Genomic DNA, 72,089 nt, shown 5'->3' on the forward strand with positions numbered 1-72,089 from the left:
GAATCCTTTTGTTGAAAGAAGAATTAAGCTGATGGGCAGAAAGACAGAAACAAAAGATGGAGAGCATCCTAGTTTTAGTCTGTTCCAAAGGCCCAGTCAGCTGCACATTGCCTTGAGTCCTGGGATACAGCTGGCACACTTCTAATAATTCATCCCTCCCGTTAAACAAACTACAGTCAGTTTATATTATTTGTAAACAAAAGAATACTATAGTGTGAAAATATGTCAAACTCATTGTGTGAGGCAAACTTGTAGGTTCTGTTTTCAAAAGAAGTAGCTGCTTGGTTGTTTCAGTTAGAAGAATTTTTCAGGGGAGACCTGACTTCTGGGTTATAAGTATAGGGACTAGTCTAGGGCATGTACCCTGGTAAATCCATGAAATTGAATTTATCTAAAATTCAATTCTTAGCATGACTCTAGCCTGATCATCACTTGCAAAATACTCAGCATTGAATATAAGAAAGCTATAGCCAATAAATCACATGTGACTTGTGTAACATCTCATTGGGCTGGGAGAGTTTTATCAGAAGATACACAAATTGTGTAATATGGTCTATGGTAGAAACTGCCAGTTCACTGTCGTCTCCCAGCTAAACCTACTTTTCCAAGTCCTTCTTGGGAGGAAAGGCAAAGCTATAGGATTAAGTTCCAACTTGTGGAAAATAAGAGGGGATGATGAGTAAAACTTCTGGAAGAGTTCTTAAAAAGAATGCCACAAGACTTTCCTTCTCCTTTTCCTTCCTGGGAAGGAAAGGATGTTTCTGGCATGTGAACATGGTGCTAAAGGAAGGAATGGCCATGCTAGATGGCAAGATGGAAGCCATGTGTTATAAATGGATACAAATGGATGGCAACAAGCTAGAAAGAGCCTGGATCCCCAGCCCTACTTACATTTAGACCTTTCCATGTGATAAACTATCTTACTTAGGTCACTGTTGTTTTGACTTTTATTTCAGTAGCTGAACTGGTACCCTAACCGTAACATAGCCTTTCCATGGAAAAACAAAAATGATGGCTGTTTCTTACAAGAGGTATTGTAGCCATCATTCAACAAATGTTTATCAAGTCACCAAGGTCTGAATGTGAACAGTTGAGCACTCTTGGAAAAACTGTCCAAGCTGGTGAAGCAATCAAGCCCATGTGAGATGACGAGTGCCCAAAGGAACACGGGGCATTTAGCCCAGGGAAAGAAAGTGTTGGGATAGGCCAGAGAGCTGTCTTTGGACATAGGAAGAGTTTATGTGGAAGAGGGGACAGACTTGTTCCCTATGGATCCAGGGGCCTGAAGTAAGGCCAACAGATTTATGCAGGGAAGTGAAGCATCCCACCGCATTTGTAGATCAAAAGAATTCTACATCAGTCCAGGTTGTTGGCTTCAAGCAACATGAACAGACTCTAAAATCTTAGGCAAAAATAAAATTTATTGGAATAATATTTGGGGGAATCTCAGAATTGACCAGAGACCAGAGTACTGGCCAGAAACGAAGATTAGCAGGTTCGGAGGGCTGGTTAGCAAGAAGCATAACCACAGCCATTGAGAAGGAAGGGTCTGGTGAGCATGATGAATGACTTCTAACTCTTCCTCATGTCACTGAGTCATTCACTCAGGACTCAAAATCATGAGAGAGAGTCTGATGGTTGCACATGGGATCATTTTCCATTCACTGGCTGAAGGTGGAAGAATAGTGGAAAATCGGTCCCTGATGACTCTGGCATGGAAATCAGGCACCACCTCCAAGAGGAACCCAGATACAATCAGACAGAATTCCAGTGCTACCTCTCATGATGCTTTCAAAGCCCATGAACCTGTGACCAGTGTCTGGGGATTGGGAGGGACTTGTCCTTTCAGAGAGATTGTCTCCTTTCCATATCCCTCATATGTGCTCAGACACTCTCTGCTGAATGATTCCAACAGTGAAAGGCTCCTTAACTTCTTGTTATTAAAATGCAATAAAGGCCAGGAGTTTAGACTCTCTACCTGGTACTCAAGACTCTCCAACTCTGGTCTCACTTTTGTAGGGTTAAGTCCTGTGAGTCTTCTACAGACACCTTTCCTCCTGTCAAATTTATTCACTCAATGTCACCATCCTCTGACCCCACCAAAACATCTTGTGTTTATCCTCTTTTCTCCTCCCGTCTATCTAAATGTTATCCATTCTTCACATTCCAGCTCAAATCCCACATCCTACATGAAACATTCCCAAGCCATCCCAGCCCAAAGTCATGTGTCTTTGGAAATTTTTGCCTGTACTCATTAGGCAGTTAATCACTCTCCTTTTATATACTTTCTATTTTTTAGGATTGATACTTAAACTCTGTTAGACTATTTAGTTTTAAACATACTTATATTAAAAAAATTAAAAGAATAAACATACTTACATCATCCCTGCCTATGTAGATTATAACTTCCTAAAGACATGGACTATTTCTTATCCATCTTTGCATCTCTTGCAAAACTTAAAATTCTTTCCACATGGACATTTTTTCCTTAATTGATATGAATACCAGAGGTGAGCGTGGTCTTGACCTCTTATTCAGGAATTTGGGGAAGGGGAAACAGAGGAAGATGTGAATAGAAATATATCAGAACAATGACAGAAAATGACTTTCCTAAGTATAAAAATGATGTGAATGATTTATATTTTTTACAGCTTTTTTGAGCTATAATTGATACCTAATAAATTGCACATAAAGTATATAATTTGATAAGTTTTGACATATGTATGCATCCATGAAATTATTGCTTTAATCAAGTTATTAAAAATATCCATCATCCCTAAATGTTTCCTCACATCCCTTTATAATCCTCCTTCTTCATTTCTACCTCAAGCAGCCACTGATTTGTTTTGTGTTACTGTAGTTTGAATTTTCTAAAATTTTATATAAATGGAATCATTAAGTATGTGGGTTTTTTTTTGAGGCGGATAATTGAGCACAATCGAGGTTCATCCACGTTGCCAAACATGTCGATAGTTTACGTCTTTTTATTGCTGAATACTATTCCATTGTATGAAATGAGGATGATAAGTCATCACACATAGAACTGCTGTGAGCATAAAGCACACTGATACTAAAGATACATAAAGCAACACTCAGTAAAAGTTGGCTTTTATTCCCTATATAAAACAATCATGGTCATTAGTTAGAAATTATCTAACCCATTTAATGAATAAAGAACCCAAGACATAAAGAGATGAAAATGATTTGCTCAGTGCCCTCAAGACAAAGATTACACTTAGGTCTTCTGACTCTCAACCCAGTGTCTTCTCCACTCTACAATTGAGACTATTAAAAAGAAGTCCCAATCTTTTTATAATGTCAACTCAAAAGTTACATCCTATCACTTCTGCTGTATTCAGTTACTCAGAGGTCTTTAAGCCTGGCTCACACTGGAGGACAGGGAATTATACAAAGTGTAATGCCAGTAGTTGGGGATCATTAGAGCCCATCTTAGAGGCCACTTATAGGCCCCTTCTCCTTGCCACTGGCAGTGACCAGAATTTTCACAAGTCTGGTAGGTTGTGGTTGTGGTCAGAAGCTTCTGAACTACAGAATGAGGAGCCAGTGAGTGTGTTCCTAAGCCAATGACCTAATGGGAGACTTGGCTGTTCCCTCATGGAAAAAAAGTGAAATCTTAATTCCTTTGTCCATCATTGTACATCAGCCACACCTTTTCAGTAGGAAGCACAGCCTGTGGCTAGGCCCATGGAAAGAAGAGAGTTGGGCCAAACAGTTTTCTTCTGCCTTCAAGATGACACCAAAAACACATTCATATGGAGTGAGCATCTTATGTATGTATGTATGTATGTATGTATGTATGTATGTTTGCTCAGCATCTATCAGGTATCTGTCCCCCTGTTTGGCACTGAGGGCACAAGAGTTTCTTTTTTGAGAATTTAGGTATTGTTAGGGCCACAAGATAAAATGGAGATGACACTTTTCAGTTCCAGCTCTCTAAGAAGCAGATAGAAAGATAGGATCAGACATGTAAGAGATTTCTTAGAGGAAATGCCTGCGAAGGATAAAAGCTGTGGGCTTGCAGCTGGAGTCAAGTTTAGTAGTGCTGAATCCCAGGCCTGAAGATGGCCTTCCTCACCGGTATACCAACTGCCCTCCTTTCTCCATCTATGAACTTGACCATGTCTTAATCACTGAACCATTAACAACAGGAGGTTCTCCAAAATAGGATTATTTATAATTTTCTTAGTAATTATGTATTTAGTATTAAGCTCAGTTGTGGACTTCTTTATTCAAGTTGGGAGCTAAATTCCCAAGATATTCCCTAAATGTTCTCCTAAGGTTGTGGTAAGTGGAGGCTGAAAGTTCAAGATGATTTATTGTAGGAGGTATCACCTGAAAGCCCCCAATTATCTTGTAATTTTAATTGCATGTAAGGATTTTTTTTCTTTTTGGCAGCATAAATAGCTTGGTTTTTTTTGCCAGTAAGTTTATTTTTAAAAATATGGGCAATTTGGAAAAATAGATATTATCTAATATTAAAACATTGTATCCTGATTTGAGATACATTCTAAAGTTATAAACTCTTCCTCAGAGCTGCTTTTGAGGGGTTAGACTTCCTACCAGATCCTTCCTTCATTGCAAAAGATCATTTACTTCCTGAATATGTTCTCCATTGGAATTTTCTCTTTCTCCCACATGTTCTTACCTGCCTGTCATCTGCCTTTATAGCAAAAGGAAAGTCCAATGAAGTTCAGATCAAGGGCACAACTCTGTTTTGACCTGGAGTCAATGGGGGGCTGCATAACTATTGGATATAATCTAGTGCCTATTGTCTTTGCTCCTTGTACCAAATCTATGTAATCCCTTCTCATTATAATGAGGGCATTCTCCCCAACATGAGTCAACAGAACCCTAGCAACACCTGTGAGATGATCCTCACGGAGGGTGGACCTTGAGATAATAGTGGTCTATTGACCTTCTTACCAGAAATTGTTGACTGGTGATGTCATGACCCCCCCAACTTCCAACAGTTCTTAGGTGGCCAGATCATTTAGGTGGTGGATCTGCGTAGGCTTTAGGACTACCACTTTCTTTCTTTTGGCTGAAAGCCTGAATATGAAGACTGCTTAGAGAAATAAAAGATAGCATCTCAGTTCTTCAGAAGATTTGAATCTTGCTATGAAGATTTATGGATGCAAGACATCCAGAGAGAAAAAAATACTAATAAATTGAATTGTAATATAAGCTTTATGAATTAGAAGCCGAGGAAATGCCACATGGAGGCATGACCAAAACAAAGGCAAGTCAGTCCAGAAACCCAGGGTCTGTTGGTGACACCAGCCTCATGAGCTGCCCCTCACGTATCCAATCAGTCACCAGATCCTACAGATTCTATCCCCTAACACTCCTTCCTATGATTCCCGCCAGCACCTGTGTCATTCCCTCCGAGCTTGACCCAGCTCGTGAACTTGACCCTTTCAAATCCATTCAGGTCTGAACACATACTGCCCTTTCATGTCCAGCCTGAAAACTGCTGCGTGCTGAGCAGGCTGGGCTTGTGTACCTCTCAGGCCTCACCCTGAGTGATGGTGCCCCTGGTTTATTTTACCAGGTGCTCCTCTGGCAGGAAGCCTTACCCCCTGAAGACCCGTTCAGACACTGCTTCATTCTCTTGCACCCTCTCCAGCTCATGGCTTTTGTTCCTTTTACTAAATCTAAAATTCTTCCATGTGTGCTCTGGATTTTGTGCTTGTGGAGAAAGAACATAAAGCTGTTTAACACCTCCAGCGTTATTGACATGTGACATGAATGTCCCACTAATAATATATGAATGTTGCACACTACTGTTTCATTCTGCAAGGCACACAGCCATCAGCACATGGGAGATGACCCAGTGAGGCACTAAGAGGGTGGGTGACAGTGTGTGCAAGGGGTTTAGAAATACCAGTGAGTTAAAACATTTAAAAACAAAAGTTTGAAATGTGTGACTTGGGTCTGGGTCATAAGTTGAGCCGTCGGGCTGAGAAATGGTGGTGTACTTTCCTCAGGGGGAAGATGATAGGCTGAGGGGCCTGATGATTGACAGCTGAAAATATGACTTGGTTGGACTGTGGGATTACTTTCTCCATTCATTGAAAACATTTCCATTTCTTCACTTTTCTGAGAGCTGTCTTTAGATGCACAAGGCCTGCCTTTGACATATCTTTGAGAAATAACGACCTTCTGTGAGCTCAAGGTAAAGCCTTATCATACAGTAATATAAAAAAGAAGGTAAAGATGATTAAGCTGCCCCAGGGCATACACTGACATTACTTTCTTGAAATAGGACTGGATTTCAACTTATTTTTTCTTTTCTATTGGCTCTCATAAAATCATACTCGAAAATGAATCAAGATTTCTGGTTAATCAAATCTTTGATATATACCACATTAAATGTTTTGGGGACACTATGTTACAGAATAATTTTTTTCTTGTATAATTGAAATTTTGGACTCTTTCACTGATACCACCCCATTGCCTCCTTCTCCTGGGTCCTGTCAACCACCATTTTACTCTCCGCTTCTATGGGTTTGAATATTTAGATGTGTCATGTAAGTGATTATACAGTATCTATCATTTTGTGTCTGTATTTGTCCTCCAGTTTATCTCAAATGGCAAGATTTCCTTCTTTTTAAAGTCTAACTAGCATTTCATTGCACCACATTTTCTTTATATGCCCATAGACATTTAGATTTTGTCATATTCTTGCTATTGTGATTAATGCTGCAATGAACATGGGAGTGCAGATAGCTCTTCAAGATCTGATTTCCATAGATAGATAGATAGATAGATAGATAGATAGATATCTCCATAATAGGGATTCCTGGATCAAACGGTAGTTCTAATTTCTTCAGGAGTCTCCATACTGTTTTCCACTATACTTTTTAACTCTTGACACCATTCTGACAGGTTTGAGGTGATATCTTGTAGTTTTTTATTGTTTTAAAGATTTTATTTATTTATTTGGGAGAGAGAGAGAGAGAGAATGAATAGGGGGAGGGACAGATGGAGAGTGAGAATCAGACTCTCCGCTGAGAATGGAGACTGACACAGGGCTTGATCCCAGGACCCTGAGGTCATGACCTGAGCCGAAGGCAGATGCTTACCTGATTGAGCCCCCCAGGTGCCCCCTCAAGGTAGTTCTGATTTGCATTTTCCAAATGATTAGTGATATTGAGCACATTTTGTGTACCTGGTGGTCCTCTATATACTCTCTTTGCCCATTTTTAAATCAGATAATTATTTGTGGTTGTTGCTTTTTAAATAAAATTTTATGAGCTCCTATGTGTTTTGGATATTAACCCCTTATCAGACATATAGTTTGTAAATATTTTCTCCCACTCTATAGATTGCCTTTTCATTTTGTTATTTCCTTTGCTGTACAGAAGCTTTTCTGTTTGGTGCAATCCCATTTGCCTATTTTTGCAATTGTCACCTGTGCTTTTAGTATCATAGCCAAGAAATCATTACCAAGGCCAACACTAAGAAGTTTTTTCCCTGTGTTTTCTTCAAGGAGCTTAATGGTTTCAAGTATTATGTTTAAGTCTGAGTTCATTTTCTTAAAGATTTATTGATTTTAGGCTACTCTATGAGCCAGCAATTGCACTACTGGGTATTTACCCCAAAGATACAGATGTAGTAAAACGACGGGACACCTGCACCCCAATGTTTGCAGCAGCAATGACCACAATAGCTAAATTGTGGAAGGAACCACGATGTCCTTTGACAGATGAATGGATAAAGAAGATGTGGTATATTACTCAGCCATCAGAAAGGATGAATACCTACCATTTACTTTGACATGGATGCAGCTGGAGGGTATTATGCTGAGTGAAATAAGTCAGTCAGAGAAAGACAATTATCATATGGTCTCACTCATATGTGGAATATGAGAAATAGTGAAAGGGACCATAAGGGAAAGCAGGGAAACTGAGTGGGAAATAAGTAGAGAGGAAGACAAACCATGAGAGACTCTTAACTCTGGAAAACAAAAAAGGATTGCAGAAGGGGAGGTTGGGGGTGATGGGGTAACTGGGTGACGGGCATTAAGGAGGGCACAGGATGTGATGAGAACTGGGTGTTATATTTTATGTTGACAAATTGAATTTAAATATTAAATTAAATCAATCAAAAAATAAAGGTAGAAAAAATATTTATTTTAGAAAGAGAGAGAGAGCCTACACAAGAGCAAGAGGAGAGGGAGAGGGAGAGGAAGAGAGAAAATCTTGGGCAGATTCCCTGCTGAGCATGGAGCCTGACAGAGCTCGATATTACCAATCTGAGACCATGACCTGAGCCGAAATGAAGTCAGACCCTTAACCAACTGAGCCACCCAGGCATCCCAATTTTGAGTTGATTTTTGTGTGTGGTATAAAATAAGGATATGATTTCACTCTTTTGCATGTGGATATCCAGTTTTCCCAATGCTGTAGTGAAATGACTGCCTTTTTCCCATTGTGTATTCTTGGGCCTTTGTTGAAGATCAGTTGACCATTGGTTGACCGTATATGCATATATATTTCTGGCTTCTCTGTTCCATTCCATTGGTCTATATATCTGTTTTTTTATGCCATTATACTACTGTTTTGATTGGTATAGCTTTGTAATATAGTTTGAAATTAGAATATATATTGTCTCATTCTTCATTCTTCTTGTGGAGAATTGCTTTCAATATTCTTTTGTGATGCTGTATTCATTTTTAAGGTTTTTTTTCCCCTATTTCTCTAAAAATTTACTTTGGGATTTTGATAGGGATTGCACTGAATCTGTAAATCACTTTGGGTGGTCTGGGCATTTTAACATTACTTCATCTAATCCATGAACATGGATATCTTTTCATTTGTGACTGCTTTAATTTATTTCACCAGTGTTTTATAGTCTTTAGTGTACAGATCTTTTGTGTCCTTGGCTAAGCTTATTCCTAAATACTGGAGTAATATTAATACATTAAATACTACAGTAATATTTTATAATTCTAAATGCTGACTTATATACATAGTATAAAATTCAAAAAATCTTTCTGGTGAATTTAAATTTATAGTTATGTAGGAGGACACTAAATTTGCATCAGCATTCCTTGTGATTTTATTATTTTTTAATGAGCCCATGAGCATTCTAGTGCTGTGCTTTAAAAAAAAAAAGTTGGGCAGCCCAGGGGTCTCAGCAGTTTAGCGATGCCTTCAGCCAGGGGTGTGATTCTGGAGGCCCTGAATCGAGTCCCGCGTCCGGCTCCCTGCATGGAGCCTGCTTCTCCCTCTGCCTGTGTCTCTGCCTCTCTCTCTCTCTCTCATGAATAAATAAATAAAATCCTTAAAACAGACAAACAAATAAATAAAAAAGTTGAAGAGGGAAAATCAGGGTAGTTGCTCTTTCTCTCTCTTTCAGAAGGAATGGAGTGAGCCCCCTGGGCAGCCACCAGATTGGGATGGTTGGGGGTGCTATGTTGGTGCATTATGCAATCAGACTAATTTCCTTATACTAACTATCAACATGCTAGACTGTCAATGAGCTAGACCCTTCACTCATCCCTGGGTAGTAGGGAAAAAGTATGGGACTTCCGAGGGGGAATGCTAAAAGTTGAAGTCAACTGGTGGTATTGACCTGGTCTTTGGCCTGGTATATTACTTCGGAGTCCATATTTTATCATTCCCAAACTGGAACACGTGGCTGATAACAGGAGGGACAGTTGAAGTAGGGACCATCCTAGAAAACCTGTAACCCACCTATGGTTCAGAAAGTCTTTGCTTTCTTCTGTTATTTATTTATAGTATTCTACTTTTTTTTTTTTTTTTTTTACCCAAAAGTTAAATGAATCAACACTAACCAAGTAATTTGTATTAATACCTGTGTAGTTTTTCTTTGGAAGAGTATAAGTTGTGAAGTCCAAGAATAGAAAATGTTAAAACCCAGATATCACAGAATAGATGTGTTCAAAAATCATCTTAATTTTGATGGGGGAGAGAGGTAAGATCTGAGAGATACTAAGGTGTCTGGATAAGGTGACAGAGAGACTCCATTCTTGGTTTACATGGAACACGTGGTAAATCCACTGAATAGTATCATTGGCATCTTCATCTGCGTGCCGCAAGGGAACCAGAGGCTAGACTAGGTATGGGCTCAGCCTTCCTATAGTCTTGTTCCAAATTTTCTATTACTGTTTGACCTGGGCCTAGTTACATAACCTTTGTGTTCCTGTATTTTTGAATCCTTAAAGTGGGGGGTTAATAATAGTATGTGGCTCACAAAGTAAGAATTTTAAGAGGGGCATGTAAAAACCTTAGTGCAGTGCCTGATACACAAGTCTAGGCGCTCAGTAACTTTTACCTATTAGCATCAAAGCACTTTAAATACAGACATTTCACCTACAGCCCTTTCTAATGGGGGCAAGCACAGTATTCGGGGGCGACAGCTGCAAGGGGCTCAGTCTCTAAGCAGTGGAACTGGGGAAAAAAAAATGCATTTTGTTCAACGCCTGCCAGGAAAAGTAGAGCCACTGGCTGGAGGGAAAGGTGAGCCCTGTGTGCCTCTTTGGGGGGTAAAGGGAATGTACCACGAGACTCTCCTCCCTCCAGGGCACGCTCATGCTCCCAGACGGTTACTAAAACGGCTTTCCAAGTTCGCAGCTGGTCCTCTAAATGAACGCTGAGCAAACATTCAAAGAATATCGGTTTGAGCCAAAGTATTAGCCTGCCCTTGGCAACTACACGTGGGGCAGGCCGGGCTCACACAACAGCAGATGCCTGTGTCGCGCCTGGGTCTGTGCAGGCATCGTTCTCAGCGGCTTATACGTGCATCAGCTCACTCAAAGGCATCGCGGCCCTGGGAAGTAGGTGCCCTTCACCTCCCCTTTCTGCAGGAGCGCGCCAAGGTCAGGCAGCCGGCGAGCGACGGGGGCTGACCCGACCTCGCGCCCCGCGCCCGCCTCGCCGGGGAAGGGGCCCCGGGAATCCGCGTCTGCGGCCGCCCGTGCACGGCGGTGGGCAGGGGGCGCGGAGGGGCAAGGTTGCCCGGGGCATCCCTCCGCGCGCGGAAGCGCAGTCCTCGGCCGGAACGTTCTGGAGCTCCCCTGCGCAACCGTGGGCGGGGAGAGCCCAGGTCCGGCCGCGACCCCGCCCGGAGCAGCCGCGGCCGCCTTCCAGGGTCCCCCCGCGCGGGGAGGTCGCGGGCGAGGGGCGCGCGCACGGACCAGACCGCACTGTTTGGCGCACGCGCACACGAGGGCGCACGCTAGCCCGCCGCCCGGGAGGAGACGGAAGGCATGGAAAGTTCCAGCTGGTTCGAGAACCGTAGGTAGCTGGAACGGCGGCGGCAGGGTCGGAGGCGGAGTGCGGCCCGCGCTGGCCCCCTCCCGGCCGAGCCCGCGGCGCCGCCGCCCCCGCGCCCGCGCCCGCGCCCGCAAGGCGGCTCCGGGGCCAGGGGTCCCCGCCGCGGAGGGGGAAACGGACTGTCGAGGGGGCGCGGCGCGGCCGCCTTAAGGAGGGGGCGGGGCGCGGCGCGAGGGGGCGGGGCGCGCAGGGGGGCGTGGCCGGGCGTCTGCGCAGCTGCCAGAGCCTTAAAGCCCGGGCTCGCTCGACCGGAGCGTGCTTTCGCCGCCCGGGAGCCTTCCGGCCCAGCAGCGCGTCAGGCCCCCCGCGGTCCCCGCCCCTCCGGCGTCCCGGGAGCCGGCTCGGTCCGGAGCCGCGCGCCGTGCCTCCGGGCATGCCCCGCTACGAGCTGGCTTTGATCCTGAAAGCCATGCAGCGGGTGAGTGACCTTCCCCCCACACACACAGCCCGCCTTCCCGCGCGGCCGCCCCCCACCCCCAGCCGCTAGGCCGTCGCCCCCCGCTCTCCCCGCGCGGCCGGGCGGGGGGAGGCCGGGCCCGCGGGCGGGCGGCGGGCGGCGGGCGGGCGGCGGGCGGCGGGCGGCGGGCGTCCGCGCTGAGGGGGCGCGCGTGGGCCGGCCGGCGCGGCGAGGCGAGGCCGCGTGCGCGCGGGAGGCGGGGGTGTGCCCGCGCGGGAGCGCGGCCGCGGGAGGGTGTGCCTCGCACGCGGCCGGCCGGCGGGGCGGGCGGGGGGCGGGGGGCGGGGCGGGGCGGCCGCGGGAGCCCCTGAAGGTCCGCGGGAGGACACGCGCGAGCGCCCGGCCCCGCTCCCGCCGTCGCGAAGCTGCCTCGTCGCCGGCCCCGCCGCCACAGCCGCCGCCGCCGCCGCCGCCGCCGCCGCTCCGCCCGCTCCGCCTCCACTGTAGCGCCCGCCGGCAGCCCCGGAGCCGTCCGCGCTCAATAAAACGTGTTCTCCACAGCGTGTTTGTGCAGTTTTCTGGACCACGGGCGCTTAAAACCGATCTCACGTTTTTGTTTTTGTTTTTTGTTTTTTTTAAAAAAGAAAAAGAAGAGGGGAAAAAAAAAAAAAAGAAAATCTTTGACTTCTCTTTTTCTGACTAGAGCGAAAATCCTGCTCCGGGTGCCCTTAGCCCAGTTTCATTCATCCGAGTTGTGGCCTTTTTTTGCGCCTTCCGGAAGAAACTTTGGCTCCCCCTGCTTTTTGATTGATCTTGAGGTAGGGGATTTCAGGTTTTGGAGGGATGCTAAGCGAACCTGCGAGCCCGTTCGTTGCAAGTGATGGTGAGGCCGAGGACAGGGCCCCGCGGCCCGGAGGCGGCTCTTCGTCCTCTGTTCTGGGTCAGGTACTCCACAAGCCTTCGCCGAAATCCCCATCCTTCCCGTGAATTCGGTAACGTAGAGTGTGGTCTGTGCTCCACCCCCACCCCCTCTATTCCCCCGCCCCCCCTCCCCACTCCCGTATAATAGAAAATAATGATAATAAAAACTCTCCCACGTCTCAACTTGGGAAGCAGAGCGTTCTCCAGCGCCAGGATCACGCACGCTTTGGGTCAATACCTATTCACTGAAGTTTGGTCGAACTTCAATGTAGTAAGCCTTGGGATCACGGTCCGACCTTACAGAAAAACCGGTGATCACGGAGCTTTAGGCAACTGTTCTGTAGTCTCCGCACATTACAGAGTGGGAAAGGACACCAGTGCCTCTTGATCAGGGCTAGAGAGGCTGTGCCATTGTGTCCCGAGCTTGTGCTCCCAGAATCTGGGAGAAGATAAGATTGTATTGTTTAGCCTCCGGAGGATTCCCCCTTTCTGGCTCTTCGCCCTCCACGCTAAGATATTATTGCGTAGGGAGAGTAGGGAACAAGGAAAAACCAGAAGCACATTATTAAAAAGGAAGCGTTTTTAATTATGTAGGAACTGGTTAAGCCCTCCCTTTAACCTGTGGCTTTTAGGCGATACCATAGAGCCTGGGAAACGTGGTTATTGAAATTTATTTTACCTTGTTTTGGGGACCAGACAGACTAGTAGTAGTATAGGCATGATAGTTGTTCCTTGCATAAACCAGACTAGTAGTAGTATAGGCATGATAGTTGTTCCTTGCATAAACCTTTGAAATGAAAACTCCGCACTCTTTGTTTTTAGCATAACTGCCAAATACATAGGTTAGTTAACTGGCTTCGAGCAGATTAGTTTAACTGTACTTGCATTACCGTGTTACTTGTACTCCTTCGTATCCTGTTTTTCTTTGTTTTTTTTTTTTTTTAATGCTCCTGTATGTGGTGCAAACATTTTTTATTCTAGTTCAGGTAAGACACGTAGCGTAGTTTGGTGAGGATAATTTGATACTTGCCTTGAAATCCCGGGGGGGGGGGGGGAGGGTGTGTGGTGCAAGTCCATTAACAGATAATGAAGGTGAACTCTTCCCTGGAGGAGGTGGCCTCCGTGGGTACAGATAGGACATTGTAACAATGGTGAAGTTGTGTTACAGAGTTCTTGACCTGAATAAAGTCAGATTAAACAACTGCAGAAATTTCTCTCTCTTTTTTTTTTCCTGTTAATAAAACTAGTTTTGGAGTAGGTTGTAAATGTATAACAGACTTCAAGTTTTGAACAATTTTGCTTTCAACTTAGGAAAATTAGATTCTAAAATAAGATCCATACTTGGGGGGGAATGAATGAAAAAGTTCACATTAGGTGTATGTGATGCAAAATGCCACTTGTGAGCTCCTAGACCTTTCGCAGGCCTGGGGAACCCTAGTTCTAGTCTTTGGCAGTTTGTTTCGGCTGCAGGAGGCCTGTAGTGACCCCTCAATTCCTAGTGGCATGTTTTTCATATTTTTAGATCCTGAGATGTATCCCCCTTCAGTGTGATGGTTTAACTCCTGCTTAGCCCGCAACCAATCATTAAGGGGTCTTGGAATTGAGGAAGTAGGCTTACGTTGACAACTAAACAACAGACTTGAAGTTGAGACTCATGTAGCTTAGTTTTTCCAGCATTTTTTGTTTGGAGCATTCCTGGTCTCTTTGGAGTGTGTTATTATTATTCCCCCTCCCCCAATTTTATTTCCTTTGACCCCTAGCTGGGGTCCTTAAAAATGAGCATACAAGAATTTTTAAGCTGAAAATGCAGAAACTATTGAAGCTTTCAGCAGGTCTTGTATGGGATACCCCCTGTGTTGTAGCACAGTCACCTGTGGGGATTCCCGTTGAAAGATTTAAGGGTGTAGTATACAGAATGAGTCCTTGAACTGTACAATTTTGTGTTGATCCATCACTTAGAATCTCCAGTGCTGTGTTTTTCTCAGTTGCAACTGGGAGTTAAAGGAGTCTGCTTTTGTCACACTTGCAAGTTTATGCATTTATGAATGTAGTTACCAGTCCTCCCAAGAAGAAATTTATTTACAGGTGCCATTTAGCCGGAATTTTGCCTTAATGTATTGTGTTTTAAAAAATGCCTTATTTTTGTTTTTCCCCCAACATTTAATTTAATATGAAAAGTACGTAAAAGTGTGGCTAAATTCTGAAATTGGACATGGTAAATAAAGGATGTTGTGAAACCAGGCCTTCGAAGGTGATAACTACAGCCATTTGAAAGGGTTGTTGCTTAGTCCAGTCTTTGATCATATTTGTAGAAGGGTCTCTAGGATAAAAAGATTTTGTGTTACACCTGTATCAGAAAGCATGGGAGGAGTTTTCTAACAACTGAAAAAGACACAAACTTTCTGTGAGATGGAGAGTTCTTTGTTCACCTCCACCTTGACCTCTTGCAGTGGAAACATTCCAAGTAGAGAGAGGAAGGGTCCTGCATTGGTGGGTAAGGTCTGACGCTGATTTTTGAGGACCCTTCTCTGGAGAGTCTGAGAAAGTGGCTGATGTGCTTTCATTTCACCTTGAAATTAGATTTTAAACATTGGTATTTAATTTCAGTTAGGCAGGAGACAGAATTGCCAATTCATGAATGATAAAGCCACATACTGTGTAGCGAAGCCCAGGAAAAGCTGTGTAAACTGTAAAATTTTTACTTTTAGGATGGGTTCAGGAAGAGGAATTTTGAGGTGAAAAAAAAAGTTATACAGAACATTTATATTCTGTAGTTACTTAGTTTAGGAACTTTTTAAGATTAGGAACATTTTAATTATCATGTCTTAGTATGTTTGCCCAGAGTAGGCATATTTAGAGTTGTGAAAGCCCTGGGCAAAAATGTTTTCCTGAGTTTTCTCATTGGTACTCAGGAATTTTTACATGAGGAGTTAAAGATTAATGGTTAAAGTAATAAGTAGCTTAATTGCTAAATAAACTCAAGTGTATATGATAAAATACCATTTATATATCTTACGGATATATCCATAATAGGAATAAAAGAACAGATGGCTACTTTAGAAATCTTGAGTTTTTCATTAAAACAGTTTACCAGTTATTTTATGTTTACTACTCCTCATTTTAAATTTTGTTGAAAAGCATATTTAAATTTTAAAATCACTCATTGAAATAGTTCTTTATAGTTTTACGTTGTAATCTGAGTTTAATTTATAACCTGGGTTTTATAAGTTTAGAAATAAAAGTGTAGTGAGATTCCAGTTCTTGAAATGTAGAAAGCAGTAGGTTTTCAGACTGTATGGTGAGGAGTCTTTTCTTTACTCAAGCCTTTTTGATTGGAAAAAGCTGGCAGTTTTGTATTCTAGAATTGTATCCAGGGTAGGATCTTCTGAAAGTAATACCTACAAAATGTTTACAGTTTAGATACCTTTTGGAGACCTAGATGAATTCAAGTATCGGACTAGCCAAACCTAGGTCATTGCAGCTTGGCTTGTTGGCAACATTTGATAATGAGGAAACAGTGACATTTCTGCGCTCAGGTGGTAGCCAACAAAAGTCCAAAAGGAAACCTCTTTGTTCTAGCTGTCAGATGGCTAAGTTAGTCCTTTTCTTCTCATGGGCCCTCCTTGAATGACTTAGCTTGTATCTTTAATAATCACCCTTTGTGTTTTGTCTGCTTGAAGCAAGACAACTTAAAATAGTTATCCAGTAATGAAAGACTTGAGCCTTGTGGGCAATGTTATACTCTCATTTGGTATTACAGTTTTTTTGGGTTACAGCTCATTGCCGCAGCAAGTGATTGAAGAAGGAGTCCTGTTCCTGCCCCTGAGCTACAGCTAAGGTACAAGGAGTGGCTTGGGGGTAAGGAGTCCTTCCTCACCAAACATGGTTTGTATTTATTAAGACTGCTTGTCAGAAGTTGACATTCTGCACTGATTTTTTTTTCCCCTTTAATTGTTATTCATGACCCCTACGTTGATTACTGATGTTTATAGGTTTTATAAAATTTAGGAATTTATATGCAGACTGTTACTGAATCTTCTCATCTTAGATTACAGTCACTTTAAAGAAAACTATGAGTTTGAAAGCAGTGAGGGACAAATGCTAAGGTAATAATTTTCATCCAGTACCTTTGCTGTATTTATAGTACAAGTGTATTTTTTTTCCTTTCAAGGTAATACCTCTTTTTAGTGGAAGGCAATATTCTTAACCAATGGGGATTATTGTCAACACATGTAGTTATCTCTTAGCAGAATCAAATTTAAGCAATTAGTCAAATTTAAGGAAATCATTCAAACTAATGAACATCTGGTAAGTTATTAATATATTTAAAGGAAAAACTGCCTTCAGAAGTTTGGAAAAGGACAGTTAATCCAGTTCTCTTACCGTTGTTCGATGTTACAGCAGGAGTTGGCGAATGGTGGCTCACAGGGCAATTTAAACCTGCCACCTGTATTTTATGGCTTGTGAGCTAAGAAGGGATTTTACATTTTTAAGTAGTTGGAGAGAAAAATCAAAAGGATAATTTATGATGTGAAACTTCTAGGAACTTCAAATTTCAGAGTCCATAAATGTAGGTGTATTTGAACATAACCCTGTTCATTTGTTTATATTTGTTCTCTTGTCCTTTGCAGAAGAAATTTGCTGACCCTTGATTTAGAATATGCAGACACATAATTTCATAGCTTGAGTATTTCTCTTAGTGTCTTACAGTGCTGTTTTCTGACATTTCTGCTTTGATTCTTTCCTTCCTTGTATTACTATACCTTTCACCATCATATGGATGATTTGCCTTTTTTTTTTTTTTTAAGCTACGAACTCTTAGCTTTTGTACTCTTCTGTGTGCTGGTTATAGCCTCCTGGATATCCCCTTGGCACTGCAAACTCAGTATGGTTCAAACTTGAGTTGCCTGCCCTAGAACCTGATTCTGTTTATGGCTTTTCTGTCTTCTATCATTTGTGGCTGAACAAAATTCAACTCTTTATATTCCTGTACTCCCAATCCCATGTCGTCTTTTCTGCTCTGGTTGAACCACTAATATTTCTAGTTTGATTCTTGCAGTTTCTTCGCTGGTCACTCTAACGCACTGCTGAGGGGAGGATAGTTAATGCCTATGCTTCCTAGAGTGCAAAACTAGTTGTTCTTGAGATACTTAAAGACAAGTTAAGACAATTGAGATTCATTTTTAGCAAGGAAGTAATACAAAATTGTATAGTGACGGCTTTCTGATTGCTTTATTACCTTTCTGTACTAGTTGATCGTGTCAACACTGTTGCTAAATTCCAGCACACCTACTGTTTTCACAAAGACATTCCGAGTGAAGTCTGGCATCTTAGGCCACCTTTGGTAGGACCCCAACTTTTTTTTAACTTCATCTCTCAATTTCTTTCATTCTCCTTTCTATGTACCCAGTAAACAAACTTGTTGCAGATCCCCATAAATAAATACCATTGCCTTTCATTTTCTTGGTGCCTGTGTCATACTGCTTTTCTTGGAATGCCCTCCTCTCATGTTACCCATGGTCTACATGAAAATTTGCCTCAAGTCTATCTCAGTATGCAAAAAAAAGTGTTGAGGACCTACACTGTTAGTAGACTATAATTTTTCCTTTGGATTTGCACGGTGTTTTCCTGTGTCTTATCACATGGATCACTTTTGTATTGTAGTTAATTGGTGAATGTTCATCTCCTTTGCTAGATTACAAATTCTTGAGGGCTAAGCCTGTTTCATTTCTGAACTCTGCATTGCACTTGTCCATGTTCACTTAGCTAATTTATGAGGGTTCCTAGTCTCTAAAACAGTTATGGGTGATAAATATGCTGACCTCTTGTGTTAGTAAGTTGTTTCCAAGCCGGTGCACTTGGCTTGTACTGGGTGAGGTGTATGCTTACTAGAAGTTGTATTGGTTTCCAAGACTATTTCATGGCAAGTAATCTTGATTTTATAATAATGTATCATGTACACTGATGAAATGAGTGCAAATCTTTTTTTCCCTGAAAACCAAGTTGGATTCTTTGGAAAGACTTGATAAAGGTGAGTTACTACAATAATGGTTGTAGCGTTAGACATGGCTGCAATATCTACCAAGTTTGGGAGGAAGAGGAACATTAGTCTTGAAGGATTCTGTATGTAGATGCTTTACAAGGATTTCATAAAGCTTTCCTCTTGTAATGAAACAAAATGGAAATTGTAGATGATGCATTTATAGGTGTGGTTTAGATCAAGCAGAAGGAACTTCAATCAGCAAGGAGCTCCTCCTCATCGATTCATTCTCCAAAGTGCTTTCACCCCCTATTAAAATTGGCAAATGAATGTACATTTATGTGTTAAACTTAAATAAAATGTTTAAGGTACGTATGTATGATATTTTGATTTCCTACTTTAGCTTTAATCCATTTTTTACCTATTATTTTTGGATTTGATTGTTTAGGTTATGAAAGCTTCTGCTTTAGTAAGTGCTCTGATTTTTTTTTTCTAAATGAATAGAAGAACATAAGATCCTCAATGAAGATACTGGTTGTGTTATGTCGGAATAAACAAAAGAACTGGCACTGGGAAACTAGAAAGAGCTAGAGACAGATCGACCTGCTTTTGGTTCCTGGCTCCTGCCTCCTAGGGATCTTAACCTTTTTGGATCTTCATTTCCTCGCTGTAAAATGGGAATGATCCCTAAGTTGGAGAGTCTGAAGATAAAGTGGTAACATGACCTTGGATGTAATAGGTGTTCAGTGTGACACGAAAGTAGTTTTGTGTTATCAGGCAAGTTATTGAACTTTTATTGCCTAGTTTTCCATTATTACCACTTTAATGATGAAGAGACTCCAAAAGGTAATTTTTTTTATATGTAAGTTTTATCAAAATCTGAGAGTTAGTCAAACCTGGAATGTAGTAGTAGCTCAATAAGTTTTTGAATTTGTGAACATGAGTCATAGTACATAATAGCTTGCATGCTAATTAAGCAAGGACAAACTTTTGCATCTATGAGATGTAGTATGTATATGAGGGTTCCCACGGACTCCACCAGCTTAGAATGATCTCTTTGTGATGTCTGTCATTTAGTGACAGCTGCTGGCCTTTGCCAGGCCCTGCACTGGGACTCCTCATCAAGAACTAAATTTGCATCTTTGTATTTCTCTCATCCAACCTTAATATAACTAATACTTCAGTAGTTAGACTCAACGTGTGTTTTAGGTGAAAAGTTGGGAAGAGTGAAGAATGGGAAACTCTCAAGAGAATAATTACTTTAGGCTGTTAATAAGGTGATTTGAGGCAAGTGTAGGGGGAAACTTAGTATTTTAATTTTATTTAGTAAATGTTTGATTGCTAATAGGCAAATTGCTAAAGCTGTAAGGATGACCTCTTTTCAGAAGGAAAAACAGAGCAGAGAGATGGTAGCCTAATTGATTTCTGCCACTACATGGTATTTTCAGTTAGTATTCTACTTTCTATTTTTGATACAGCAGCGTATTATAAAACCACATATTTTAATTGATGATTTGAATAATTTGTTCATTCTTTTTTTTTTAATTTGTTCATTCTTATTGGTACAGATTTTATTTTTATAAAGGAATTAAAATAGTATTTTACACCACATGTTGCTGGAATGTATATATTTCATTAATAAGCTTAATTTTTTTTTAGTAATTGTTATAAGAAATACTTGTAGTCAAAAAAAAATAAAATTAAAAAAAAAAAGAAATACTTGTAGTCTAACAAGTCCAAGATATGACCTTCTATGAGAGAATGTGCTTTTTAAAAATATTTACTTAACTATCAGTCTTCTAAATCCATCTTTATTTCAGACTTAATTTGTGACTTTGTACCTGATTATTTTATTTTACTCTGAAGTTGCATAATGGGGATGCTATAAGGTATTGGGCACCTCTGGAAGCAGACTTGAGAAAAGTGTGTGTGTGTGTGTGTGTGTGTGTGTGTGTGTGTGTGTGTGAGAGAGAGAGAGAGAGAGAGAGAGAGAGAAAGAATATAACGGAAGAAACAATCTGACCAAGAGGAATAGTAATGCTGGTAACTGAAGTCCTTTTCATTCTGTTTGGGAGATGGTGATATAAATTGTAAATGTATTCATGAGTTAATAAAAGCTATCTAACAAAGTTGCCTGAAGAATAGCCAGGATGTGTGCTGAATTCTTTTTTAACTACTATATTTTAAAACTAGGTAAGTATAAATGGTTGTCCTCAGTGGAGGTTATATTTTGTCATAGTTTTGAGTGTTTTAATTCATGACTGCAAAGGGGTGGGTGGGCTGATGGCGAGATGAAAGAGCCATTGGGTGGGGAGCATGTGTGTGCTGGTGGTGCTGGTGCTGACTAACCCAGTCTGTTGCCTGGGAGTGTGGGCCTGGTTTTACCAGCTCGTCCTTTTCTTTCCTACTGTTGGTAGCCAGAGATCCAGATTTTTCAGGAAATCCAATTTTTAAGATGTTGGCAACTCACTCAAAAGTATTTAAGCATATAGACCAAATGAAATCTGTTGGTCAGATATGCTGCCACCTGATTTCTGACTTAGATAATTGGCTTTAGACATTTTTTAAAGATGTCCATGATAGCTTTTAGACCTTTTTTAGCACTTCGGTTTCAGAAATTGCTGCTCACATGTTGATAAAACCCATTTTGTTAATTGGTCATTGGTTTTCAATAGGACTGATCGTTAATGGCAAACACATTCCATTCTTAAAAGTAATAGTGGTTTTTAGTTTTGGACTGCTGGGTTATTTATGCATGTCCATGTAGGCTAAAGTGTATGTACAGACTTCAGAGAATAGCATGAGGACTGAAGTATGACTTACTATAAACTGTCAGAAATTAGTATTCATAGTCCACTTTTTTTTTTAATGTCTGGGTGATGCTTATTTTAAGCATGCGTTAGTGCAATTTGCTTTATACCCATTGTACTAGCCTCTTAAGGGTTTGAAATACTGTTCTGAGCAATAGTACTTGTCTAGAAAATGAAAGTTTTTGAAGTTCACATTAGCTTATATGACCCATGATCCTTGGAACAGAGAATTACCATGAAAAAAAATGTAGGTGCTCTTTAGTCAGAGTATAGAACAAGGGGGATGATATAATGTTTTTGTTTTTGATCAGGCTTTATGTTTCCATAGAGTGGAAACCCAGCTATTACCATGACTGACTTTTCTTTTTTGTCTTTCTCATTTCCCCATTCTCACTTCATATACATAACAGCAAATCACCAATTTAAAAAAAAATGCATATATATATCTCAGGTTCAATTTGTTCTTTCCTACCTTTCAAGTCCAGGGTATAATTGATTTGTGTTGCTCCCCCCACCCTCTGCTCCCAGTCATTTTAACTGTGATTGCAGCATCCTGATAAAGGGAATCCGAATCCACATTTGGAACACTTAAGGAGTGGTGTTTGTGAGTGAGAACTTAAAAATAGAATTGCAAGTGAAAGTTTGGACTTAACAAAATCTTAAACCTCAACCTGGAGCCCTCAGTACTTGTAAACTGGCATTTGCTTGCTTCTTCTGCCCTACAGCCAAGAAATAAATGTTGGTATTGTCTTTGTTTAGACTTTAGTTTTATAACATTCTTGTTGACAACTACCCTTACTGTTAAAATGCTTGAATTTTGTCAAATGAAGAAACCTAAGTGCAGCTATCATAGCCAGATTGCTGTGGATGTAGTCCAGTATGGGAAGTTTCTCACTTCTCACACAGTAAGGTCTCACTCAAGACCTTAGCAGCACTTGGATTTCAGGTACTGGGAAGGTCCTTGTGGGAACCCATGTGCAGTTTTTGCTTCAGTTAGATAGGTAAATTATGAATATAAAACTTCATGCAGTTCTGGGTTTGATTCAGAGACCAGGTGAGTTTCTGTTGCTGAATGAAAAACTAATTTGAGGGTAGGATCTGCCAGGTATCTGTTACATATAGAAAAGGTGTACTTAAGTGTTGTTTTAAAATTTGGTTGAAGCTGTTAAGTAAATATATGACCCACTGGTATGTTGTTTTGATTTTCATTCTTTCACTGGCATAGTGTTTGCCTTCTGTTTTGTTAGCAATTATATGAGAAAGCAATTGTGTTTTGAAACCAGATTTCCATCAGGGATGGTCTTGAGTCTGTAGTAGCACTACCACTCTCAAAAACCATTCCCATTGTGTGGACTGAGGGCAAGGAGGTTTTGCAGATTCAGTTTAAGAAGGTTGAGGTGAAGAAAAACGTCCTCCTGACAAAAATATTTTTTTATTATTTTATCTGATTAGAATGAAATAATTGAAAGCTGCAACATCAGGATCTTCCAATTTTCTAACATTCACGGAAAACAGTTGTGATCCTGTTTTCTCTGGAGTTTTAGACTATTTGTCCTATCTTTGAAATACTAGAGAAAAGTCTAGTTGCATTGGTAACCTGTAACCCCATACCTCAGTTTTATGTTTTCTTTTTATGTTCAATTCAGGCCATAATTTCTGCCAGTTCTTCCAAATACAGATCAAGTTTTCCTGTTTGTGGTCTTATTTTTTGCTTCTTGGAAATCTTATATTCCCTAAACCTTGAGGAAAATTAGAAAGTTTAAAAGTTTTCCAACCACGTACATCTGCTTGAGGAAACATCTCACTTTCAGGATCTTCTATTTATGACTTGGCCTCCTGGGAGAATTAGATTCTGGTCTGCAAGAAGGCTGGTGTTTACATTTTCTGGCCCCAGTCACATGGAAAAACAAAAAACTTTTTGGCTTCTCTTCTTCTAGGAATGATTTTTCCAGGAACATAAGACTGGAACCAAGTAGGATGAACACAGGAAACATGAAGGTGAACCACAAAGTTGACATGTTTGGATGTTCTACCTTTAAACCTTGTTTTATACTACTTAATTCCTAGTAGTATAAGCAGTGTGTGTGTGTGTGTGTGTGTGTGTGTGTGTGTGTGTGTGTATGTATGTATGTATGTATTTTCCCCTTGAATACTTAGTCATCTTAAGGGTTAGGTGGTGTGATCTCCATTTTACAAGTGGAAAAGCTGAAGCAGAAAGGTGTCCAGGGTCCCACAGCTCAGTAAATGGCTGGGCCAGCATTCTAAGGGCAGTCTCAACCTGGAAACTCTGCTTTTCATCACTTTATCTGTAAAAAGAGTGTACAACATACTGGTAGTGTGGTTAAACTCCCTTTAGTTTAAAGGAAATATTTCACATCTATTTTGAGTGCCTACAGGGTACTAACATTATCACGTTCTATGGGAATATAGTGCTAAACTGTAAGACAAAGCTCCAGTTTTCCTGGAGCTTGCTTACATTCTAGTAAGGGAGACAAAACGAGCAAACGCTGGAGAAAGTGTGATGAGAGACAAATGTGGCAAATTTCATTTTTGTTAGAGTGCTCAGGTGAGGCAGAGACTTAAGTGAAGGACTTAAGTGAGGCCATTGCCATTAACCTGGGACAGAACAGCAGGAAAAAGTGCAGGGATCTTGGAGTCAGTGTTAGCTTGAGTTCAGTTCAGCAGGCTTTGGTTTGTTTTATAGGTCATCTTCAATTGAGCCTTTCCTGAAAGAATTGACAGTGGATAACAATTGTTTAATGCTTAATTTTTTCCCATGGAGCTTTTTTATTTAGTAATATAGATGTTGCCTTGAGGTAACCTGTTTTCCCCCATTTTCTAGAAGTGAGAATTAAGATGCAGACTTGGGCACACATAAAAGGAAATAGTTTAATGAATCTCCATACTGTGCCCATCACCCAGCTTCAACAACCAATCAACATTTACCAGTCTTGCCTCATCTACACTCCACCTGCCTTCCCACCCCTGCCCTTCGTTTTTTCTTTTATAAAGTATTTTATATTTTCTTTAGAAAAGTTACAAGACCAGTTCAGTTAACCCCTGCATGCTTTTTCACCTAGATCATTGATTGTTAGAACTTACCATATTTGCTCTTTTTTTTTTTTTTTCAATCTGCATCATTTGAGAGATGCAAACATGTTGACATGCCATTTTTAGGAATAAGGGCAGTTTTCTTCACAACCACAACATAACCATTACTCAGTTCTGACATTGATACAGTGCTATTATAAAATATTCAATACATACATGTTCAAATTTATTCTGTTACTCCGTTAATATCCTTTAGCTTTTTAATACAGTATTCAGTCAAGGATCATGCATTTGTTTGTTTAGTCTCCTTGATCTAGAACAATTCTCAGGTCTTTGTCATTAACAACAGTAGCACTTTGTTTTTTTTTTTTAATTTTTTTTTAAAATTTTTATTTACTTATGATAGTCACAGAGAGAGAGAGAGAGAGGCAGAGACACAGGCAGAGGGAGAAGCAGGCTCCATGCACTGGGAGCCCGATGTGGGATTCGATTCCGGGTCTCCGGGATCGCGCCCTAGGCCAAATGCAGGCGCCAAACCGCTGCGCCACCCAGGGATCCCAACAGTAGCACTTTGAAGAGTCCAGGCCCAGTGGTCTGTAGAATCCCTCAACTGGATTTGTCTAGTTGATTTTCTCATGATTTGAGATAGGCTAAACATTGTTGACATTGTTATTAACTAGGGATGGCCGTGTATTGAATGATGAGGAAGCGTAACTGTTTGTCTCACTATTGATGTTAAGTAGTCATTTGGTTTAGGTGTTATCTACCAGATTGTTCCATTGTAAACATACCTTTTCTCTTTTTGTAATTGGTGATTTATAGAGTGACAAAGTTGAGACTGAGTGTTCTTTTCTTGTCTTCCACTGGCTTTAGCATCTGTTGATGATTCTGAATTTGTTATTGCTGGAGTGCTTTAAAACAAAGTGCAGATAATAAAATTTTACCTGTGAATATTTGGTACATATCCAAAAGGTAAGGGCTTTAAAGAAAAACAAAACTCAACCACAGTGCCTGTATGATACCAGATGAATTCCTTAACATCCCCATGTTCAAATTCTGAATTGTCTCAAACGTTTCTCCCTAGTTGAGTTATTTGATCTGAATCCAGACAAGATCCACAGGCTGCATTTACTTGATGGCCCCTTGAGTCTTAAATGTAACTGATTCCCCACCCTTCCTTACTTTCTGAATTTGGTTTATCTTTTCCTGGTGTCTTATGTGTTTATCTAATCCGGATATTTTCTGTAAACTGGCGGGTAGAAATTTGATTAGTTTTCAGGTTTTGTTTTACAAGAGCACATAAGTATTCAGGGTGTAGCATCACATCAGGATGCACGTATGTCTGTCTTTTAGAGACGATTCATTCTTGGTGGGTGCAGATACTGTCAGTCTCATCCATCCATTTTAAAGTTCTCCATCAGCCTGTCACCTGAGGATTCTAGCATCCATTGTAGTCATTGCCTGGATTTGTGTACTTTCTCATGACTAGAGATAAGGTTCAACTTTGATTCATTAGGGATCACATAGGGTAGTTTTCTAATTGCGTTATTTCTTTATCAATGAGATTTTTTTTCTGACTTGTATTTTTTTCCTACATTTTTATGTGTATCTTGGGGAGTGTTATAAAAGAATATATTTTTCATCTTCACAGAGGATATTTCTGGACTTTCTTAGTGATCAAGTCCTCAATTTAGAAAGGACAAAAATGTCCTCAATTTTCTCATTTATAAATTAGGGATTATTATTATGCTTACCTCTTGGGGTTTTGTGAAGATTGGATGAGCTGGTACATGCAAGTGTAGAAATGGTGCCTGGTGTTGGTAAATGGTAGTTCTTAAAGTATCTTGCTCAGTATTGTGGAACATTTAATGCTTCAAGTGTAATGGGAGGTAGAGGCGGGAGATAGTCTTCATAAGCTGAGATGAGCAAGAGGGTTGGGCTTGTAGAGAAGAGTAGGCTGAAGGAAAATTCTCCTTCCCCACACTGACCTGCCTTTTGTATGGAAACAACCATAGTAGAAGAAGCACTTGGGAATCATTGCACACTATGAGGTGGATATTGATATTGCAGGGGTAGTATCTAGAGGACTTCTGCAGTGGAGTTAGTACAATGAAATAAGTAGACTACTTTTATGATGAGTGGGTAGGATGAGATAGTGGCTCCAGATAGCAATTTTTTACTACATCATGGCCCATTGAGATTTCTATCTGAACAAAGGGCTTCTTGCCTTGTTTGATTTGCCTTGTCATTCCATACACTCTCCAAACTGTGGTAGCTGATCTGATCTCTTTGGTAGGGGAGGAAGTGCTGTACTCCCTTTTGGCCTTTTACTCTGTCATCACTTACTGCTTAAAAACAAAAACAAAACCTACTCTTGAGGATTATGTAGGATATTGAAAATTTAACACTTTTGGTTAGGTACTTTATCATTAACATTTTCTTTAACAAACATTTGCCTACCTGTGGTGTGCCAGGCTGCTCTGGACACAGTTTACATCACTGAACAGCACAGACAAGAATCTTTGCCCTTATGGAGGTTACATTCTGGTGGTGAGGAAATAATAAACATAAATAAGTTCTTTGGTATCTTAGAAGGTATTGAGTGCTATGGGAAAAAAAAATAAAGCAGAATGGAATGCCTGGCTGGATCATTTGGTGGACCATCTGACTCTTGATCTCGAGGGTCATGAGTTCAAGCCCCCTGCTGGGTGTAGAGATTACTTTTAAAATAAAGTAAATAAAAGTAAAGCAGGTTGAAGGACTGAGGTGGTTAGTGGAGTTACTTTTGAGTAAAGCTGTAAATGAGAGGAGAGCAAGTTGTGAAAATCTGGGAGTTGCTAAGTGTACCATGCATAGGGAACAGCAAATGTCAAGGCCCAGAGGTATGTTTGGTGTGTCGCAAACTGTAAATAAAAGGATGACTGCTTGCTGTGTTAATTAATGCCCTGCAGTAGACCAAGGGCCAAAGCTTGGAGACAGGTTAAGGTAACGGCAGTTGGTAAACTAGATCAGATGGGATGGTGATTTCGACCAGAGTTCTAGCAGTTGAAATGACAAATGGTCCGAGTATAGATACATTTTTTGAGATAGATCCAGCAGACTGATTGATTGTGTGTGGCTTGAGAGAGACAATGAGCAAGTTGTCAGGAATGCCTTATAGTACTGATATGCTGAGACCTGAGCAGTAGTGAGAGTGGAGTTGGCCTTTCCTTGAGATGGGCAAGACAGAGAGACAGGTTTAAGGAATATGAGCCAAGTTATTCACACTCCCAAGCAACGATAGGTGGTCACAAGCACTTCATTCAAGCAGAACCGTGGTCCACAGATTTTACTATGAAAACTCTTTTATCTGTAGATTGCTGATTCTTTTAGCCTAATGTCTTGAGGATGGAGGAGTTAGCAAGTGAAGGAAGACTGGATTGGGTAGATTCACGTGGCCCATGGTAACAAAGTCAGGTGTAGAAGGGATAGATTTTTTATTCTCTGGTGAAAGAACAATTAACACTGCAGAGAATGAAGGCATAAGCCTTGGGTTTAGACTGTGAGAACCACGATAAGCCCTGTCTTACAAAACTGATTCATCAAGGCTTCTCTGCTGTTTGTTTACTCACTTAAGAAGCCTATGCCAGGGACTTCTTTTTGTTTTGAATCTTTAGTTTCTCCTTAATATATCCATTCACATATGATCATACATAAATACTTCAGTTGCATTTTATCCTGTGTGCTCTTGTAGTCTGTTTTGTAAAAGTTTGTTATATAAAAATCTCAAGTATTTTCTCTATAAGCACAGATTTTTAAACATGGATGATACAGGATTTTTTTTTATTGTTATTATTTATATTTCTTTCTATTAGTAAAGACATGTTCTTGTCATTGAAGATAGTATTGCCTAGTGTTTATAAGGGCAGAAACCATTTAGACCGATAGATGCAAGTGCAGATGCTGAAGTAAATATGAGTAACTGTCCTGGGGCAAGTTACATTACTTCCTTGGTTTCCTTTTCTCATCTGTAAAATGATCGTAGTAATTGTACTTATTCCATAATTACTGTAAGGAGTATCTTAATGCACACAGTGCTCCTATTATAGTATCTATAAGGTGTTAGGACTTAGGTCAGTAAGTGTCAGGCCTTTTTTTTATATATTTTTTTATTTTTATTTTTTATTTTATTTTATTTTAACATTTTTTTTAAATTTTTATTTATTTATGATAGAGAGAGAGAGAGAGGCAGAGACACAGGCAGAGGGAGAAGCAGGCTCCATGCACCGGGAGCCCGACGTGGGACTTGATCCCAGGTCTCCAGGATCGCGCCCTGGGCCAAAGGCAGGCGCCAAACTGCTGCACCACCCAGGGATCCCTTTATTTTTTATTTATGATAGAGAGAGAGAGAGAGGCAGAGACACAGGGAGAGGGAGAAGCAGGCTCCATGCCCCGGGAGCCCGACGTGGGATTCGATCCCGGGTCTCCAGGATCGCGCCCTGGGCCAAAGGCAGGCGCCAAACCGCTGCGCCACCCAGGGACCCCCCCCCTTTTTTAATCTTTATATATAATTTATAACTCACTTATCTTTGACACCCACTCTCCTATAAACAAACATTGACACTGCTGCTCTCTCTTCATATTTTCATTTCTCTCAAAAAGGTTATTGGAGTTTTTCCATGTACATGATCTAGTATAATCCACATAAAACTTGAAAACAGTGGTAGTTTGAAAGTTATCCTCATACTTAAAAGGTTTTCATTCTCTGAGACTTCTTTAAAAAAAACAACACGAAACATTGTGAGCCAGACTTTGATATTGATAGAAACAGATTAAAATGAATGGGATGTGTGTATATGTGTGAAATGATAAATTTGGTAGTTCATCATTTTTCTTAGGTGAATAACATTTTATTTGAAGAAATGGTTTACTTACATGGGAAACCATTCTCCTAAACCCCATCTCTCCCCAATACTTTGCTAAAAATAGAGCTGGTCTGGTTGGTAGAGAGTTGCTGGAGGGGGGCTCAGATCCCTGCCTACCCTGCCTTGCCTCCCACCCTGGTGGTTTAAATGCCATTTAGTTCAATCAGGGTTTCATGCATTTCTTACATACTTTCAGAAATTTGAATAGCTGAGGTTGTAGGTACAATAGAAACATTTTGCAAGAAAGTTTTAAGAGCAAACTCCTTACATGTTTTAGGGACTGTTGTATCATGATTATATATAGTGTTATCTTTAGCTCCACTTGTAATTTACAACTGACTGGAATTCATTCATATGAGTTGTATTAGAAACCCTTGTTTCACTTTTATGTGCCACTGATAAACTACCAATGTCCATTTCTACATTTTTTTAATAAATTTTATTTTTTATTGGTGTTCAATTTGCCAACATATAGAATAACACCCAGTGCTCATCCCATCAAATGCCCCCCTCAGTGCCCATCACCCAGTCACCCCCACCCCCTACCCACCTCCCCTTCCACCACCCCTAGTTCATTTCCCAGAGTTAGGAGTTTCTCATGTCTCCCTTTCTGATATTTCCCACTCTATTTCTACATTTTTAAAGTAAGCCTGGATTGAGGATGGTCATATATATATGCACCATTAATCTACTCTGTTAGTGGCATTTGCTTTACTGAACCTTGAGTCAAGATGACAAAAGTGAAAATGCGTATGAAAAGTCTGTAAGTAGAATTTTGTCTATGTTTAGGGTTTTCTTTTTGGTATTTTACTTGAAGTGATGTAAATTAGGAGCTAATTGTTCATGAGATGGTTGAGAGTCTCCTTAAGATATTTGTGAGACAACTGAATATTTAATATTTTATTTAGTTCTTTTATCTATATATAGTTTTTGTGAGAAACCTAACAAGTTTGGGATATAGTTCACAGTTTAATTTGAAAGGAGGTGATAATCATAACTTTTAATTCATACAAGTTGTAGAAGGTAAAGCAACATGTGCTAAGTACCTGGTCTATGCACTGGACAATTTTATGTGGCTCCGGCCCTTCAAAACTTGTCTGCTTTCTCGATGGTGCCACCCATACATATAAGTTTTCAAAGGTGCCAGTGTGTTCCATAATTCTTAGGTTACTAGCTGGTACAGTGAACATTTTTCATTGGATCAAAATATAAGCACAGCATTTTTCCTTGGAAGCCTACTATTGATAGTGCTGGGCTGGCCTGTTCAGATTGTCCTTTGAGTGTGTGGTTTTAAAAGTGACTCCAAGCTAAAAAGGTTGTTGTTGGGCCACTTTTGTATTGCTGTTTTCTGTCCTTTGTCAGTCCCCTTGCCTCATTGAAGTTGTTATGACTTGGGGCCCTGTTGGCTTTAGGAATTGTTTCTCTTGTTCCCTGGTGGGTTTTTATTGGTGACTCCCTTTCTAGAGTGATTATATGTCCTTGATTTTACAGATTGTCCCAGAGTAATTTCCTAGTTTGGAAGATAAATTATATGCTCATCCTAGATAATAGAAAAGAGATGTTGGATTTGGTTACTATAACTAATTATATTTTGATTTTAATACCTAAACGGGTGTTCATAGGGAATATAATTTGGTGTTACCTATTTTCCTCTTTCTAGTTCAAACACAGCAAATACTTAGGTATACTTCTCTATTTGGATTACTTCTTCAGTTGTCATTTAATTCATTCTGGTACATGAGACAGTACCAAAATTTTATTCTAATTTTGTGCAAAATTGTCAACAAAACACTTTCTGAAAAGGAAGCCCTCTCGGGGTTGGGGGAGCTTCTGCTCTGTTTCACAGAGCAAAATGCCTTTGTTGTGCGATTTGGAAAAATTTATTATACTGCCCATCACCACTAGGGGACCACTTTATACATTCCACAAATAATACTCTTATTATAGAAATATTTGTTTTCTTAAAAAAAATATACTACCAAGAAACCAACCCATATATTTATCATTCCTGTACCTGTTTTACTTGTCTCACATTTCTCACTTACAGGATTTACCTGACCTGTGTAACAGCTTATCCTAGTAATATAGAAACATAAATTAAAAAGTTTCATTTTAGGGGATGAAAAAATTTTTTCAGGTATATTTGTTCTGAAATAAAGGCATTCTGGTTAGTGTTCATGTATTTTTGTAGAAATATTTACTTCTTTAAAGGAAAGAAAAATGTGCGGAACTTATATTGTGTATTTTATTTGGAACCATTTTTAAGGAATGCATAATTTATCTACTAAAGGCTGTGACAGTCTCTGTTCATGGCTAGAATGTGAAATTTAGCTGCGTTGTATTATAGTATTTTATATCTTTCTATAAACTAAATTGACCTATTTTTGGTTTTGTTTTTCCTTTTCCAGTCTTTACCAGGTGCTGGTCTCTGGATGGTTTTTGTTTAAATTGGAAAAATCTTAAACCTGCCCACAAATTGGTATGGTATCCAGTGAGATGGGGACTGTTGGCAGTGGCTTCTGAATGGTCTGAGGAAGCACAGGCAGACAGAATGGAGAAAAGTCAGCCTTGAGCTAGTGTTTGACCACTCCCTGCTACCTCTCCTGTGGGCATGTCTTTTCTCTGTAGCTGACCTGCTGTTCTAGAGAAGTGAGGGTTTAGACCAATCTGAAGGTTCATTCATCAGGAAACAAAATATGGCTCAGAGATCCAGCTTGTATAGATCCAGTTTGACAAGAACAATGTTACTGATATTACCAGTGCTTGCTAGTGATTTAAGAAGGTGCTTGTTTTCTTTTTGAGCACTTGGTTCTCTGAACAAAGAAGCTGCTGGTAGGGGCTGTTGCTGTGCATATTCCTCATCCTCCCCCACCCCCCCCCCAACAAAAGCACCGAGTGTTTTGTTTGTCTCTTCTTGGGAGAAACATATTTTTGGTCAGCAGCTGCCATAAAGAAGAGTAACACCTGAAAGGGCTGTCTTGCCGGGTGAATTAGGCTTTTCTGTGGAAGTTGAAACGAGTGGCTTGGATGATGAATGGCAGGGAGAGAGCTACTTCGATGGCTGGATTTCATAACTGCCAACAGCTATTTTCTTTTTAATTAAGGACTTGCCCCCTTATACTGAAACATTAAAGATACCTTTTAGGTAATTGATGTATATTAGTCATCTGATTATATTTTATTAAAAATTTAGGTGATCCTTCTAGATAATGTCCAAGTGTTTCTTTAGAAAGTTTTAGGGGTAGGGATAGTGGTCACAGAAATACGACCAGCTTTGAAAATTTGGCAAGTAGGAAGTGATACAAATCCCAACTGTTCGTATATTTTATACTTTTGTGTGTGGGAGTTTTATTCATGTCACTCATTATAGACTCTTAGGAGGAAAGATAGTAATCAGTTTTCTTAGTATAATTATTATAGTGCAGCATGCTTTAAAAAAAGGCATAAAGATGGGTTTAAGACATTTCTATCTAGGCAGCATTATGAGTTAGACCTAATAACCTAATTCAATAGAACGTTTATCTTTAGCCATTGTTTCCAGATCCTTTCCTGGCCAGTGAGAGGTGTATTTTTAAGTTTCTAATACAGGGCACTTGGGTGGCTCAGTGGTTGAGTGTCTGCCTTTGGCTCAGGTTGTGATCCCAGGGTTCTGGGATTGAGTCCTGCATTGGGCTCCCTGTGAAGAGCCTGCCTCTAACTTGGCCTGTATTTCTGACTCTCTCTCTGTGTTTCTCATGAATAAATAAAAATTTTTTAAAAAAGTTTTTAATACCGTGTTCTATTTTGAACAGTTTTGGAAAGCGGTGCCATTAGTATCATTTATAGGACTTAAGTTTGGTACTGATTTTTAAAGGAAAATGCAGAGATTCATCAAAAAGTTATCTACTTTGTCAAATGTAGAAAAAATTTCACTTTGAGGTTGCTTTATCACAAAAGGACTCACATTAGAAGTTGATGTGTGGAAGGCATTAGGATGAATAACAAATGTTCTTCATTTTGATCTCAACTATAATTATAATTAACTTTGTAGAGTTAGAATTTGTTTTTTCAGGAGAAAACCCATCTGATCCATAAATTTGATTTTAGGTGGATTTAAATGTCTGTTTTGCAGAGTGATTTTTTTTTCCTTAATCCAGGACTGAAAAATATGTGATTGACTTAATTGAAGAGAACTTATTATCTAATGGTTGATAAATGTTTGTTTCATGAAGTTTGGAAGATATAATATTTTTTGGTCTTTGAGAAATTCTTTTCTCCTCCTCCCTATTCTTGCTTTCTGTACCCTTCAACAAGAAAGCAGTATTAAAAGGGAAAAATATTCAACAAAATCAAACCTTGTGCCTGTGTGCCTTTATTCGCTCAGAGATTCTCTTGGAATTATTGCCTGATGAAAGGAATGGAAAGAAATTTTTGAACATTTTTCAAAAATATTGTGATATCTTCTAGCTAGGAGAAACAATAAAATTTTAGGGTTTTATAAGTAGTGTGTTCCTAGTTTTGTGTGTGTGTGTGTGGAATGTTTTGTTTTCCTTTAGGGCAGGAGTCATCTCACAATTCTACATTACTGGGTGATAACTACCACATACACATTTGTAGTAGGAATTTAGGAGAATTTTATAATAATTTTGCATAGAGTAAGTAATACTTGATTTTGTGTTTGGGTGTAGATGGTAACATTTTCAGTCTACCTGCCTGTTCCATCCAGGACCCTAACTGGCTATAAAGTTCATTATTCAGGATTCATAGCAGTTGAAGATTCATTGTGGTGTCCTTTTAAAAAATTAGTGTCCCTTCCACCTCTTCCCTTAGGGTGCTTTAGGATCTTGATGTCTGTTCCAATCTGAGACGACAACAGTAAGATGAAAAAAGGGCAACGTCATGGTAGGCAGCTCCTAGTTGCTAGAGACGTTAGGTCATTTAGTTATGAGATCAATGAATTTTTGTTCTTAGTTCAAAATGATAAATATTCTCATGACTTTACGTATCAGATGTGCTAGTATAGATTGCTCTTTCCTGTGGAACTGAAGTATATTTTAAAAGTTTTTTTTTTCTTTTTATAAAGAATGTCTTATTGCGCCGTTTTGCTAGACTGAAAGTTTCCTCATCACTTGGTGAGACCCTCCTCTAATTCAATCTTTGTCTTTTGTCTTTGCTGCCTTGCAGGGTTGGTACAGTAGGCTTCACTAACTTAGCTGCAACTCAGAATTTCTCCTCCAGCACCTGAGTAAATGCTGATGGTCTTGTGGAGAGTGGATTAAGAGTACGAGCTAAGTTCTCAATCCCAATTAAGAAGCGGAGGAAAATTTAAACTGTCTCCTTCAAAGTTTATCACAACCACCACCATCAAGACAGCAAACCAAAGGACAAAGACTTTGACCTGCTGTGTTGCTCTGTGTAGTCCAGTTCACGTATGGTTTACAGACTTGGCTGGGGTTACTAATGAGTAAATAAAAAGTCGGACACTTCTGTCATTGGACACTTTTATTCACAAAGTTACCAAAATGAGGGCTGTACTGGAGACAGCAGACATTGCCATAGTGGCCCTGTATTTTATCCTGGTCATGTGCATTGGTTTTTTTGCCATGTGGAAATCTAATAGAAGCACCGTGAGTGGATACTTCCTGGCGGGGCGCTCTATGACCTGGGTAGCAATTGGTGCCTCTCTGTTTGTGAGCAATATTGGGAGTGAGCACTTCATTGGGCTGGCAGGATCTGGAGCTGCAAGTGGATTTGCAGTGGGCGCATGGGAATTCAATGCCTTACTGCTTTTGCAACTTCTGGGATGGGTTTTCATCCCGATTTACATCCGGTCAGGGGTATACACCATGCCTGAATACTTGTCCAAGCGATTTGGTGGCCATAGGATTCAGGTCTATTTTGCAGCCTTGTCTCTGATTCTCTATATCTTCACCAAGCTCTCAGTGGATCTGTATTCGGGTGCCCTCTTTATCCAGGAGTCTTTGGGTTGGAACCTCTATGTGTCTGTCATCCTGCTCATTGGCATGACTGCTTTGCTGACTGTCACCGGAGGCCTTGTTGCAGTGATCTACACAGACACTCTACAGGCTCTGCTTATGATCGTTGGGGCACTCACACTTATGATAATTAGCATGATGGAGATTGGCGGGTTTGAGGAAGTTAAGAGAAGGTACATGTTGGCCTCACCCAATGTTACTTCCATCTTGTTGACATACAACCTTTCCAACACAAATTCTTGTAATGTCCACCCTAAGAAAGATGCACTGAAAATGTTGCGGAATCCAACAGATGAAGATGTTCCTTGGCCTGGATTTGTTCTTGGGCAGACCCCAGCTTCAGTATGGTACTGGTGTGCTGACCAAGTCATCGTGCAGAGAGTCTTAGCAGCTAAAAACATTGCTCATGCCAAAGGCTCTACTCTTATGGCTGGCTTCTTGAAGCTGCTGCCAATGTTTATCATAGTTGTCCCAGGAATGATTTCCAGAATACTGTTTGCTGATGATATAGCTTGCATCAACCCAGAGCACTGCATGCAAGTATGTGGAAGCAGAGCTGGGTGCTCTAATATTGCTTACCCACGCCTGGTGATGAAGCTGGTTCCTGTGGGCCTCCGTGGCTTAATGATGGCGGTGATGATTGCAGCTCTGATGAGCGACTTGGACTCTATCTTTAACAGTGCCAGTACCATATTTACCCTTGACGTGTACAAACTCATCCGCCGGAGCGCAAGCTCCCGGGAACTAATGATTGTGGGGAGGATATTTGTGGCTTTTATGGTGGTGATCAGCATTGCATGGGTGCCAATCATCGTGGAGATGCAAGGAGGCCAGATGTACCTTTACATTCAGGAGGTAGCTGATTACCTGACACCCCCAGTTGCGGCCCTTTTCCTTCTGGCAATTTTCTGGAAGCGCTGTAATGAGCAAGGGGCTTTCTATGGTGGAATGGCTGGCTTTGTTCTTGGAGCAGTCCGTTTGACACTGGCCTTTGCATACCGTGCCCCAGAATGTGACCAACCTGATAACAGGCCAGGCTTCATCAAAGACATCCATTACATGTATGTGGCCACAGCATTGTTTTGGGTCACAGGACTCATTACTGTAATTGTTAGCCTTCTGACACCACCTCCCACAAAGGAACAGATTCGTACCACCACCTTTTGGTCTAAGAAGAGCCTGGTGGTGAAAGAAAGCTGCTCCCCGAAAGATGAACCCTACAAAATGCAAGAGAAGAGCATTCTGAGGTGCAGTGAGAACAGTGAGGCCACCAACCACATCATTCCCAATGGGAAATCTGAAGATAGCATCAAAGGCCTTCAGCCAGAAGATGTTAATCTGTTGGTGACCTGCAGAGAAGAGGGCAATCCAGTGGCTTCGTTAGGGCATTCAGAGGCAGAAACACCTGTAGATGCTTATTCCAATGGGCAAGCAGCTCTTATGGGTGAGAAAGAGAGAAAGAAGGAAACAGAGGATGGAGGCCGGTACTGGAAGTTCATAGATTGGTTCTGTGGCTTTAAAAGTAAGAGCCTCAGCAAGAGGAGTCTCAGAGACCTGATGGAGGAGGAGGCTGTTTGTTTACAAATGTTGGAAGAGCCTCCACAAGTTAAACTAATACTAAATATCGGACTTTTTGCTGTGTGTTCACTTGGAATTTTCATGTTTGTTTATTTCTCCTTATGAACTTTTTAAGGATATGATGAGACACTAACTTAAGAAAATACTGGTCTTTGGAAAACAAAACAAAACTTATGTAACTGTTGCATCTCTCAGGCATTGTTTACGCTATAGGTTTTAGCCAAATTTTACTTAGCAGAAAAATCATCTATTTGCAAGACTTTATTTTCCCAGAGATGGATGAAAGTAAATTTTCAACCTAAATGAAGTAAAACTTGTTTAACAGACTGAATTGTGCAAATGTGGTTTAAAATTTTCCATACCAAAGTAAGGAGAGACCAATTATTCTCATAGAACATGTAGAGCAGAATATATGCTAAGATATTATGAATAAGGTATACTGTCTGCACTGCCAAATCTTGGTAGGCCTTCTTATCCTGAAGTGTAGAAGACTTGCTCATTTCAAAGTTTTTTCTCTGTCTCTGTAATCCCTCCTACCATTTAAAACTGAATTTGTAGACATTGTGTAATCAGTTGTGTAATGAAAATCTAATGTGCTTATGGGGTACTTGTGTCAGGACAAGTTAGTTCGTTTGCCAGGTTCATTTTGCTAGCATGAGCCTATGGATTCTGATTGCCAAAAGAAAGGAAGAAGAATGTTTTTCTGTAGCTATTCTTGTACTACCAATATATGGACTGTTGGTAAAAAGTTTGTTCTAGTTACTTTTTCTTTTTTTTTTTTTTTTTCTAATTTTGACCGGAGTTTAAGTGAACGATACTCAAATGACCACCAAGTCTGTCTTGATAAAGTTATGTCATGATTGTATTGTCAGATGGTTAGGGGAGAAAATGAAGTAAACATTGCTGATGATCCCCAGATTAATTGACCAAGTTAAGGTTATTTATATAGTTTGGGAATTAGCAGTCCTCAAGCAGTGTTTGATGAGCTTATGCTAAACAGGTGACTACTCATACTCCACTAATTCTCTAACTTTGTTCTTTGTTTTTGTCATTTGGTAGCATTTTTTATTAGCCACATGCTTTTCCAAGTGGATTCAGTTGGAAGATATGTCCAGAAATTTGAAGAAAATTGTCACTGCCTTTTGTGCTGGGTTGCCCTGCTTGATTAGATCATGCAATGTTGAAGTTAAGCTTTTGGAGGGAAAATTTAATTCTGAGATCATATCATATCCTTGATGGTTTTTTTTTTCCTGATTTACTTTTTTCTTTTTTTTTGAAAGACTTGCCATCTGTACACAGCCTCTACATTCTTAAAAAGTTACATTGACTTAGAGCATGAGGAGGTTCCAGTGCAAACTGGACATTAGTAACAGAAAACTCAGAGTGCATGCCTTGCCATTGGTAGATTGTCAGTATAGTCTTTCTGTAGAATGGATAGCATGTTAAAGAGGTGTCTGTCATGAATAAGAACTTCTGGGTTTAGTAGTATGTCTTGTGGAGGATATTGTAGGACTTGTGTACTTAGAGGATTCTCTGTCTTCACATGGCATGGCACTGTGTTGTAACCTTCATGGATGGGAATCTTTTTCACAGGCTGATTCCCCTTCTTGAGGACAGGATGCAAAAGATATTAGAGAAAAGCTCTACAGATTACGAATTTCTGTGTCTGTGTGCTCAACATGGTCCTTTTTCCTCCATAACATATGAAGGAAACTTAATTGTGTATCTACTTTCTTTGACTTTGCTGTAATCTCTGATACTTTTTAAATTGCATGAATTTATTAAGCTTGTATTCTTTAGGGAAAAGTATTACTTTTTTAGATACTTTTGTAGATTTTGAATCAAAACTCAGTCCTAATGACTTCACAAATTTTTTGTATTCTATAAATGAGTTTCATTATGATGGGCTTGTGATTAGTCCAAAGTTGATTTTAGAAATAATCAGGTAGCATAGTGTCTTCCCATCTCCAGGAGGCTTTCTGATGGACTGAGTCTGTAGATGAAAAAAATAATTCATGTATGAATAGCATGATTTCTGAGAGCTTAGAGTGCCTTGTAGAATTTATTTCTCAGTTTCATTCTTAAGGTTTATAAGCTGGGGGCCAAATAGGGACCATCCTTTTCTTGTATGGAGGAGGCTGTGGTTGTGACATGTCCCAAGGTTATAAAAAGTCTATTGGGAAGAACAGAAAACCGTGTATCCAAAGCTGGACTCATGGTTTGTCCTCTTCTCAAAGGAACTATTTTTCCTTTGAGACAACCTTTCGGTATTTGGGAAAATAATAGGACCTTAGATTTTTCAAATTGGCATTAAGTTGTAAGAATTAAAATTTTCTTTGACTTTGAACACATTGCTGTATAACTGAGCAAAGAAAATTGGCACATTGGCTGGGCAGCCTTCTTAATCCCTTCTTTTTTTACAGCATAAATTAATAGGTGGTGTTTATGTGGATTTTTCTCCCTTTTATTTAATGTTGAGTCCTAATAGTTTGGAGTATTAGGATCCCTCACCCCCCCCCCCTTTGCTGCTGTCTCAGTACGATACATGAAATACATCATCTTGTGTCTGTTTGTGTGTATATAGCAGTAGGTCAAGTTTAGAGTACTCATGTCTGTAAATAAGGAATGACTATTAGCATATCCATTAGGATGTTTATTCTTGCCAGTATAAACATCAGTCTGTTGAGACTCAAGTCCCTGAAGCTTGCCCTTCTTATTGCTTTCCAGTAATAGATAATGTGCTTGAGTAAGTATGTGAATTGCTGATTGCAACTTCATTCAGGGGACCACTGTTCAGTATGTTTCGTTAGAATGATTGTTCATGGAGTGATACATGGTCTGTATTAAGCTAGCAAAATGTTCATACTTTTTACACTAACTAAATGAGTCCTAAGTGATGACATTTTGTCTGTAGACATTAATATGTATATATTTTTGTATTGGCTCAAGCTAAGGTTCAGAATTGAGTAAGAGTGGTATTGACTAAAATAGTTGCCTAAGAGTCAAAATGAAGTGAAGACACTAGTCTTCAAAGGTAGGGAAAAAGTATTGTCTGATCTGCTGTTAATGGTATCCCCAGTTCTTAGATTTTTGTCCTTTTAAGCAGTCTTAGTCTTAAGATCTGATGAGCAGAGCTTATTAATAACTCTGGCATGTAGAGGAACTATTGGCTCCAAAAATATTTTGTCCTTTTGCCCCAAGATAGTAAGTGGCTTTTGAAATAGCTGAGCCAGTCTTCTTCCATAGCCATTCTTTTCCTGGTTGAGGTTGTTACTCTTATCTTTAGGTTAGGGAAACATCAAGCAATAGTGGTGGTACTGTGTCCTTTGGCCGAAATTGAGCAGATCTCCTCTCCCAAGACTTCCTTTTCACTTGGCTCAAAGGATCCATTGTGTTTTTGTACAAAGAGGCTGGCCAGGGTCATAGTCTTAGCACATCAGGTAATTAGCAGAGACCTATCACATGTGAAATTTCACATTTTAAGAATTGATTAGGAGGTTGTCACTCAGTCTTTAACCCGAGGCTGATTGTGAGTGGGGGGACTGAAAGGTCTTGTCTAGGGCACTGAGAATTTCTCAGTGTCTCTATTTCTCAGTCCATTGCTTGCTTTCTTCTGGTACTGAAAGGGTGCATGGATCTTCCCCTCTCCAAATATTATTTAGTGCAACCTATGGGTTATTCTTATTCTTTACCATCCTACAGACTGGCTATATCAGTAGCTTTTAAAAGTTTAGACTGGTCAGTTATTCCCAGTTGGCAGTATTTGGCCAGTTACTTTCCATATATTTTTTACTCTGCTGTGTCATTTTCATCTGAGGTATGATGGCTGAAAAGGACCATGTGGATATGGAATAGTGACACCTCACCACCATTCCCCAGGTTTATATGAGCAATGTATGTAGACCATTCCTGTTACATCATGTGACCAAAGAGACTTGCCAGGACAAAATTTTCCCAAGAATTCAGAAAAACTATTAAATGAGATGCTGAGAAATACCTGGGTGATACAAACTTAACAAGTTAGGCAAAGGACAAACATTAGCTTAAAATGTGCAGATGTAGAATTCTGTTCAGTGAATTCTAGAACTTGAAGCATTTTGGCTACAAGCTAGTTTAAACTTTTCCCCATATAGATTAGGACACTAGTAAATAAGATCTAGCCAGTTAAACCCTAGTTTGACATTACATATTGTGAAGTATGAGTTTCTAAACATTTTTGAGGTTAAAGTGACTGATATTTGATAGCAATACTTTAGTAGAAAAATCTGCTTTTAAGCTTGTATTCATACAATATCATTAACAAAGTGTTAAGTTGCATTAAGTCATTTTGATGTTGACATTAGCTTGAGCAGACTTTACAAATAGGGTATATTCCTATATGTGTGTATACTCACCTACCATTCAGAGAGACTGGTCTTTCCCTCTATTTGTCTTCCCTTACATTGCTTTAATTCTTTATCTGTTCTTTTAACACTTCTCAAATTCCTCTTGATACTTTATCAGCTTAACTCACTTTCAGGCTTATTGCTATGATGTGCAAAAGTGTTGCTTTGCCCCAGTTTTGAAAACTTGGATCCAAATAATGATTCATTAACTATGGTTGTGTTTAAATATACTAAATTTCTATTAGCTTAAACTGTTAATTCTCAAGAATGATTTTCTCAGACTAATGTTCACTAATAATAAAAGCCCTAATAATACATCATTATTGTGTTCTAAAAACCCCTTTCTTCAAAAATTAGCGAGGCAATGATAGTTAATACATACCAGTCCCTTTGAAATGGTGGTGTCATAATGCAGAGAGGAATGGAGTTTGTTTTAATGTCAAAAAGCCTGTTCATGCAGTAGTTAAGGGTAAAAAGTTGGAATTAGTCAGTTGGCATATAGAGAAACCCTTTTGTACTAGTTAGGTATGAAACTGGATCATATAAGAAGTTTTGATTACTTATACTTGGTTAGACTTGGTTGGCTTAACTCAGGGCTGCAAACCCCTTTTCCTCCACTAAGGTCACTTCTCTTAATTTGGTATGCTTTTTATCAGACTCTCCCCCCTCTGTTAGAAGACTAGGTTTGCAACTTCTTTCACTCCTAGAATTGAACTTAGCTAAGGTTCAAACTACTTAATAGGCTTTGCCAGCACTGAGTCCCACACCATTAGTCACAGTCCTATAAATATTTTTATTTAAGCTTCTTTCCAATGCTGGGAATAAGGCTTTTAACTACTGATTCACCTTTAAAGAAATGTTGTGAAAATTGATGTAATTTATGTTTCTGTTTTCCATCTCAAATCCTGTATAAAAGGATTTAGTTTTTTGTTTTGGGTTAAGCACCCTGTTTATCTTGGTAACTTAACAGCCTTAGCCATGGATATATTATTGTCTTTTACTCAGAAATAAAGGTTTGATGTATCTGTACCGTTACTTAATTTCAGGTACTTTACCTTTTAGGGGAGGACCATAATCTGAAGCTGTTGATTTAAACCAATAATTTTATGTAACAACTTTCCAGTGTGGTTTGGTTACCTGGATTCGTAGAGGGATGCTAGAACAAATAAGCAAATGAAGAGCAAGTCAGGACAAAAGCACAGTGGTCTCAGATTTTTCGTAGTATAGGAACAGTAGCTTTGCTCTCAGAAAAGCACTAGATCTTAATTGTTGCCCATGATAACGAAGCCACTCCATCCTCTCCTACCCCTATCCCAAGTTTAAGATAGTTTACAATCAGTGAACTCTGTCAATAAGGGAAATACATATTTCAGTCATTTCTTCAACAGCACAAGTTGACGGTAGATAACCACAACCTTATTGGAGACTTATATTTATCTTGGTAAATTCACCTTGTACCCCAGTGCTGCTGGAGGAAGGAGTGTTTACTTTTTTTATTGCCTTTGGACAAACTAGTCTGGATAATTTTTCAATATATCATTGTAGCCTAGACTTCTATAAGTGGAATGAATGTTCCTTAATAACTCACTCTTGGTTATAATAGTTGGAAACTGAAATTAAGCTCATTGCTGTTATTGAAATCCCAAATTGGCAAAGGCCAGTATATAGGGTATTTCATAATATAATCAGCTTCTGAAATTTACGTGTTTTGATTAGTGCCTTCTGTTTGCCAATATTGACTCTGCTAGTTTACACATTTCCCTTTCTTGATAGAATATACTTATTTGTTACAGTTCCTCTTTTTAAATTTTGTTATAACTAGTCAAGGAAATACAAAAAAATACATTTATATTTACGTACTTTATATACGCAGCCTTTATTTAGGTTCAAGGAAACCAGGTAGCTCTAATTCCTATTGCAGTTTAAATGTTATTTATTCATCTATATTTGTTTTATATCCTTAATTAAAACTATAAGGTTACTTATTAATTCTGTGTGTATATTTAACTGTTGTTTTTTTGATGTAGGTTTGATAGGCGTATCTGAGAACATACATGTGACAAGAGTTTCACATTCCATGATAGGTAAAAAGCTTAAAGTAAAAGTCCATAGAAAGCACAAATCATGTTCAAACATGCAGATGTGTATCTCCACATGTAGAAAGCACAAGACTAACAGTATTTCTCAGTATCCCACAAGTGCCAGTCGTACAGCCCTCGGGAGTTGTGGAGGACTATAGTATGGAAAGCCCTAGACAGTGAGGTATCTTGAGTTGTGGTCCTAAATGATAAGTGGTTCAAACGTAATAATCTGAGTAAGTTTGTACTACTTTGGTTGAAGGAGAGAAGACAAATATCAAGAACATTGCAATTATATTTGGGGGTTATTAGTGAAAATGGGGGTCTATGGGTTCTTTCCTACAATCTGGAACTAAAGCAGAGACAGACTTCTAGGCTTTTGGTGGGTGGAACAGTTTGACAAACTTTTGCTTTAAGCTGTAGAGCCATTGATGTTGTTATTATTACTATTTTTTATTTTAAATCTTTAGTAGGAAATTTTACCGGCTGTCAGTAGTACCCTGAAAACATGAAATTTTACATTTTTAACAGGGCAAATACTACTTGTCTTTAATCTTTGTGTAGGTTTGTAAGAGGTGAACATATCTTACTAACTTTTTCATGTGCTTTACTGCACTTCATTTTAATAGAGCAGAATTTGATCTAAGTGTTCTGAGCATCAAACTAAATCTGAGGCAGATCTGCCAAATGAGCTACTTTGCTTTTCACAGTGGTTCTAAGAGTCTAAAGGATTCTTTTACCTGTCCCATTCCCTGCTTCATGACTAGATTAGATGAAATCTGAATGTGTTTTCTTGCACTCAGTATTGTCTTTGTCTTATCCCATGCTTTCTTTACCTGAATAGTCCCAGTTTATCAAGAATGAATAAATAGTCTTTGTCTTGGATTTTGCCCATAGGTCAAAAGCTGTAACTCTCAGAATGGGAGAGAAGTGACTACTTAGGTTCCCACTCTCCTCTATTTTGTGTATTTATCTTCTTAAGGAAAGACTTGGTCAGCTCTGATAATATATGGAATGAAGATTAAAGCTGGTGTAGACCAATGTCACATGTTTTAGAAGGGTTAAGCGGAATGCCTTGAGGGAAAGATTGCCCCTCCAGCAAAAAACAGGTGTGTTCCCTCGGTATTTTAGAATGTGAAACCTCAGGCTTCAGGGGGATGAGGGCAGAGGAGTGCCAGAAATGCAGGAAAAAAAAAAGAAACGGTTTGAGGAACATCTTTGGCTTAGCAATGTGTGATAAGGCAAAGCAGTTATAACTTGTTAGTCCTATATAGTATGTGTCTGTACTTTTAAATGTTGCTTTTAAGTTTAAAATCGTTTGCAAAAACTTAATGCTTTTGAAGATTCCTTTGGCAGAATTTCTTTCATTTATAATTCCATGGAAAATTGCTTTAATTAGTCTAGGTGAAAGTAGTCCTAGCAGTGTAAATATGTATAATTAGAATTTTCTAATTTCACTTTGAGATCTCTAACTTTTGAGTGGCAAAAACAGATCAACGAGTCTTTTGCTCATGGACTTTTCTGTGGCGTTGTTAAAATGCAAAAGCTTTATTTTTGTTAATAATGGCATATTACATTAGTGTCACATGATGATATGGAATCTGTTCCCTGCTTTCCCTCACCAATATTGCTTTGGTTTATAGATTGCCAGCAGAGTTCAGAAATACAGCAGGGATCTACCCATTCTTTGCTTGGACATCCCATTTTCTGTTGCCCAGACCTATGTTGGCAATCACATATGAACTACGTTATGCTTCTCAGTGCTTTTTTTTTTTTTTTTTTGGATAAGGTGGATATCAAAAATAGTTGCTGTGCAAAAGTTAGTAGTCTTCTTCAAGAAGAAAACCAATTCTTTCTAATACCTGTGAAATTGCTTCATTCATTTCTTTATTTTTAAGCCAAATGTCAGCAGAATACTGCTGCTTTTATCTAGTACTTTTGATATGTAAGTATTGCATTTTAAGGAGATGTCTACGTTGAAAATCGTTTTTTTCCAGTGTCCTCCCTATTATGCTTTGTTATTATTTTCTGTAAGAGACCAGTCTGTGCACTGGGGGTGTGTATTGTGTACATGTTATCATTTTGTCAGTTATGCATTGTAGACCAAATGTGATTATAAATGAAGCTGTTGAGTTACTGGTGAGTTTTTGGAATTGTAAACTGATTTTCAGTGTACCCTTTATTGTCCACAGGTTTTTTGTTTTTTTTAAGATTTGATTGATGGGGTCCATCTTCACATTGTACAATATTTTAGTTGCAAGCAGAAAGTAGAATTTGGTATAAACCAGGTTATTTCTGTATTGAAAGGAATACAGTTGAAATCGTAGATTTAGGATTGTTAACCATACATGACAATTCTAACTTGACTATTATTCTAACTTACTGTATACAATCTGATTTTTAAAATTGTAGACATGTATGATCTTGGTTTAATGTGTTTTTTAAAAGTGTTATTGTTGAAAAAATGGAAAAACAATGAAGCAAATCTGCTAAAGAGCTGTCAGTTTTCATTACTGACTCTGTAAAATACACTGTTCTTTGTGTACTGTGTGTTATTTTGCCAGCTGCTGCATTAGCCTTCAAAAAGTATTTGGAAACTTCAGATGAACCTACATTTCTTGCAAAGTATATTCCTTTCTGTGGTATCTTGTCCTGTAACTGAAGTATAGTAATTATTTTATGGAAATGTTATTAGCACTTATGTACCAACTTTGAATAAAATGAAAAATTTACATTTCTGTGACTGAGTATTTTCAGTTTTGAATATGTCTGCTCTAAAAAATTTATAAGGTTTTGTGCTAGAGGTGAAGGGGCTGTCCTTCACTGACTTTTCTCTTTTCTCTGATCACTTCTATTTTGAAATAATTTCAAACACACAGGAAAGTTGTGAGAATAGTATGAAGAATTCTAGAAACATTTTCATCCAGATTCACCAGTAGTTCACATTTTGCCACATTTGCTTTGTCATTCTCTCATCATACACACTTTTCTGAACCATTTGAGTGTTAAGTTGCAGACCTCATTCCCCTCTGTGCCTTAAGTCCTTGAAGTCTATTAGACAAGCACAGTCACTCATGTAATCATAATATAATTATCAAAATCTGGGAAGTAACAATGATACAGTATTCTAATCTGAAGCCTTGCTTCAAATGTTGCTGTTCCAGTAATACCTTTTTATAGGATTTATTTTATTTTTTTATTTTATTTTTTTATAGGAATTTTTTTAAAAGTTCAGAAGCTTTTTGGTCTCCCCCCTTTAATTAGCAGCAGTGCTTTCCTCAGTTTTTCTTTGTCTTTCGTGGTATTGATATTATTGAAGGTTAGAGGCCATTTTCTGAATGCCTGTACTCAAATCTGGGTTTCTTTCCTTGTGATTGGATTCACACTATGCGTTTTTGGTGGGAATACAGCATAAGCAGTAATATGTCCTCAGAGATTCACATTGGGAGGTGTGTGATGTTGTGTTTGTGTTGTGCCATTATTGACACTAACTTTGATACTTGGTTAAGATCACGTCAGCCAGGTTTCTCCACTGTCAAGGTGTACTGGTTTTCCTTTCACTAATAAGTAATTTGTGGGGAGATAATTGGAGATTATGTAAAGAACTTATTCTTCATCAAGCTTGAACCCCTGATTTCAGCATCCATAGGTATTTCTTGCCTGAGCAGTTATTACTATGATGATGCAAAACTGTTTTGTTTTTGTTTTGCTATACTGAAATAGAGTTGTCCCTCTTTCCCCATTTATCAGTATGAACTCATTTAGTGGATTATAATCCATTACTATCATTAATTTGCTCAAATGTTTCTAGATTTAGCCAGTGACATTCTGTAGGCCAGTCTGTGTCCTTCATGACACATTTCCATCATGCACACTTTCTTATTTCCCAAAACAGTGAGATGTTTTCATAGTTAGCTTGTACTTCCCCTGCCCTAAGGGGAAAATTGGGGAAATTGGATGATATTGACACATTAACTCTTTTTTTTTTCAATTCTCCAACTCCTTAGAATTAAAATTTTTGCATGTCCATAAATACCTTTTAAAAGTTTTGCCAAATATGGAATTGTAGATTGGAAAGTTTTTCTTCAGAGATTTGTAAGCATAAGACCATTTCTTTCCTAGCTTTTAGTCTCAGTGTTCTGAAATTTCATTATTACAGGCCTTGAAAGTTTTCCTTTCATTGTCCTGGCCCTCAGTGGGCTCTTTCAATTTGGCAAACCTGTATCTTTCATTTCTAGGATGATGACTCTCCCTGTTTTCTCCTTTCTGGAACCCCTTTTGTTCAACTTCTAGACCACATGGTTTGGTTCAGTTAATTTCATACAGCTTTTGTTTTTTTAGTTTTCTTAATTGTCTTTGTTTTGCACTTTCTACAAGTGTTTCTAAACTTTATCGCCCAATCTTTCTGTTAGAAAAGAATTTCTCGGATACTTAATTTTTCAGTAATTCTTTGTTCCCGCAATCTTTCTTTTCTTATGGTTTCTTGTTTTATGAATGCTGTATCTTTTCATCTCTCAAGATAAACACTGCAGGAAGAGAAAATAGTTGTTTTACTCTAGTTTTTCCTGTGTTGGGCTCTCACAATAAAGGCTTTTCTCAAATGTATATTGATCTTTGGTTGTCAGCTTATATCTAACAGGATGGACTACTGAACGTGTGGGTGGAGCTTGTCAGCTTCATTGTTTGGCTGGCCTTCAATGACTGTTTGTTGGATGACTCTGAGGTATCTTTTGAACAGGTCAGATTCCCCAAAGAATATTCTTTGAGTTTTTGACTGGAGAATAAAAGGCCTTGGATCATTATTCTGGGAGCTAAGTAAGTGAAGAAGGAACACAAGGGTCTCATTCAGTATGCATTTTTTTCTTAATCTCTTTTTGGTGTGGAACCCTCACTTAAGGCTGTGTGTCCTTCAGTCCCGAGGTTTCTATCCGTTTTGTCCACTCCAGAGGATAAACTTCTAAACTCACATCTAGGAATCCAGTTTTTCTTGTACTTTTGACAAACCTTATTCTAGTTCTCACTTCACCCCCACTTTCAGAGGTGTACCCAGTGTTGCCAGTTCTCAGATCTTTTGAGGAATTCTCCAGTGTAAGTATGGTTGATTCTCGGTTTTCCATATTGCTTCTTTCTTCCATCTGCTTGCTTGCTTCTAAAATTGAATTGCTGTTTTCTCTCATCTTACTCAGACTTGTACCTTTAAAAAAAAAATTCCTTTACTAGTAGGTTTTTAGGAGGTTTTTAGGAGGGAGCATGATTAGATGTTTGTGTTGAATCTTCCAACATCTGGAAAGTCCTGATAACCCCTCTTCACTTAAAATTTGAAAGTTGAAATTTCAGAGCTTAGAGCCCATTATTTCTGCCCTTCCCCGAAGGAGCATGTTGACAGCCAGAAGCACAGTTGAGTTTTAAAATTCTGCTTATCTCTGTAAGTGCAAAGCTAGTGATTGTTAACATTTCGAAGGGACCTTAGAAATTGCATATTTTATCTTCTGTATAATACATGAAGCTTACTTATCAAAACGTTTTTTGCATGTGAAATTTAACATCCATGAAGCATGAACAGGTGTGCAGCATAGTGAAAGTGGTTAGTTATTGTTATTTCTGGTAGTTACATTACATTCTGTAAAGTTGCCTCTAACACTGAATTAGTGAATATGGAGTCATTGCCCCTTGAGGAAGTACATGGTTATGTTTCTGTGAACCTCTGGCTGGTCTCACCACATTTTAATTAACTGACTGATACATAACTTCATGTTATGTGTGTTTCTCATAAAGACATCATATTTAATATGTATTTTTGATTCGTGATCATTGAGCTCAAAGCCTATAATAGCATCCTAACTCATGCCCTGAATGAAGCTTATCTGATACGTTTTTAAGTGCAAGTAGGACACATCACATCCTACTTGCACTTAGGAACACTAAGACGGTGCTTCACCTCACTCGAGGGCATTTTAAACACTCAAAAAACACAAAAATTCGAAAAACATGGCTCTATATAGGCTGCAAAAAAGGCACCTGCTTTATCATGGGAGATCTGAAACAAGGCAGATCCTTGGCTGTTGGACCTCAGCTGGGAATGTGTGTATGGGGTGGCACATCTTCCACCATGTCTATACATTCATGTCCTCAGATGACTGCAGAAGTGGTGGGAGTGTCATTTGGGGGTTACAAACAAACTTAGTAGGTGAGCTGGCATATATGTGTTCCACAAATGATAGAGATCAGCTGTACATGTGAAGCCAACACCCATGTAACCACCACCCACAAGGAACTGGAACTATGTCAGTCCCTTCTCCCAGAATGTGCATTTTGTTTTCAGGAAGTTCTGATTTTAAAGGGGTTTCTTACCTCCAGTCTGCCTCTGTAATTTGATAGTTCAGGTCTTGCCTCTGAAATGTTATCTTTCCTTCTCTTTGAGTATTTAAATACACACTTAAGTCTCAAAATCAGGCTTCATCTTCTCCATTCTCTTCAGTGTGCAGCCCAGGACCTGGGTTTCAGACCCTTTACCTGTCAGTCTTATTTTTTTCTGGACAACTTTGAGCCAGTTGATATCCCTTTTATATGTGATCTCCAGGTTTGATACAGTACTCCAGGGTACACACTGAGATTAGAGGGTAGGGGTGGGAAATAAACATGACAAAATGAGGACTACCATTTCCTTGCTTGCACTCTCCTTCCAGTTGTACTATGAAATTTCATTGGCCTCCCCCCTGGCAGACTGCGTATAATCCTTTTGTCTCTACATAGTACATAGAGACGGTATGACTTGCTGACTCAGTCTCTAGAAATTCTCAAAGCTTTTCAAAGTCTGAGTTTGGATATATAATATTCCCTGTACACTAGGAGTAGAATATCCATTGATTCTCGATTATGTCCCAAGAATCGAGAAGTTTAGAAGTGCCTTGATGAGTCTGGCTGTCTTTGTTTCTTTTACCTGTTTATTCCTCGTTCCTTGACTGTGCATCTGTTTTTAACCAACAGGATGTGCTTCAGCTTTATTATGCATCTTTGTCTTTTGAAAACAAAATGGTGCTGTCTTCCTCTTTGCAGTTGAAGATCTTATTTCTCCTTGAATTTTATGACTTGGGTTAATCTTTCTTCCTTTTCAGTGAATTAAGTTGAGTTAGCAACTCTCTTCTCTCATCTTTCCATTTGTTCTTTGACTTACGTATTCATCAAACATTTATTGAGCACATTCTGTGTGCCAGGTTCTTTGCATCTCTAGCACCTAGTAAAGATGAGTAAAATGAGACCTTGAAGAAGCTTAGTTAGGGAAGGGGATGCACTCCTTAAGTAATTACACTCAGAAGATGTGTGTGGAATGAGAGGGTTAGACCTGGGATTGCAAGGAAAGGTGCACTTCTCCCAGGAAGTAGCTGAATCTTGAAGGATGTTTTTATTCCTTTAATTCCACTGTGCTTTTATACTTTGCTCCTCCCTGCTTTTCAGAGGAGTGCAATCCCTCAAGTGCCTTCCTGTCACCACTTGAATTAAGTACCACTGCAATGGCCTGGTTGCTGGACACGCTATTGGTCTGTTGTTGTTTAGTAGGGTATGCAAATCTGACTCTTGCCAAAGCCCAAGTTTCTGAGTGTATTGATGCATATTTTGAAAACTATTCCTTTTTAGCCAATGAACATGTTTTTTTTTTTTTTTTTAAACCAATACAGTGATGTTTAGAAGGTTCACAGGATGTAAATAGGATTTTTTTTTTTTTTTAATAACCCCTTTGCCTCTACTCACTAAATCTTTGGCCAGTTCTTACCTCCCCTGGTCTCTGCGTCATGGTAGTGCCCCCCACCCCGCCCCCCTCCTCCTCCTTTCTAAAGAGGTTGAACTGTATGTAAGGCGAAGGCAGGGAACTGAATCGTGCATGAAGGAGGGCAGTCAGCAAGACAGGTAGCTCGAAGATGTATACCTGATTCCTGCTCTCACTATCAGTTTCATGAGCTTTGGCATTTCATTTACTTGCTGCCATAGTAACCAGGACTCTTGCCAATCTTCCTGTTTCCCATCTTTAATTCATCTGTATGTGCATCTGGAGGGGGGATGGGCAAGATAGAAGTGGAAATCTCCCAGTAAGAGTGTGGATTTTGAAGTGTCTAAAGAATAGCAAGCACGAATGTCTTAATTTTGGCATTGTTTCCAGCTGTTGAAGTAGTATTAACCACAAGTAGTCACCTATTGGGGTTGTCATTTCTCCATTTCACATTCAGGGAGAGCTCCATTATCACTGTGAAAAAAGCAGAGCTTTTATGTTTATTGGAGTTATAGGAGATGATTGCTGAAAATCCTTTATAAACTTCAGCTCGAATCACTCATTTTTGAGATGATGAAAAGCCAGCCAACTTCATACTAGAATGTGATTCTCACCTTTGTCTGCACCTGGAGGGCTTTAAAAAAACGCTAGTGCCCAGGATTCTTAAATTCCCAGGCCAATTGAATCAGAGTATCTGAGGTGAGACTGAGGCATCTCGTTCCTCAGATGATTCCAGTGTGCTCTAGAGGATGCCTTGGTGATGCTGCCCTTCTCCTTTGCTTTACCCAAATCATGGAAGAAATGGTTGTATACAATGAAGCCTCTAGATTTGGCCCTAAATAAATACCTGCCTGATACTCTTTGACTTGAGACCTGGGAAGCAAGTGAATTGGTTAAGGAACAAAACTGCATTACAGTTGAACTACACAGAATTCCTGTTAATGTGGACTCATAAGTAACTGACAACTAGTAGTAAATTCATACAAAGCTGTGTCTCAGGTTATCATGACTTTTCTTCTTGCTCTGTGAGTTCTTTAAATTTATTCATTTATAACCTTTTGATACTGAGGCTCGTATCAGTGTCTCACTGTGGGCTAGCTGCAGGGGTCCTTTGGATGCCTACTGCATTTTGCAGCTGAAGTTGACTAGTCATCCTGCTGCCTTTACAATGGCAAATTCAACTATGCTCTGAAATTTGACTCTTTGCTATATTATTTGCCCTTTGTTATTGGCACACATTAATCTGTGCTGAACTCCGTGGTCATTGGACTCTTCTCTGATTTTTTTTTTTCTTCAGTCCTTCCCTGGGTTCTTTTTATTTTCATCACATGCCCCCAAGAATACATTTTTGTGTTTGATTTCCCAGGTCTCAAGAATCTCAGTCTTGGCTCCGTGGCCATAGAACGTGGTCAAGCTCCTCTTATTCTTCTCATCACCTTGATTTATTGGCCAGTGTGTTCTCAGGGCCAGACTTGATCCTGTACTGTCACATCTCATAGGTTGGCTCTGATTCTAGAACCAGTGATCTCAAGGCTCCTGACACAGATTTCCGGTTTTTCTGATTACCAAGGAATAGAGTAGCCAATGTAACAGCTCATGGTGCTAGAAGTACAACTGGTGAGGCTCTTTCACTAACACTGAAAGCTATCCATTGATACCTGTCTGATTATTATATTATTAAAAATCTGTATGGATATGGAGCAAATTAGTTCTAAATGTTTGAGGCATGGGTTTAGGACTTCTGCACAAAATTCACAAATTATGGCATCCATAGTAAGACAGCAAGCAGTTGGCGTAGACTTAGGGGAAGAAATCCTTTTTAAATAAATCAAAACTGAATTTTCCCGAACAGAAGTTTGTTTCTCAAACACCTTTTTATTGCTCATTGTAAAATAAAATAAAATAATAAAATAAAATAAAAAATCAGGTAATAAAGCAAAGTATAAAAAAAAACAAAAGAGTAGTCCTCTCATCTTACTGCTAGAGAAAAGCAGTAACAATTTGCTGTATGTTCATCCAAACCTTTTCTCCATGTATGTGTATATAAGTACTTCTTTTTGTTTTTGTTTTTGGTCTTTCAAAAAGAAATAGGGATTGGCCTTACATGCTGATTTTTAATTTTATTAAAATGTTTTTTATGTCTTATATAAGGATCAACATCCTTTTTCCTAAATGGCAGTATCATACTGGTTTATTCAGGGAAAATAATTTAGTGAGCCAGTCTTCTCTTAAGGGACAACTACATTTCTGTTCACTGTCCTAATAACTTTATGGTGAGATTTTTCATAGTTAAGTTCTTGTGCATGGGTATGGCAGTTTTCTCAGAGTAAATTCTTAGGAGTGGCTGTGGGATTGAAGATACATACATTTGAAACAAATACATCCTGCCATTTGCCAGTAGTATATATATAGTTGAGGGTTTGAGGAAACTGAACTCTTAACGTGCTAATAAGCAAAAAAAGTCGCCTTGAATGGACACCAGCGATGGCTTCTGTGTGTACCACACACAGTGCCCATTGATTCTGCCCCGAATATAAACTCCATCCGAATCTTCTGTTCTTCTTACCTCCTGTTAGTCCAGACCTGCTGGTGAGCTGAAGGCTGGAGGGGATGAGCCCTCCGTGAGACCCTGAGCTGGAGAGCAGGGAGTGGAGGGGGAGAGAGGGTCCTGACAAAGAATTCGGTCAGATCTGGGAGATAAGACCCGCAGGGACAGAGTTGGAGGGTCGGAGTCCGCTGAGGTGCACTGAGCCACAGAAGCACAGGAAGTAGCCTGTTGCCCCAGCTGGGGCGGTAATCCGCTCTCTCTAGCCTCCTGGTCACAAGTAGCTGCTCCTTTGGAGTTCGTGTAACATTGATGCTTTTTGCTTCAGTCTTGTGTGTGTGTTGACTTCCTTTTTAATTCGTTTATATACACATATCTGTGTTCAGGTTTATATCTGACTTTTAAAGGGCCGGGGCTTTGTGGCATCTCTGTGGCTGCCCTTTTGGAGGTGCATTTCACCAGAAGCAGCCAAGAAATACTTGGCTCAAAGATGCCTTTGGGAAGAATGTTTACAGATAAAAAATTAGGTGGAGCCTTAAGACATGGTCTGTATATGACTATACTCGATCCCCTCAAATGGCAGTTTCATCAGGTTCAGCCTGTATTTCTGATGCCCATAGAATATGGTATGTACATTGTTTGCCCTCCCTCCTTTTCTAGACATCAGGGAATATGCTTCCTTTGTTACAACTGATTTGTGTCCTTAAAACTATTTTAAAATTGTTTCCCAATAAAGATTTCTAGGTGGTTTCATAAAGATGATCATGTAAATTGAATATCCTATTCGTGGGTGCTTTTCACTTGCTCTACCTTTTAGCCACTCTTAGGGCTCTAACTTTCAGTGATCACGTGACCGTTCTGAACTGTGAATGTACAGTTTTTAATCTAAAATTCTTATAAAAATTTGAGGTACTTTGTGCAGATCACATGACCGTTGCTTATAAAAAAAAGTTGTTCAGTGCATTCTACTATTTGTTACTTTCATAGTACACTGTATGGATATTGGTTCCCTTCTCTTTTTCCCTCTTCCCCACTTTTGAGAACCTGTTAAGGCTTTGTTCAACAGTTAGTCCCTATTTATTATAAATGATCTTCTAAATATGATGGATGGACAGAGTAGAGCAGTGCAGTTCTGCTTCTAGAAGCATTTTCTACCTTGGACCTTTGAAAAGCCTATAAAATTTACTCTTCTGGTCACTTAGCCCAAAGTTATACAGTATACAATAGTATATACTATGTAGTCATTTTTGAATATGCATTTATGTAGCTTTACTTTTTTTTTTTTTAGTGTTCTGGATTTGTCTTCACTGAATCTTAACTAATTTTTAAAAGAGCTTTTGTGCTTAGTAATTTTTAACCCTTAATTACCTGGAGGACTGCAATTCCTGATTCAAAATGTGGGCCAGAAGGGGTTCTCCAAACATAAAAATATTTTATAAACCAGTTCCCTTGGAACCATTTTCAGAGTTGGACTTTGCAGATGTTGTTAGGCAGGGCTGGTACTTTACATGTTTTGAGAGATAGGTTGGTTGTCCATTCTGCTCTTCCAAGGTCTATTAGTGACAGACTTTCCTTAAAGCCTGTTCTGCTGTTGAAAGGTGGTCACATATTTTCTTTTTCAATTGCTGTCAGAATCTTAGTGCCGAATTTCCAGGGACATTCTATTTGAAGATGCAAATGTCAACAAAAAATTTTAGGGAGATAAATTCTGGAGTTAGGTTGTGGCAGAGAAGGATGAAGGCTTTCACATTTACATTATCCCAGGTCTTGACAGTTTTCTGACCTGGCTCTGCCTTCCCTCACTCCTCACTGCTCCTGGGGGGTTACACACACACACCTCTTGTGAAGTGAAAAAGGTGAGGTGTAGGTAGGTGCTGCACGCTGTTGTGTGTGTGTTCTGTGTAACTCTTAACTGCTGGACTGTGCGGGTGTTGTAGCGATAGTTGAGTGCATCTGAGGGCCACAGGCTTTAAAATTTTCAGTGTTGCTGGAGTCTAATTTACAAGAAAATTTTGTTGACAAGCTTCTCTTCCGGGATGAATGTATGTTTAATTAGATAAAATGTTGGTTATTGACCAGTGGTGGTGGTTATAGTACTCCCATGACTTCTTAGCTTGAGTAACCTTACTGCAGGGGGATTTTATCTTGCAGGCAAGTAGATATTTCCTTCCTTTTACCTTTCCTATCCTTTTGCTCTTGTCTCTATAATAGGAACTGTCCAGTAGAATCTCTAGAACTGCAGTTTTCAGAATGTAGTCTGAGGAGCCTGGGCTTCCTAGGGACCCTGTCAGAGAATTGTTGCAGGAGCAGTCATGGGCTAAAGAGCTGGTACCTTAAGAGAAATCCAGGCAACAGCACTGAGCCTTGCCTGGCAACAGCACTGAGCCTCATCAGTGTATTTCTCACCACCACGCAATTGTAGTTTTTCTAAAAACCCAATTTCACTTCAGAATGTCCTTCAGAATGATGAGTGGTGCCAGAATAGTATTGGAATTTAATCTTGGCAAGGAATTTAGAAGTTAGCCAACCCAATGCACTGGTTCCATGGTCCTCCTTTATCTTTGCACTTCTAGTACTGGGAGGGAGGCTCGCTTCTTCACATGGCAGCCCATCTCACTCATTCACTCATTCATATAGCTAGAATTTTCAGAAATGTGCAGCTTACACATTGAGGCTCTGTTTCTCCATAATTTTTACCCTTTGATTCCTGTCTCAATCTCAAGGTCTGATCAAAATATGACGTACCTATTTTTTCAGAGTAGTCCTGCAAATATATGAAGTTCGCTGTTTGATTTTCCCTGAGTCGTCTTTAGCATCCTGAATATCAGTAGTTTCAGAAATTAATAATAAGACCAAGATTGGTAGTTTTATTCAGTGTGAATTTTTTTCAAGTATATTTAGTGTAAAATTTTTTGGATAGTACTTTATCGTATCAGCAAATAATTAGAACAATCTAAGTTTAATATTTATGTCTGTATATATGTTGGAACTTGCTATCTGAAATACATGAATATTTAGTTTCACTTCTGTGAGATGAATTCTGGAGTTTTTAAAACTACAGTATTAGTATAAATAGCATTTTGACACTAATAGGAAATAAATAGAAAAACACTGGTATTGTCATTTTGCTTGCTTTAGTGTTACAATTACTAAGTGGCAGTGAGCTACATTTAGTATGAAAAGCGCTTCAAATTGTAGAGATCCTAGGAGATTTAAGATTCCTCAAGAAAAGCAATAAGCAAGCAAGCAAGGGAGGCAGAATTGATACATTAATTTATTTAACTACTCTTTTTAGTGCCTGCCTCCCTGATATGTGGAGTGTTTTTAGACTTTGGAATATAGTTGAGTCTGTGATGGACAAAAGTCCTTGCTCTTTTGCAACTTACATTCTAGTGATGAAAGAGTATTTATAGATTGCCATGAATGCTGTATAGAAAGAAACAGAATGACAAGAGTACCTGGGTGGTCTAAGCACTTCTGGGTGATGAAGACAATAGGATGAGGGGTGCAGAAGAGGAAAGAGGGAGATTTTTCCAAACTTTTTGTGCCCCTAGGATATTTTGAGAATTACATATAAATGTTATCTATGCGAAGTTTGTAAAGGCAGAAAATTTGTTGGGAACCAATGATATTGCACACAAGAAAACAGTGGCACAGGTTTAAGAGTGTACATATTAACAATTCATCCAGGGTTGTAGCTCGTTTGTGAATGAGCTGGGACTGGAACCCAGCTTTCCTATTCCTGTTCACATTCATTCATTGTTTCTTCCATAGTTTTTCCAAGTAAACGTTTTCAGTCCCTCCGTCTGTGCCTTGCCAAGATTGTGTTTCCTTGCCATATGGTGGATTGGAGGAAAGTCTTAGGGAACTGCTTTCAGATGAGACAGGAGAAGCCTATGAGAAGAACACACAACCTTTCTTAGAATAGTTGGAACTGAATGGTTCAGAGACCTTGTGAATGGGAGTTATGACAGCCAGATCATTTACTTCCGTAGACCATATATTCTTACGAATTGAACATTGTGCTGGTTTGATTGAGAACATCTTATTTTGTTTTGAAGCCTAAGAATTTTATTTTAATAGAGCTGTAGGTTTCACCAGATGAGAGTTGAAGTTGGCACCTTGGATTGATTAGGAGATTAGGAGTTTGTGGTTGGAATAGTGAATCTGTTGTCACTTCTGTGAATCCTGTGGCGATTTGAACAACCAGGCTGATGTTGTTCACTTAGGTTGGTGCCATGTGTGTCTACCTGATGATCCATCCCAGGGAGGCATTCTCTGTTTGCAGACCTCAGTTGCCCAGACTCATGGTTTTATTTGTGGTGCATTTTACAGTTAGTGGATTGAGGCCTTACCAGTCTCCCTTAATCCATGACAATGGAGAGCAGAGGTTGGCTGGACAGTAAATAACTTAGACTTTGCAGGACATACAGTTTCTGATATAGATCTCCCTTTAACATGAAAGCAGCTATGGGCACTATGTAAATGCATGACCTGGCTCTGTTCACATAAAACTTTATTTGCAAAAACAGGTGTTGAGGCAGATGGCTCACAAGCCCTTATTTGCTAGACCCATGCTGTAGAGTGATAAGGTAAGGTATATGGGACAAGTTAAGCTTCCCTAATAAACAAGAAATATATCTGCTCCTCCATCTTTTAAAACTTTTGGGTTCTGTGAAATTACAGTGAAATGAATGTGGCCCTCGCAGCCGTCTACAATTTGATCTTAACCTTTAAAGTCAAGCAAAATGTAGTTTGATATTTTCCTAGAGTTACATTCTTGTTAGGTGGCTTTACCCATTTTTTAGAAAGAAGGAAAGTTTTTACTTCAGAAGCTCTTCAGAGGGGGGTCACACCATGTTTCAAACTGTTAGCACTTTAGTTGGAATTTAAACACAAGAGTTATTGAGATACATTCTTTTTTAATCTGGAAAAACTGAAATTAAAATTTATGGTTTGGATAGCTAATCAGAAGAGTGTAATCCATCAAAATTTGGGTTTTTAAAAAAACCTTCCCCACATCTTCATTTGGTAAGACAGTTTGTCTGCCTTACCACAAGTTAATTAGTGCAACGCCAGGTCAAGAAATGGCATTATTAATGAAATGAAATATTACCCTGCTGTTAGTAATGAGGCTTCTGCAGAAATACGGAAATGTCTGTGAACTAATGAAATATGATATGAATTTAGTCTCCATGTTGATTAGAACTATATAAAAAGACATTTGTATACAGTTGTAAGGAGAAATTACCATAAACTTTTTATCTGGTTAGTGTTGATGTGAAGTGATTTGGGCCCCTATTTTTATTGTTGGCAGGAAATTTCTATTTTATCATAAAGTTGGTTAAATACATAAATGTAATTTTCAGTAGGAATCTAAAAAATCCCTAGTGGCCTACAGTGTGAGATGAAAGTAAAATTTTTATTTATAAACCGTAAACTAATAGTGCATTCACAGCATTTTGACAGAATTCATTAGAAAGAAAATTTATAGGAATGGTATATTTTCTTTGATTACTGGAGTGCACACTTCACATGATTCTCCAGTATTCTTTTTACTAGATCTGAAATGAGCCACTGGAAGGTAACTTTAAGTTTACTCAAGCACTCCGTGATCTCTTTGCCTGCATCCCTCCAGTTCTGTCTTTGAGAAATGTCCCATTTCCTTGCTGAGGGGTCCTCTGGCACCTTCTACCCTCCCCTCTCACCCCCACCCCCACCCCCGGTTTTTCCCTCAGTGTTCCTTCCCTTGCATCAGGCTCTTCTGCGTACTAGCTGCCCCGCCCCCGTCCTCTCAAAGTCATGGCATCTCTCAGAGGCCCCAATTTCCAAATCTGTAAACCTTTGCTCTTTTTTTCCCCCAGTGAAGATTAAATATATAACAATAAAACACTAGACCAGTACCAGGCTCGCAGCAGTTACACAGTAAATCAGACTTGCCATTGTTGTTACTTAAAACATCTTACATTATATCCCCTTGCCTGGGTCATTCCTCTTTAACTACCAACTTGCTCCTGTCCTCTGCCTCCTAAGACATCCTGCTCGAATTAGTTTGCCCCTCAGGCCTTGGTGCTTTTTCTTTCTCTTCATTGCCGTCCCACCTCTACCCTGGAAACTTGCCATCTAGTTTCTACCCCGTCCTGTGTGACCGTGCAACCACCATACTGTGGCATTTGCTTTCTTTTCATCCTCCACCCTGTCTTTCTGGAGTCTTCAGTCTTATAGTTTCTGGGATGAGCTGGGCCTGATTTTCCTTGTGCTGCTGGACTGTCTTTGCCATTTGCTTCTCTGACTTGGAATTCCCTTGTCAGCCCCCACACAGTCATGCTCGCCAAGGTTCTGTTTATGTCTTCTGCCCCTGCACCCTCCCTCCACGGTCCCCCTACTCCTGGGGCAGGAGTGGGGGGGGGGCTTCGGACAGCCTCTTGTGCAGATGATTCTTAAATGGGCAGTTTTAACCCACTCTGCTGTTTTGAACTTAAGGTTTACATCTTGAGAGGTCAACCTTGAGGAGCTCTGGGCAGCTCAGAACCAGCATGTGAAGTTCATCCTTTAAAATTGTCCCCAGCCAGCTCCTGCATATTTCCCTTTAGCTGTTAGTAACCATACCATTTTCTCAGCCACTGGATTTTGGGGCCCCTCCTTGGCCACATCTCCACCTCGTTTGCCACATAATCTTACTTGCTGCTTTCAGGTTTACCCTCTAAAGTATCTTTGTGTGCATATGTAAAGAGAGACATCTGGAAAGGAATTCACCAAAGTTCAAACTTTTCTGTCTCTGCGTGGTGGGATTTTATACTGTTCATTTTTTTTTTTTTTAAACAGGTCTTTAGTGTTTATATGCTTGCACCCAACCTTTTGCCTCTCAGCCCTCCTGTGTCCTGATCTTCATCCAGTCGAACTCCTTCTAGTCATTTCCTCCGGGCACTTGTACTAGTTCTTGCCTTTTCTCTACTCAGATCCTGTTTCATTGGTTCTTTGCATCTCCTGTTGTCACTCATCAGAGGGCTCCTCTCAAACTTCTCTTTAATGCAGTCATTTTCCTAGCTGAGTGTGCTGCCTTTCACAAGCTCTCTAGTCCCTCTGTCACTCCTGTGTTCTGCCCTCTGGTCTTCTGATGTGACTTTTTGTGTTAATCCCTTTATTAGATTGTAAGCTCCAAGAGAGCAGAGATTGGGTCTTAGTCATCCTTTTCCCCTTTTGGTTATAATCTCCCTGTTTTTCTTTGGGGACAACCCCTTTTCCCACTGGCTGTGGTTCTGGTGGGATGGTCAATCAAAGTATCCTGCCAAAAGGATGGGATGCTCTTGCCCTGGAATTTGGATTTTGAGTCATGGGATACAAGGACTGACAATGATTGGCGTGGATTCATCCTGGCCAAGGTGCTCTGAAGAAGCCATTTATTAGTTCCTGCCTCCCAGATCCCTGGAGCTGCTCTGGTTCCTGAACTCTCCGAGGCCTGGTTCTTCAGATTTTCCTTCGTATCTGTGAGCTATCTCATATCCTTACACTAAATGTCTCTCTCTTTAAATTTTAAGTTAGCAAAACAGTTATTTTGTTGCTTTTTTTCCCTACCAGTAGAGCTGTTATGATTGGAACTGATCAGACTTAATCGTTCTAGTTCATATAGTGATTCTGTTTTTTTTTCTTCTCTTTAAAAATGAAAACAAAAAAACAGCCAGAGACTGCTGCTGCTTTGAAACGTACCATAGAAGCCCTGATGGACAGAGGGGCGATAGTGAGGCACTTGGAAAACCTTGGCGACCGAGCTCTGCCTTACAGGATTTCTGCCCACAATCAGCGGCACGTTAGAGGAGGGTAAGTTACTTCATAAATCTTGAAAAATGTCTTTGGTTAGTTTATCTTAGAAATTATTGTAATTTCTCAGGAGATCTCTGTTGTGCCTCACGGTGTGCAGGGACATCTTCTAGGGGCGTTGTCATTTAAGTGAGCTACGGTAAAGCTGGCCGGTAATGAACCATAATCAGAGTATGAGGACAAATCACGAAAGGAGCAACAGGTTTATAAGCTTCTGAGCGTGGCAAACTTTTCTTGTCAACCTAAGCACTGTTTTCCCCTGACATCTCTTTAGCTTTGCCTTTAAAATGCCTCAGTGAGCAATGCGCTGTCCACATACTCAGTGCATCCTTTGTCAATAATGTGGGTCGCAGGTAACAAGCAAAAGGTACTACTTTTGAGCAAAGCATATAACCAGCGCCTGACCCACAATCAAGAAATGGTTTTATGAGATCCAAACAATAATCACAATAATCTGCTCTGAGATTTCTTTCTCAAGAAATATATATAGCAACGTCCTCAAACACATCGAAGATTTGACTCTGTAGTGATTGATCACTATTCTAATAGAAATTCTTTGATATCTGTTTGCTTGTTGAATTGACCTGAAGCTTCTCTGACCCCTGGTGATGTTATTTTTTACACTCAGGGTTTCGGGTTTGGAGGAGAGATCTTCTGCTCTTGAGTTTCCTAGAGGTAGTGATAGAGAAGATGGAAGTCAGTTATTAGTATAGTGGAAAAGCCCCAGAGTGGAAGACTCTGCTCTCCCTCTGGTGCTTGCCAGCTGTGTGGTTTTTAGCAGGTCTTTAGCCTCTCTGATTGACGCTTCCTTGGACTAAACTCAGGTGGTCGTTCTCCCTCTATGTTGTCGTGGGGATCAAATGAGATCATCTTGATGTGCTCTGTGGACGGCACAGAGCATTGGATGGTGCCGCTTTTATCCACGTGGGACTGGTGGTCTTGTGCAAGTGCAGTCCACAGGAGAGGTCTGCATGCAGTCATGCCTCACACCGAGGTTTTCTTACTGCATTGAAACCTCTGCCAAGGGGTGGCACATACTGCAGATCTCATCTTTTGATTGCTTCCCCTTGTTTTGTGCTAGTGTTCAGCTTCTTGAGAACACCTCTGAAGAGAGTGCCTGCGGCGTTGCTAGGCAACGTGAAATGCACAGTGGCGATTCCTCTTCCACAGTCATCACAGAGAGGGATGGAGATGGTGTGTGTAACATTTTCGTTTTTTTTAGCTTAACCACAAAGGGGCTTCATTCTAACGGCAGGGCTATGAATGCTTTTGCCTTTTTGTTTAGAGAGGAGCATATAAAATTTAGGTAAGAATTACTAGTGGGGTTCTCAGTTGGAAAGCACTGAGCAGGGAGAGAAGCCCATTCCCTCATGCCTGTGCTTTCAGGGATGTGCACTAGGGGTGCTTTCTTCTGCCCCCTTTCCAAGCAGGATTTACTGAGGGTTGGTGTGACCAGCATTCTAGAGTTGGCACTTCTCGCAAGTGCTTGGGTAGTGCTAATGCCGCTGTCTGAGGACCATGTTCTGAGAACCACTGTACAAACTAATTTAGTTGTCAGGCGTCTGTGTGTGGTGCTGGGGTTGGGTGGTGCTGTTTTTCTCTTGTGGATGGCATACATTCAGATTGTGGAGGAACTCCTTTGGAACTAAGCCACAACTGCTGACAACTCTTAGCCCTACATTCTGATTCCTGACAAGGTGCATGTGTCCCACCAAGGATTCTTGCTGTCACTTAGTTCATTTACATTTAACAATTTTATTTCTGGCTCTTTTACTTTCAGACTCCTCAGCAAAGGAGGAGGAGTATTCATAAAGTGTACTATATTTGTGTGTTGTACATAGACACAGAACCTCCCTCCCAGTTGGGGAGGCTCATGGTTTAAGCTTGCTTTTCTGGGATTAATCAGTGTCTGGTATGTATTTGTCTAAGGTAGTGTTTTCCAAAGTGCAGTCTCTGAAATACTAGTTATACAGATATGCTCCATCAAAAAATGTTGTGTATATGTGAGAGCAAGCATTTACATGTGAAGTCCCTTACACAATCTGATCCCTTCTAGAGATGTGCAGTATACATTAGTGTGCTAATGGGAAGAGCCATTCAGTAAGTTGGCTTCGCTTATCAACTTTTTATGACCCTTAACTTATTTTTGTATCACTCGTTAATATTCTTCACAGTGTCTTTTGGTAAAAGGAGAGGAGGGGCTGATGTATTTTGGCATTACCTGGGTAAAGATTAAAAATTGAGTGGTATGAGGCAGCCCAGGTGGCTCAGTGGTCTAGTGCCGCCTTCAGCCCGGGGCGTGATCCTGGAGACCCGGGATCGAGTCCCACGTCAGGCTACCTGCATGGAGCCTGCTTCTCTCTCTGCCTGTGTCTCTGCCTCTCTCTCTCTCCTCTCTGTGTTTCTCATGAATAAATAAATAAAATCTTAAAAATTGAGTGGTATGTCAGTTGTCTGTAGTGTGGAGCTGAAGTGTAGCCTGATACTCTCTTGACTTCAGCCAGTCTTGCCCTCAGGTCACTACCCTCAGTGATGTTTGTACCAGGCTTTTGTTCATTTGGTTAGGTCTGTGTGTGCGTCACATGTAACCACATAAGGTGTTACAAACATGTCTTAAGTGGATTATGTGCTGGGCCTTGGAAAGGCTTAATTTTTTGAACTGATTAAAAAGAAACTGTAGAATTGTTTTGTTATGAATTTAGCATTCAAAAGTTTTTAACTCTTGGAACATCCCTGGAGGCATGGCCTGTATCTGTAATTTTGGTGAGGTGCTGATTTGAATCCGGAGGTTGGTATGTGAAAGCCAATTTTTTTTAGCTGGCTAACGAGTGAACCTAGATGCCCTCCAAGAACCCATATCACATTGTGGTACTGTTGGTATTATGTATTTGTTGCTCTTACATTAAATAGGGAGGAAATGTATATCCTGGTAGTATTCCTAGATCTCAGGATGGTTCTGGTGATTATTGTGGTCTTGGTCACAAGGAGTTTTCAGTTGAATCAGGGACTTGACTGCATGTTGCTCACGCAGGAACCAGCCAAAGAGGTATAAGAGCCTAGCACAGCTGGGCTCACCTGGCCTGGCTGACAACGAGTGTCTGTGGCAGTTACTTCCCATCTTGTTGGGTGATTGCCTCTATCACTCTGCATCCTCACCACCTTCCTCCAAATGCATGCTAAGGGGGCCCAAAATAAAGATGTGTAGAAGAGTGGATAGATAGGAGAGATACTGCTACCTCACAGTTATCTGGGGAGCCTCCCCAGAGGGAGTGTTAGGACTTGGTATTTATTATTATATCAATCTCTGACCAGTCTATGCCAAAAAATCAAGTACACTTGTTATATTCCAAATACTTGTTAAGTTGTACCCCAGGTGATGTGAAATTAGACCAAAAAGGAGTTAACCAGATGCCCCTGTTGTTCCTTGGGCCATGCTGGGGTGGTTAGGAAGTTTGGGTCTTCTGGACCAGATTTCTAGATGGAGGCTCTGGCCTCACTCACCACCTGTTGTCTCCAGGCAGTGTCTGGAAGCGGTTGGAGCATGACTCAGAGTTGGGGAAGAAGGGGGTGGGAGCAGGTTTTAAAAGTTCCGAGATTCATTCTCAGCTCTGGATTTGCTTTGGTCTCCTAGGGACCCATTGATTTTTCTCTACTTTGTACCTTCAGATGTTCACCTTCGTTCTTTCATCAGCTCTGAGAAAGGGAAGGTTGGTGTTGTAGAAGATTCCTACTGTATTTCTCAGAGTCTAAAAGGTGATGGTGTCACATATGCAGAGGGGAGCAGTAGGAGTAGATGCTCCTTTAAACCCTTGCTAGAAAGGGATGGGTATTTTGAGTCGTGGTGTCAGTCACCCTCTGCTAGAACCATTCCAGTGTCAGACTTCAGGGCTGCACTTACTAGTATAAGGCTCTCTTTCCACTAGATGGGGCTGAATTGAGACTGAATGGGCTTTCTGCTGGAGGAGAGAGAACTGTAGAAGAGACTGTGGTCCATATTTCAGCATTGGGCTTGTGTGTGTTTGTAAAACGATGCCCCCGATGGGCTTTGACTGTTGTTACAAGGTCTGATTTTGCTGCTCTGAGATAGGACTTACCCCAGAAGGCGTGCCTAAAGGAATTCTTAGGAAATGAAGGAGGCTTTTCTTGACTGTCATCCCTTCTTTCTCCGTTCTCATCTGTATTAAAATGTAAATAGGTGCTTATAAGATCTGCTGGCCTACATATAAGATGCCCGTCTATTTACGGGTAAGCAGAATGATAAAAATAACTGACTCTATGGTGAATCAGTGGAATTTTACTGACTCTCTCCCCAAATGTGTCTGCAGCTTACTCCAAGAGACCTGGCACCCTCTCTAGAGGAGATTGATTCTTCTCTGTAGTTTTCCTGTTAGCTAACATTTCCATGTTCTCGTGCTTTCCTGCCAGCATTAAGTCCAGGCCAGCATCCTGACCCCATTCTTGTGTGAAGGTGCTGCACAACCGGGTTTCAAGGCAGAGCTGCTGTGGCCTTGGGGGTTTCTTTTTTAGTGGCAGCTTCCTGAGATTTGTAAGGATTCTTCACTAGGTTTAGTGGTTTTAAAAATGCATGAGCCCCAACAGATATAAAAAGAAATAGGGCTTTTCCATGCAGAGGGTTCCTTGGTTTTAAGGTGAAGAATTCACTCTCAGTGAAGCCTGAATCGAGCAAGGTTTAACTGATACAGTCTAGAAACTGGCATTCAGATCTGTTTCCTATCCTCTGAGAGAGGCTTGAAGATGCTTCTTGGTTTCAAATCCCTCCCATCCCCCTTCTCCACCCCCCACCCACCGTGAGCCACTGAGCGTTTCAGTGGAAATTTCCACTTGTCTGCTAGGGGGAAGGGGAGGCTGTGAGTGTGCGACTGTGTCTGAGAGAAACAGAGACAAAGAATATAACTCAAATTCAGGCAAGCGCTTTTGCGGTAAACTTGTAAATAGCAGGGCTAAGACAAAAGTGAAATAAAAACCAATCACGACCTTTAAGCACTGCAAGAAGACACATATCTTCCCTCAACAACCTGGGGGTGAGAGGGAGTGGGGTAGGAGGTAGGGGTGGTGACAGTCTTAGCGGAATTCGGAATTTGAGACTAAGGGGAGTGAGTCTAGGGGCAGGACCCCAGAGGAGGAGTGGAAGGCTAGTGAGAGCTGCTGGCTCCCTGGGGAAGCTACTGCTGTGGATGGAGTGTTCCCAGTGGCCTGGATTCCCAGGATTGGGCTCAGTCTGTCCTGGGGAAGCCATTCTCTGGGTCTTCTCAGATCCCTGGGGTTTTAGTCATGCTCATGGGGAGATGTGTAGTGTTGAGTCTCTTAAGAAATGCAGAGAAGGGTAACTCATCACCTGGAATGCCACACGGGCAGGCTCTGCCTATGAAATAGTTCCCTCCACCTTTTGAACACTGGAATCTGCAATGAGAATGGCATTAGTATATTGAACATTTTTTTGTACTTTATCTCCTTGCCTGGCACCTGTCATCCCTCTACTTGCACTTCTGTGGAGTTGGTTCTGCATCAGTGTGAAGTGCTTTTCTGTAGAAAAGAGAGATGGATGGCTTGGGTAAGACTGATTTCTGCCTTGAAGACCAAGTGTGATTCTGTAATTAGAACCACACAAGGGAAAACACACCTTTAAATGTAAACACTGCTGGGCTTTGTGTTTAAGGCGGTGGTGGTGCTGACATGGGCCTTGGCTACCTGGTGCCACTGAGCAGCACAGGACTGAAGGTGCTGGGAATATATAGATCATTACACTTTAGATTGCTAAACTGGATTTTCCAAGATGATTTGTCCATTTACTGATTTAATTGTTAGAGAATGGAAAACTGTTTGGAGAAATTTTTTTTTTCCTAATTGGAAGGCCAGCTTTGAGGTATGTCTAGGCACTTGGAATTGTAGTCATAATTCTCAACTACTCTAGCTTAAATTGTGAGGATGGAGATAAGAAAATTCACATGTATTGTGACTATGGTCTTGTTTTTGGTTCTGCCTAGCTTGGTTAGGGGAAGAAGTAAAGATTGGTATTTAATTGTGGTTCTTGAATTCTCTTGATCCTCCCCTCTTAGGGCCAGACTGGTAGTGGGGCAGGGGGCTCTTGTATTCCTCTGGAGACACTGAGACTTTCCTCTTCGGGCTCCCTTCCCTTGAACAGCAGCTCATCTGGACTTCAGAATGGCTTCTCCGTGGCCGTCTTCAGGATTTAAGGAGTGGGTTATCAGGGGAGTTCAAGGTCATGTTCCCAACCTAACTCCCATTTTTATAGATCTGTTATGGACCTGTGTGGTCAGAGAAAGGGATTCTTGCAGGTATCAGGAATTGCCCAACCCACTACTCTAAGGTTGTTTTTAGGCCTCACTTTCTTCGTGTGCAAAACGGAAATGCAGGGCTGTGCCCCATATGCTATCATGTCACTGTCACTCCTCGGGTCATCCTTCTGTAAATTAGAAAAGCCTAGCATCCAGGTGTCAGATGTCCATTACTATCATTTCCACAGTTCCTGCAGGCCTGGGGGACTTGTATGAAGAGTGGGAGCCTAGGTTTCTGCCAGCATACCAGCCTTATGACCGCTCTCTCCAGCTAGACTATATGTTCTGGGAGGTCAAGGCCCTCTGTATCTCCTTTTTTAGCCTCCTTTTGAGGTCTGCCCATAACAGGTGTTCACTGACCAGTTTAGTTTGCCCACTTATATGAACAAAAGATTACTGGCAACACCCAGGAATTAGTCATGGTCTTTTCTGTATGAGGAAGCCATAGTGGGCTATTGACCCGTGTGCTTGGGCCACTAAGGCAGACGGAGATTTGAGTTTGTCCTGGACTTCTGCTTGGGTCCCTCATGGTGGAGGTGCCCTAGGAAGGAAGTGGAAAGGTAAGAGCTTCAGCTTTCAACCAGGACTGGTGAATACAGTAAGATCTCCCCATCTCTGAAACTACTTGCCCTCTTACTTATTTTGGGGATGTTTCATTTTTGTGGAAACTTCCATGGGAGCAGAAGCAGTCTTTGCCCACCCACCTTAGCCCTAGGCACAGATCAGCAGGGTGATAACATGAAATGACCATCACAGCTGTGGTTGTGGTCAGAAACCTATTTGCGTTTTGGCCATGCTCTGGTTTAGCTTTGGTTGCTTGAGGAATGTCCATGACTGGTGGAGGGAAGGTAGACTAGGTAAAAAGTAAAGGCTAGAGGTGCTTATACTAACAGGGATCTTCCAGAAGCCAAGTTATAGCCTCATCTTGGACATCCAGGTCTTTTTTAGGTAGGACTTCTTGTCCTTGAGAAACCTCTAGAATGCTGTGTGCAGGTGTACCAAGAGATGTGGTTGACAGAGTGGGGAATGGTGGATTCTGGAGTTTGGAACCTGTGACCTGGAGCAGATCAGTTCCCCAGGTTCCTCATAAGCAACTCAAAGGGGTTGGACTGCATTGTCTTCATGGTCCTCTCCACCATGTACATTCTGTGATTCTGTAACCCTTTGGTCCCAAAGCTGTATGTGGCTTCTTGTATCCTGGAGTCAGAAGACCTGCTCTATTAGAATTCTGGTTGTGGCCACTTAGTAGCTGAGTGACCTGAGCTAATGACTTAATCCTTATAAAACTCAAAGGAGGCAGTGTGTAGGAGGACCACTTCAAAAACTACTAGAGCAGTAGTGTTGCTAGGAGAAAGCTTCTGGACCAAAACAATACCCAGCACTATTTCCTCTTCCACTTTCTGAATGACCATGTGGAATGGAGCTTCCATTTCTTGTTCATCTTCTTCCTCAGAAGCTGTTGATAAGATATGAAAGCACTTTGAAAATTAAAAAGTTCTGTGTAAGACACTTTCCTTTTAATTCCCTAAATAAGAGGTTTCTGATAATATCTGTCTGGCATCTAGCTTCTATCCTGAGATATTCTTTTTACCCATATCACAAAATGGTATCCAAAAGCATTGGGTGTCTTTCTTAGGATGATTTCATGAGTGCCAGTATGTGGACAGTGTTGTTTGGGAAGACTGCATGAGAGTTGATTTGTGGGTGTTTGGGTTGGTCATTGGCAACTGCGCACCCACTTCCTCTTAAAAATATTATTTAGACCCTGAGGCTAGCCCACAAAAATGCCTCTGGTACAGTTGAATAGAAAACGGAAAGAAACAGTGGTTGCTGAACCCCAGATGGGGTATTGAATAACTTGAATACTTGACTGCTAGGGCAGGCTTGACTGGAGAGCAGGGACCCCTACGGACTTTCTAGAGAGAGGGGACTACTTGGAATAAATATGGTGGGAATCTTGGTAAACAGAGGTTGGAGGTCATAACTTGCTTGTGGTAGTTTGGAAGGACATTTTGTTGAATACAGAATGAAAGAATAAATGAATAAAATGGGAAGAAAGAAATGTTGGGGCTCTGCTAAGTGAGAGAGTTTCTTGCCCTGGCCACCAGCAGCCATAGTTATTATGGACAGGGGGTTGGCAAAGAGAAGGTAATTTAAGATTGATCACACTAACTTTTTTATGCTCTATTGTAGAGCCTTACTCAAGGTAAGTAATCAATAATTAAATGTTGAACAAATGAGCAGTTCTTAAGTTGGGGTGATTACGAATCTAGTGCCTTTTATGTGGAGTAGAAATAAACAAGTGGAATTACACCTTGGAAAATTTGACCAGGGTGGTGCATAATTTTCAGAGTAAGTCCAAATGGTGATCTTAATCAGTTAGCAAATGTACAAGTTACTTACTCAAGAAGTTTACTTGATGATGGAATTTATACCATTTCTTAAAAAATATTTTATTTATTTTTTTGAAAGAGGGTGAGCAAGATCAAGAAGGAACAGGAGGAGGGGCAGAGGAGAGGGAGAAAACAGACTCCCCGCTCAGCAGGGAGCCTGATCTGGGACTTGATCCCAGGACTCCAGGACTATGACCTGAGCCAAAGGCAGATGCTTAACCTGAGCCACCCAGGCACCCCTACACCATTTTTAAAAAAAGATGAATTTATTTATTTTAGAGCGAGAGGGTGAGTGGAGCGAGGGGCAGAAGGAGAGGGAGAAAGAGAATCCTCAAGCAGACTCCCTGCTGAGTGTGGAGCCCCTATGTGGGGATCCATCCCATGACCCTGAGATCATGACTTGAACTAAAATTAAGAGTTGGACACCTAACTGGCTGAGCCACCCACGTGCTCCAGTTCACACTATTTATTTCATTTCTTGATAACCTCTGAGAGTCTTCATTATCTTTAATTGCTCTCTCATCACTACCACTCATACCAAATCATTCACCAATGCCTGCCCATTCAGGTTTTTATGCACCATTATTAAATCAACAGTTTTATAGGGAAAATTGACAACACAATAAACTACACATATGAAATATACACTTTAATAAGGTTTGACACATATGTATATACCCGTGAATTCACTATAATCAAGATAATAAATTAGTCACCCCTCAGTTTCCCTCCTGCATCTTGTGATCCTTCTCTTCACTTGTTCGTATCTCTAATGACCACTGGTCTGCTTTCTCTCACTGTAGATTAGTTTATTTTTTCTAGAATCTTTCTTAGATAAAATCAGACAGCCTGTGGCCTTTTATACACTCGTTTCTTTCAATCAGCAAAAGTATCATGAGATTCATGAATATCAGCAGCTTATTCCTTTTTTATGGCTGAGTAATATGCCATTGATTATATGGACATAACATAGTTTATCAGTTTACATGTTGATGGATATTTGTGTTGTTTCCAGTTTTGGATTGTAAGTGGAGCCACTGTGAACATTCATATGCAAGTTGTTGTGATGACTAATGCTTTCATTTTCTTGGATAAATACCTATGAGTGGAATGGCTTGATCATAATGGCAAGTGTATGTTTAGCTTTTAAGAAAATGCCAAAAACAGTTAATGTCATTTTGTATTCTCACTAACAGTGAGTTGAAAATGCCAGTTCCTCTGTATCCTAACACTCCGTATGGTCAGTCTTTTTAATTTTAGCCATTCTAGTAGGTGTCTCTTTGTGGTTTGAATTTGCATTTCTCTAATGACAAAGCATCGTTCTCATGTGCTTCTTTGCCATAATATATCTTTAGTGAAATGCCTATTCAAATTTTATGCTCTTTTCTAAAAAAATGTTTTTTTAAAAACATTTTTAAAAGTTTTTTATATTGTACAAATAACTCCTTTATCAGATGTGTGATTTATAAATCCCAACCTGTGGCTTGTCTTTTTATTAACAGTATCTTTCAAAGAATAGGGTTTAATTTTGATGAAGTCTAGTTTATCAAATATTTTTTTATGGATTTTGCTTTTAGTGTCATGTCTGAGGTTTATTTGCTTAACCCAAGGTCACAAGTTTTCTCCTGTATTTTCTTCTAGTTTTATAGCTTTATGTTTTATATTTAGATCTGTATTCCATTTTGAGTTAATTTTTGCATATGATACATGTATGGATCAAAGTTCATTTTTTGTATACAGATTTGGAATTGTTCAGCACCATTTGCTGAAAAGACTGTCCTTTCTCTATTGAATTGCCTTTGCATTTTTTTCAAAAATCAGTTGTGCATATATGTATATATGGATCTA

At 40.0% G+C, this 72,089-nt stretch overlaps 1 protein-coding gene across 1 annotated transcript; it reads left to right on the forward strand.

The window, feature by feature from the left end:
- The first annotated feature begins 11,605 nt into the window (after positions 1-11,605).
- On the forward strand, positions 11,606-46,135 carry SLC5A3 (solute carrier family 5 member 3). Its single transcript, XM_055313326.1, has 2 exons — positions 11,606-11,742; positions 34,551-46,135. Exon 2 carries the CDS (start codon positions 34,889-34,891, stop codon positions 37,043-37,045), a length of 2,157 nt encoding a protein of 718 aa, XP_055169301.1. The 5' UTR covers positions 11,606-11,742; positions 34,551-34,888; the 3' UTR covers positions 37,046-46,135.
- The last annotated feature ends 25,954 nt before the right edge of the window (positions 46,136-72,089 follow it).

Source organism: Nyctereutes procyonoides, unplaced genomic scaffold (assembly GCF_905146905.1).
Source record: "Nyctereutes procyonoides isolate TBG_1078 unplaced genomic scaffold, NYPRO_anot_genome, whole genome shotgun sequence".
Lineage (NCBI taxonomy): Eukaryota > Metazoa > Chordata > Mammalia > Carnivora > Canidae > Nyctereutes > Nyctereutes procyonoides.

Coding starts and splice junctions, on each gene's coding strand:
- SLC5A3 (XM_055313326.1), top strand. CDS start 34,889: ATGAGGGCTGTACTGGAGACAGCAGACATTGCCATAGTGGCCCTGTAT.